Here is a 55,624-nt window from a genome sequence, read left to right on the forward strand (position 1 = left end):
ATGTGCAACTAGTGTGAGAAAGGCTGTTCAGAAGGTTGAAAAATCTTTGTGAACGTATGTAGATCAACCCCTGTTGAGATGATATGCTATCTGATGATGTTGCATTTTTCAGTCGGCCTTTGTTGCTGATGTTGCCTGCAGTTGAATTGAAAAGTATGTCAGACTTTACCGATTTATTCTATTGTAGACTGAGTGTTGTCCCACTGTATGCTGGAGTGGTGTAGAGTGAGAGGCCTTATCACTGTGCATGTAGTGTAATGAAAAATTAGCTTCATGGAGCTATCTTTAAATTTCCGTGGACTCTATCCTCTCCAGTCGTGAGGGTCCAGCCCACGGAGGGGCAAGCTGATGGAGGGAAGGAGGGCCCTTTTGGTCTTCACAGGGTGGGGAGAGCGTGAGGGCGATGGGGCCAGAGAGGGAGGGTGGCTGCTGAGGAGACAGAGGTGAGAGAGCAGGTGGGGGAGGTGGAGAATTGGAGGAGGTTGGGGAAGTGGTGGTGGTAGTGGTGACAGTGGTGGTGGGGGAGGTTGTTGTTGGTTTGGCTCCAAGCTGGCTCATACGTTTTTCCAAAGCTTGGTTTTTCTGCAGTGTTTCCACGTAGCTGAGCTGCAGCTGTGCCTGGTACTTCAGAACCCTCTCCTTCTCGTCCTGCCAGGTGTGCCGCTCCTGGTCAAAATTGAGGGCCTGCCGTTCCCGTTGCTGCCGCTCCAGGCGTAGTGCGGCCTGCAGCTGCTCCAGCTGCCGTCGCAGCTCCCCTGCTTCATCCCATTGACCCTCCTGGATCCGCTGCGGCTGATGGTTATCCTGGCAGAGTTGGGACTCATGACGTAGCTGGGCCTCTTGCCGCATTTGGACCTCGTGGCGGAGCTGGGCCTCCTGACGGAGCTGCACCTCTTGACGCAGCTGTGCTTCTTGGCGTAATTGGGCCTCATGACGGAGGTGGGCCTCCTGGCGAAGTTGGGCCTCCGGACGAAGCTGGGCATCCTGACGCATTTGTATGTCCTGATGCATTTGAGCATCCTGCCGTTGCTGCACGTCCCGCCACTGAGCTTCTTCCCGTTGCTGCCTCTCTTGTCTCTGAGCCTCCTGCCTTTGGGCTTTGGCTTCATCACTCTGAAGACTCAGCAGGGTGTCAGCTGTGGGAGTGAGGGAGTTGGTTGAGGAATCAGTTGGGTTTCGAGGGCAGTGGACAGCTCCCCATGGTGGCAACAGCCCTGCAGCAGCTAAGTTCGGGCTCACAACCACTTCTGCACCTCTGCTCACTTCACTTAAAGCTCGCTTTAGACTTAGCACCTCTGCCTCAAATACTCCCAGCTTCTCTCGAAGTATGGACACCTGCAGAAAAGAGAAAGAAACATCTATAAGACAATCTGCAACACACTTTTAGAAGTAGTAACTGTGTTGTGACACAACAGCATCTGATCAAATTTAATTTGAACAAATGCTGATAATAAACTTGCTGCCTTTTCAATAATTGAATATCCAGTATAAAAAGTCAGTACATGGTTATAAGCTGCTTATGGGCTAAATCATCACAAAAGAAAAGAAATGAAAAAATTGCACATGCTATATATAATGTTGTCCGATCCCCAATTTGTCCGAAACAAAATCTGTCAACTGTACTCAATGCAGAGCATTTTAGCCTCAATTGTGTTCGATTGTATTAAGTTCCATGCAATTTCTTTCTTCTTCTGTGGCATAGTAACTTTGTCTCTCCATCCAGGGCAAGGTAATCCTTTTATATGAATTTGATGATATGATATTATGATGTGAGAACCAGCTGCAAATAGGCTACATGAATAAGAATTTAATACTATATGTACTGCACAATATGTATTCAGGCCTTTACTTTTACCCATCCATCTACAGTGTCTATCCGAATTAATCAGAACTTGAAGGGAAAATACAAATACAGATCTTGCTCAATAAGTTACATGAGTGCTATTAATGAAAATACTTTCCATTTCTATTGCAACGATTGAAACAAAAGTAGAAGAAGTGTCTGTCATACGGTTTGATTTTACACAGCAAGTCAGTGCAACTTGTACTGCGGACATGACTTCAGATACATGATAACAAGGACTAGGAATATACTGTGAATTCCAATTCCCTGACAGAGAACATGATTGCTCTCATACTAGAAATCAAAAAAACATCCTGTGAAGAGTTTATTTGAATGTGTACATACAATCAGGAAAGGTATCTGCAAATCACAAGATACAAACCCCAGCATATGATCCTGACTCTTACAGAATATGTATGCAAGACCAGGCTTTAATGTTGTGTTGGAAACTAAATGAATTCTGCTCCCATCACCCTCTATATTCCTCTAAGCCTACAGTGAATACAAAAGTGTAAAATGTTTTTAAAAATAGGAAAGCATGGATACTTGGTGGTAGACTATCATACGTTCTCGTTACATGATATGTAGAACTTAATCTGAAGTGTCAAAAGCATAAAGCATGGCTGTAAGTAATCACTTTAGGTGTTTTGTCTATTGTGAGATATCTGTTTAATGATCTGACAAATCATTTGCTTTAGAGTAATTACTTAACCAACCTCAGACAGGGTTCTCCTCAGTTCTCCCTCGCACTTCTCCAGCTCCAGACTCTTGGTGCTGTAGGAGTCCTTAAGGCCCAGCATGACCTCCTCCCTCTCACGTAGCTGGGCATTGAGCTCCTTCAGCTGGCCTCTCAGGGCCACCATCTCTCCAGCTCGCTGTGTCACTTCAGCTTGACTCTCCCTCAGCTGCTGCTTCAGCAGGGAGATCTCTCCTGCTTTTTGACACACCTGACACACAGAAGTGAAGCAGTGAGTTACTGTAGCTTGTAGAGGTACAGAAAAAGCCTGATTAATTAGTAATATTTGACTTAAAGCGAGATGGACATACTGTTCATACAAAAGTAAGACAACCCATCATATATAGCACTTTATCTTATTCACTAGCAGTGATGCCAATTTCCACACATCAAATAAACTCACATTCATGCACAGGGAGAACATTCAAATTAGGCCAGGCCATATTTGAACCTGCATGTTTCCCGTTGTGAGGCGGCAGTGCTAACTACTGCTCCACCCTGCAGGGCACCAGTTGAATTTCTATGAAATTACAGCAATGAAGTGATTGTGTCAGAAATATGATCTGGATCAAGTCCAATCAAACACTATTTGATGGTTACATTGATGATCACCTTCTCCCAGCTCTCATTTCACATGAATTTTTGTTAGCGTGAATGGTTGAATGGTATGCACGCACGCACGCACGCACGCGGTTTCTGTCAGAACTTCTTGTTGAGAAAAGGTATTCCCTAACCTAATCCCCGATAAGTTAAGTTTCTTGTTTTTCTTTTTGATCCCTTTATCAACCCTGACTCTAGCCTGACTGTAACTTTAGCCGTGAAGTCACATCTTCACCCTTGAAAACATGTAAACATTGTGGCCTTCATTCATCTGACCTTGCAAAAAGAACAAAATGAGTGACACACTACTGAGTGCTCTCCTTAACCTGACAACTTTTAAATGGGTGCAGCTTAAAAACTCATGTACTCAAATCTCACCTCCCACTTGGTCTCCTCCAGACGAGGTAAGATGTCAGCCTGCTCCTTCCTGTAATCCAGACACTTTCTTTCCAGTTCCTCCCTTTGAGCTAAAAGGGCTGCCATCTCCTCCTGGAGCCTCCTCTTGTCCTGTGACAGACGGGATATCTGTGCCTGCAGGGCAGTTTGCGAACGCTGAGCACGACGAGTGACCTGCAAAGAGAAAGTACATCCAGCAAAACTTAAACATCTAGTATCTGTATATGGTAAATGTGGTACATAGTTGTACAGATAAAGCAGTATTATTCAGTCTTATTGCCAGCCTGCCGTAATCTGTGATGTATTTGTTTGATTTAAAATGTATCAGGCAACATTTAAAACTCCACAGAAAAATCCAACATCAGCCCGGTTCGAATCAGCATGATGCCCCCTGTTACACATCACAAGCCACATCATCAAAGGGCCAGGATTTACAAATAGGAATTGTTTGGTCGAGATGCCACTTTGTAACTGACTTGAGCAGTAACTTACTTTGAGTGTCTTCAAATAAAAAATTGTATTGTATTCTTTAACTTTTAAAAATTTCTCATCGCTTCACTTTGGACATTACACAGGAAAAAAACCCAAAATGTGGCGGTTTTTCATCGTGCTTACCTGCTGCAGGCGTGAAGCATAGTTCTGTCTCAGCTCATCCATCTGCCGCTCCCAGACACGCTGCTTCTCCTCAAACACCTGAATGATGGCTGCCTCACTTTGGTCCAGGTTTCTGCGCATATGCTGCACCTAGTGGGGAAAATAAAAAACAGAAGTCAGGCCACAAGGTAGCCACCTAAATAGTTAAAACTGAAAAATACAGTAAACATAGATAAATAAATAAACATGCAACTAACTACAGTTTGCATCGTAAATTGTCATTTCACCAAACTATGACGAGTAAGGAATGAATTAAACGAAAAAATTGTCTTGCAGCATCAGAAGATTATATTCCTTTATGAATAAACTAATGTCATTTTTCATGAGGAGTTTATTTACAGTAATAACAATCGGTGCTTTCTATTATGACATTTGTGTCACAATGGTCTCAAAAAGAATATCAGACTTACAAAAAAAAAAAGTAGACACACATGCCATGCTGCATTACCAGCAGAAATATTAGAATCCCAATTCCTGTGAAAAATCTGCAGATCTATTGATCCATCTTCAGCTATATGCATTATGCTTTATCCAATCATAACACTGGAGGTGTTAACATTGTGCAAAGACAGATTACACCCTGGACAGCCAGGTTGTAGTCAGGATGCAGACAACAGGACAAACACAGACTCAAATTTACACAAACAAGAAATTCAGGCCCCACAATTAACCTCAAAATATTATTTAAGGACTGTGGGAAGAAACATATACACATGGAGAACTTCCAAACGCCACACAGAAGGACCCAGCTCAGAATTGAATCCACTATGTGGTGAGAATGCTATTCTTTTTTAACTTGTCACAAATGGTCCTTTAAAAGCTGTTTTTTCCTGTTTGACCACTGACCTCTTGCTCTTTCTCCCACAAGCGGTCCTCCAGGTCCTGGATGATGTCATCGGAGGAGGGGGAGGGACGTAGAGGTGCAGGGGCATCACTCAGGTGGCTCAGCCTCTGATAGGAAGAGGAGCTCTTTCCTGAGGAAGACCGCCCACTGTCTGAAGCGCTGAGCCCGTTCTAAAAGTGATTTAAAAAAAAAAAAAACACTTTGTCATTCATTGAAAACAAGAGAGAAGATAAATTATCCCTAAACAAAGTAAATATGGATAATGGTTGCACCTGGTAGCCAGGCTTTTCCAGTTTATCCAGGCCTGCAGTTGCCCCAGCCATGCCCAACCTGTTAATGTGGCTGGTGGAGGCACTAAGGGGCCCCAGAACTGCTGGGGGCCCGCAACCAGAACCTGAGCCTGTGTACGTGGGCAGACTGGTCAAGGAGTTTCTCCCTGAATCGGACATCCCTCCCTGAACCACTTCATTACCATTCCCCCCTCCATCACTTCTGCTCACTCTCACTGGGCTGTCCTGGTCCAGCAGCAGGGCCTCTGGGACCTCCCCTGACTCTCCTCCACATCCTCCATCCCTGCCTCTCCTGCCTACTCTGCCCTCACTGAACCCTTCACCCCTTGCCTCAGCCTTTCCCTCGCTCCCGGCCCCTCCTGCCTGGCCCACCAGGTTCTGCATGGAGTGGAAGCTCTTGGGAACCACTGGCTTGAAGGCGGAGGGACGAACAAGGCCTGAGTTGTTCTGCATCGCCTGCAGAAGAGACGGAGAGAAGAGAGGAGAACAGTAAGAAAGATACATGAATTACTGTTTGTAAACACACTGTACAAAAATATTGAAACTTATAAGTCTTATATTAAGTGAAACGGTCAGAATTTCATGAGTATTATAAACCCTTCAAAACATATTGGTATAATAAAGAAAATAAAAAAAATCACCTCTGACTGCCATGTAGGGCAAGGCAAGAAAAGTCAACCGTTATCAACTTATTAGATAACACCAATACATCAAAAGTTACTATGAAGCATTAACAATCTCAGAAAAAAAGGTATCTCTCTTCATAACTTTTCTTTTTTGGGTGAAAAACTGTCCTTTCTATTACCAGCTTGTCACAACTTCACTGAGAGCGAAATAAAGAGATTTTCTTCCACCACATTTGGAATTTTTAAAGATAGCAATGTAAAGCTATACCATACAGTCTAGGAGCTATATACCTTCATATAGAAATCCTTCTTTTTGTTTGGACACCTTCTCCACTGTTTCTATAAAAAAGGATATTTTAGATTAAACAGGCATAAGTCTAATGGTCATGATGGTCCATGATAACTCAACATCAGAATTTGAACTGAGTTTTTTATTCAGTTTGGCCTTTTTTGGGCTGTCCATATGGTCCCTGCTTATTTATGTGAGATGTATGTACTTGAATGGACATATTACAGCAGTCGGCATCTCTCTCTATACCCGTGGCAAAGAGACATTTACGTATGCGTATTTGAGTGTGAATTTAAAATGTAGACCTGTAGTGTCCTAAACTTTTCAGCTTTGTAACCTGTTTGTGTTCTGCACATTTATGAGCTGTGAGAAGTTAAAATGACTGACTCGTGTCAAGAGTTTTCGATGTCTTATATTCCTCTACTTCACACAATGCCAATCACCCTCTGATGAATTTTACAACACCTTGTGATGGTCCTGACCCCCTCTGCCTTAAATCTTTAAGTACCTGCTCCAGTTTTCCCGACACTGGCAGGATCTTTGGCGGATTGTGGTTCGGAGGGTTGTGGCCGACCGGATTGTTCTCGCTGTCAGTTCTCGCTGCTGCCATCTCTCTGTGCTGGTGCGGGTTCATGCCAACACCGTTCTTCTCACCTGCTCCTCGACCCACAATGTTCCCACAGACATCTAAACCTGCGGCCTGCATCTCCCTCTCCCTCTCTCGCTCCATCCTCTCATTTTCCAGCCTCTCTCTCTCGCGTTCCCTTTCTCTTTCTCTCTCTCGCTCTCTCTCCCTTTCTATCTTCTCTCTCTCAATTCTCTCCCTCTCCCTCTCTCTGGCTCTCTCCCTCTCCCGTTCTCTCTCTCGCTCCAGTCTTTCCCTCTCCACTCGTTCCCGCTCCCTCTCCCGGTTTCGCTCCCTTTCGCGCTCCCTCTCTAGCCTCTCCCGGTCCCAGTCTCGGTCCCGGTCCCTGTCTCTCCCCCTCTCACGCTGCCTCTCCCTCTCCCTCTCCCTCTCCCACTCCCTCTCCCTCCGGCCCGCTCCGTTGCCACAGTCCAACTGGTTGTTGTTGGAGGGGGCCGTCATGGTACATTCAGTGTTGGTGGAGGAGGCTGTTTCGGTGGGCCGGTCAGTCCCGGTACAGGTCCCAGTCCCGACACTAACACTGCCACGTTCATCACTAGAAGCCGTCCCGTCTGATATAGTCGCCGGGGGACGGGGCAGGCGCTCCGCACTGCAGCTGCGGTCGCCAGGGCAACGGCGAGAGAGAGGAGGTGCGCGGGGCAGGGTGGTCCTCGTGCCCACAGACTTCATGGCAAACTCCTGCTCTCCTGCCACCCCACTGCCAACACTGCCCATAGTGGGGTCAAAGGTCAGGGATTAGAGGTTAGGAGTCAGGATTGGGGAGGGTCACAGATACATTTGGAAGTAGTGTGGGTCATCACAACCTAATGCAGGTAGTGGGGGCACACACACTAGAGGAACACAGAAAAATGAAAGGAGTTATACAAGATTGTAATTGCATAATGACTAGTTATACAATAACAGATGCAGAATAGTTTCCAACCCACATACGGGGCAGTGTGATCCTCCCACCATGATTTAAGAAAAAAATCAATAAATAAAAAAGGTCAGTTCAATAAAGCTGGACAACTATGACTAAATTGATGAAATAAATAAAATGTGAAAGTAAGACTTGGTCTTCCCATGAGAGAAGGAATCACACAATTACTGTCTGTTTACTTTGTATACACATGTGTACTGTTAAAATACTAATCTGGAACTATATTTTGTTTGGACAAGCTTCAAAATGAGGATGAGAAAGTTTATTCACTCTTTATAAGGATGAAACACAAGCGACATCACCATATGAAAATGCAGATTATTTGTTTGTTTTTTCCTTTGGTGGAATACACCGTATATACAGCACAATTCAAAACATCACTCTTGCAGACAGCATATAAATTAAGTTCATTTTTCACACACTTAGCAATCGATTGGCTTTATCGCCTCTGTTTTGCTCAAGTACTTCCTCATTCTACAGGCCAACATTCTGTACATCCCTTCCAACATGCGTGTCAGTAATCTTACCAAAGGAGGAGATAGCTGGCCCTATTAGAAATTTAGGCTTGTGGAAGTGCGGTATAAAAAGCTATATCCACTAATCACGGATAAAGAACATATAAAATTATATCTATTCATGTTTTACAGCTCAACAGTTGATGTGTATTTGTATCCAGATTTGGATTGGAAGCAATACGGCAGTACTCACAAATGCATTAAGTGCAAATATGAAGAACTGGATGAAGTGGGTCAGTATTCCCTTAACAGAACTTAGAATTAAGTTTTTGGTAACTTACAGTATATTGGGCCCCATGGCGGTGAAGTGGTTTGCACTCCTGGCTCACAGTGGGAATAACCTCGGTGTGAATCTGGACTTAGGGGTCTATTTCATGAAGAGTTTGCATGTTTTCCTTGTGTGTGTGTTTTCTTACGATACTCTTCCTCCCACAGACCAAAAACATGTGTTTCAGGTTATTAGCTGTTTTTGAATAGCCTTGTATGATTGTGTGTGACTGTGTTTCAGTGTTTGACCTGTGACAGAATGGCAACTTGTCCAGAGCATTCACCCATATATGCATTTGATTGGCTTTAGAACTCACAGCTCTAACTTGGGTTAAGCTGTATCGAAAATGGTAGAATGGATGGATGGATTGTAACTTATATGGCTCAGGCCAGAATCACAAGTGTAATGTGCACAACAAACCATAAACTCCCAAAACACAGCATAAACTAAAGCAGTAAATAATTGAGCAAAGAGCGTTAACATCATCCTTGTATCTAACTCTAAAAATCTCAATCTCAACCGCAAATCTACTCAAAACAATTATCCACCATCTATGTGCAACATGGTACAATCACCCTATCTTGCACTAAATGCTATTTTATACATTCTTTTATATTGTATACTTACTATTCATATTTATTCGGTTTTATCTTACCTTTTATCTTATTCTATTTTTAGTCAAGGAGTACCACGATAATTCCATTGTATTATTGTCTAGAGCTGTTCAACAACAGTTAAGGTTTTGAATATTGAATCTTGAATTCTATGCACTGCTGTGTACATTTAAGGTAAGAAGGTTTTTTGTTTTGTTTTGTTTTGTTTTGTTTTGTTTTGTTTTGTTTTGTTTTGTTTTTTGTGTATGCATTGGATTTGATTGTCAGCTGGACAAAGCTGGCACCTGCAAAGACCAAAGGCTGTGACAATATGATTAATTCTAAATTGATTGGCCAATATTCTCCTAAAACGCCTGATTTAAACCAAGAAATAAACGGGGGACTGTTCAGATTCCCCTTCGAAGTGATGCCTTGCGTGAAAAATGTATTATGACACAACTGTCATCTTAGTATTTTCTCAGGTGATCGGATGTTTCATAAAACAGAAGAAAAGAAAACCTGCATTTAATTATCTATTATTACAAATTTACAGGCAAATTTTAAGGTATGTCAGAATGGGAGTCTTTAACGTGTCCCACAGCTCATGTAGCCCTGCCCGGAAACATAGATTTCTAAATGGATTTCTAAATAGTTTGTTATCTAGTGAATCCATACTACCTTCACCTACACTCAATTAATGCGTACGGATGGAGGTATTACCTCCAGATAGATAGATAGATAGATAGATAGATAGATAGATAGATAGATAGATAGATAGATAGATAGATAGATAGATAGATAGATAGATAGATAGATAGAGACGCAGTCATGCCAGTGCACCTCCCCTCCTCAGCCCATTTACAAGAGGTTTACTTCCACTTGGGTGAATAGTAGTAGTAGTAAAATCCACTGGCTAGCTATCTGCTCCTCTGCCTCATTCCCCTCCCTCCCCTCACGACTCCCCTCTCTCTCCCTTTTCTCTGCATCCCTGGGCGGCAAGGGCGGCTTTAGCAGCATCCGCATCAAGCCCTGAATCGACTGCGCTCCCAAACAATTACTCGCTAGGCCTGAGCCCCCCTCCTCCAAATAAAAAATAAAAAATAAAGAAGAAGAAGAAAAAGAAGAGAAAAAAAATCCCCCACAATCGCATGATGCGCGCCGATCCGAAACAAACACATCCAGATGAAAATGCACAGCGCCATTGACATTGACGACGTATCATGCAGCAGCTTTGATTTACCGATTGTAGCATCCTGGCGGTCCATCGTCAAAGGCTACTCACTATTCTCCAGCTTGGCGGCTCGTAAGATGGCAGCTCCAGTAAACAATATTGTCACAAGGCACGCCACGTCAGTCCCGGTCGGCCGTGGCTCTCTGTTAGTCCGCGCCGACGCCGCGAGTCGGTAATATCAGGGATGCTGTCTTCGACCGCTGTCAGCGTCGGATGCTGATGATGGAGTCGGTCGGTTGATACGCGCATCAGCTGAGAGACACACACCCACCTCTGGTCCCGCCCCTCGGGCTGCACGATACAAACGCCCCCTTTTGGCATCCATCCAGTGCTCTGCTCTCCCCGGGGAATAGTTATATACTGTGCAGGCCCCAGGGTGGGCGGGTGGATGGATGGTATGGGTGTACTATGCTGGACAGTCAGGTATGGTGGTGCTCTGGGACGCTGGCCCAGTTTCATTAAGGGTCACCTGATACACAGGTTACTCTGGAAAGGACATGGTCAAAGCTTAAAGATCTCCTTAGTTGACATGAGGCCACTTTCAGCTATCCATCCACCCATAACCTCCTTCCATTATTCATTCTATGCTTCTTTCCATCCATCCATCCATCCATCCATCCATCCATCCATCCACCCGACCATGTAGCAAACAGCTGGCTAAGCCCAGAACAACTTGAATACCCATAAAAACACAATATATGCCGTAGGAAATTTAGACTTGCCCTTACCTTCTGTATCTTGTCAGAGGAAGCCAGAGTCTTCATAAAAAACGTATGCTGGTAAAGGAAGAACGAGCAAGCTTGACCCAGATAAACCAATATCTGCAGGTTCTTACAATGAGACAACCACAATAACCACTGTGCCGCCCAGGCGCCTGATCTAAAATACTTTCAATATGAACTAATACTTGTCTTATATTAAGACCTTTTTTCAATTAGGTGTCCATAAATATCTAAACATGTATGTTTTTGTACTGTGGGAGGAAGCAGACAAACCCACATAGGCACAGGGTGAACATGCAATCTCCACATAGACGGGCCCCCATGCCTATGATCAAACCACAGTATTGTAAAGACTAACATGTAACAGATGGAGCAGATCTGCAATGACATTGTTGTCATCCATATTTGTTTCTGTTTCTACCCAGTGTCACTCTGGCATTCAGCGCTATCAAGATCTGAGATAAATGTTGGCGCTTCACTGCATTCACCAGCATTTCAGCAACTTCAGATGTCGCGCTGGGTGCAGGTGCCACACAGAGACTTGTTAACTTTTGCTCATTGTGGTAACAACGTATATGAGAGTATTCAGGAGAAGAAAAACACAAGATGCCAGCCTTCAACTAAACCAGTGATCAGGAAGACATATTCCATTTCATCACCCAGACTGTCTTTTTGATAATCTGCACTCGGTCACATCCAGAAGCTGTGATCACAGATATAAATAGGAAATGATTGTAAAGAAAGGTTCTGATAACTGAAATGAGTGAGTTACACTGCATCATTTACAGATTCTTTCAAACAAATTAGGTGATGCACAGCTGACAGCCAACCCTGATCAAACCACCAGCTCTGAGCTTAGTTCAGTTGAAGTTTCCGCTCGATGAAAGGGAGTTTTTCTTATCCACCATTGCCTATGCTTGCTCGTGTGGATCAGTTGGGTATTTCTCTGAAAAGGTGCTTTGAGATGAGTGTACTGGTATTTCTTCCTAATACTACATGTGGTAACAATAGATGAATTGTGTGAACAAGAGGAAACACTACAGAATAAAACACCACCTACGTAATAAAGAGACAAATTTATGGAGCTATATTAGTTGCATTATTAACACATGTAGCCTATAAGTTCTCACTCTCAGAACAGAAATCTTTCCAACATCCCTGTTTCCACTCAAATTCACACTATTTACTCCTTGAACAATGCAGCAGGTTGAATTTGAACTTGAATAAACTGTGTTTAAATACTGAACTTCCTGAATGTAAGGGGGTGTGTTTAAGCACACATTCGCAAAAGGAAAGTTAGAGTGATTTTAATACCTGATATGAATCAACTCTCTAAGCCACATAAACAACTTAAGACCTGCCTGAGAAAACATAAACTTTTGTGCTCACAATCTTTTCCAATAAATGATATAACTTTTAATTTCTTCCTCTTAATCTAATCCAATAATAACCTCACTCTTAGCCCACCCCCCCTTTTTTATATTTGCTTCAGGTTTGGTTTATTCCAGATCAGATATATTGTATTAAGCAGTATATATTCATACACGGTGCATTTATTTATGCACCCAATGTAGAGCAATTGAGAATTGCATTGACTTCAACATATGGGTTTTTGTTCATGATTATACTTTGAATCGCCTAACCATGACTTTATGTCGCCTACATATGTTGGTTCGAGATATTTGGACTAATTTTTCCAAACATTATTGGCTTAGATCAAGTGTGTCGTATGGCCCCCAGGTCCAAACGGGCTCATCAGCCAGTCCGATGCAGCCAGCAGGACGACCATACTGAGTGCAAAAAGATCACTTAGTAATGCAGTAGAGAACTCTAGCAGCCCTATTAGTTTCAATTTGAATGAATTAATTTCGACCTGTATAGTGCTCTATGAGCAGACATAGGCAACGATGAAAAGGAAAAACCTTTTACTGGGAAGAAAACTGTGCGGAACCAAGTTTAGAGATGATGGCTTTCTGCTGCTTTGGTTGGTGTTAGAGGAGAGAAGGACAGAAAAGGATAGGACAGAGAGCAACAAACAAACAAACACATCGACACCAGAAAGCAAGCTGAAGACGATGGTGGCAGAAGGCACAGATAACAAACTTCTAGTTCCACTGTCTGAGATCCGGCTGCAATTACAGAGAGGAGAGAGCACAGACTGCATGATGCAGAATGTTAGTGTAATGGTGTCATCATCTCACTCCCCATACATCCACATGTCACATTCATAGTGACATATTAACTTATGGAGAGTGATATAGGAGAGAAGCCTGGTTTTCCCAGCTACTTAAACCTAGAGCAGCTTATGTAGAAACTGGTTGAGAGTGACTTGAACCAGCCCTGAAATTAAGAGTAGACACCATGTTAGCCTTCCATGTTAGACATTATTGCTGGCGAGAGGGTATTAAACCCTCACTGTGGTGATGGATTGCTTTTGGATTTGTCTGGAGAGAAACATTGGGGCAGATAGCATTTTAGAATAAACTTATTTTTCTGAAGACATTTCTTTTTACTGGTGTGCTCCAGTCAGAAAAAAAAACATGCTGTATGTGGCTCCTGATTACATTGACAATCTTCGTTTTGGAAATGCTTACCACTGTGTGTGGCCTCTACAGGGAAAATAATAATAATAAGAGATGTATTCAGATGAACATGCAGATATAGGGTAAACCCATTAAGCTACAGAAGCTTATATATCATTTATTTACATGTTGACCTTTTTTCCTATTGGAAAACTCAAAAACATTTATGTGCATGGTTAAGCAATTGATGAGCATAAAGTTATCAACAATAGATCTTTATATTTGATTGGTTGTAACAGGTAAAGGACAAAGTTAAATATTACTAATTGCTTGGAATAACAAAAGTTTAGAAACTGTGGCACACAAATGTGAAGCTGTCACTGATTATTTCTTAAAATGGAGTGTTACAGACATGACCAATTATCAACTAATAATAATGATAATAATGATAATAATGATAATAATAATAATAATAATAATAATAATAATAATAATAATAATAATAATAATAATAATAATAATAATCTCTGCTCTCTGTATCACCATCAGTGTATCTAAATCTGAAGTGAAGCGATGACTTCAAATTGGCTGCGTGTTTGCTTGACTGACCACTAGAGGGCGGTAGTGTCTACTTGCTTGCTTTCACTTAGTCTCACAGCAGCAATACTGCAAAGTACTCTGGAAAGAGTTCTGAACTTCAATCGCCGAGCCTTGATCCGATACTAAGCATCCCCTCGCCACTAGGGAACGCTATGGTTTTGTTTTTTGTTTTTTACAGAAATTTAGATGCAAGCTCTTTACACATCTTTTGTTTTATGTGGATTTTTTTTTTCTGTACGTATGAAAAGAAACAATGTTGTCCCAAAACATATTAACACATAGTTTGTGAACAGTAAGAGGTAGATAAACTAATCATAAAATACACTTGAACCATGAACATTATTTAAAGTCACATCTTTAAAGTCAGTGAAAACTATACTAACTAACTCTCGGACAGAACAATGTCAACTGCATGGAATTCACTACAGAATATGCGTTTACATTAAATGATGCTACAGGCCTGGTTTTTCTCTGGGGTTTTTTTTTCTCTATGCTGATTGCTGAAACACCAGAGCAATTTAATTGAGTTTATACCATTTAACACATATGTGCTTTTTTTGGTCAAACATGCCATTGAAGAAATATTCTGCCATATAACAAAACACAATGCATGACGGGACCACATCTCACTCATAAAAACAGCTTAGTGGCTCAAAAGATCATTCAAAGTGGAAAGAGAACCACAAAAACACAAAGTACTCCCAAAAGTACTTAATCATTCAAATCCAGCACTCTCCTCACATACTTACTTGTGAATAACAGTTTGATATTTATGTATGTAGAAAAAACATGTATTTATGCTTATATGAAATATCTTGATTCCTAAAAAAAAAACAACCCCAAAACTAACAACAGTGTCATTAGAATATCCATAGATTTCTTTCTTTAAATTAAATGTTTTTAAAAAGATAATGCAATAATCATGAATGTGCCTGGCTTCCATGTTAAAAGCAAGCAATCCAGCACACAGGAATACTCTCTAGAGACCATGGATCCACACAGTCATTATTGACAAGACTTTTGAATGTGCAATTATTTAGTAAGTTGGCCATCAACTACACTTTTCCACTTCGGTTCTTAGTTTATAGTGATTTTTACAGAGTAAAATGTTATTATTTTTTTTAAAATGCAATTATTCAGTGTCTTTGCTTGTCTCAATATGTTTTGCTCAAATTGAAACACCAAAAGTGACTGTAACATTGGTTTTACCCCCCCCCCCCCCCCCCCCCTTACTTTTGGAGGGCCGTGCAGTTCTGAGTGAGCATGTGTCTGTGTGAAATGCTTTAGTTCTACATGCTACTGTTGGGTTATAAAAGCAGCAACACATTGCCAAAGCTCCCTCAAGCTGACAAAACCAACACCTTCTTCACCATCAGACAAGATGTCTGTCATCCACACTGAGAACGTGAACACTCTGGGCAGGAGCCTCTGTATCATCACAGGAGCCTCCAAAGGGTTTGGGAGGACACTGACTCACCAAGTAAGCAATCAATATGTTACAGAGAAGCATAGGAGAAAGAGAGACAACAACAACCAAATGTCTTGTGCTTTTCCAGGTTGTCTATTTGCTGAAGCCCCGCTCCGTCCTCTTGCTGGTTGCCCGCTCTGGGATTCTGCTGCAGGAGCTGAGGATGGAGCTGCAAAGCTTCTGTGAGGAGCAGCAGCTGCTAATTCAGTGCATCACAGCTGATCTGAGCACAAAAGATGGAGTGAATGAAACAGTGACAGTAGCAAGACAGCAGGCTGTAAATGAGCCGGATCATGTGCTTCTCATTAACAACGCTGGTAAGAGCTGTCGTTGTGGGAGCTTGTTTGAATTTCGCTGATTTTGTTTCAATGAAAAGAAGTCACACTTTTTCCCCACCTTGTCTGTCCTCCGCTCGCAGGCTCATTGGGTGAAATTTCCAGCTTCGTTAATTTCACAGATCCTGGGATGGTGAGCTCTTACATGGCGTTCAACGTGAGCTCAGCTCTGGCACTGACAGCAGGAATCCTCCAGGCGTTTCCCAGCAGCCCAGCCCTGCGATGGACTGTGGTCAATGTCTCGTCACTGTACGCTCTGGAGGCCTCATCGTCCTGGGTGTTGTACTGCACCGCCAAAGCGGCTAGAAAAATGATGTTCAAGGTGCTGGCTGAGGATGAACCAAATGTCAAAGTACTTAGTTACTCCCCAGGTATACATTGCTCGGTCCATAAACTGGCCAGTCAACCCCATATTTCTCTGCTTTAACACTGCAACCCTGCTGCCCACAACAAAGGAAATTTAACTGAACAGCACAGTTCAATTACACGTTTGTTTAATTTTGGAAGCAGATATTCATAGTGAATAATTCAGGAAACCCTAAATGTTCAGCCATTTCTGTTATTTCAGAGTCATTTGATAACATTCTTCCAAGGAAGGCTCATGTCAAAGTTGAGCTGTTAAATTCAATCAGGATAAGTAAATAGACAGAGAGCATTTATCCAGCAGGGTAATAAGGGAATATTTGTTTTCATGCTTTACATATTAAACCAAAGTAAAGATCCAGTGTAAAACAGCCCAAAAGAAAAAAATTGCAGCTCCTCATGTAACCACTGCATGTCATACTCTGGAAGATAAACAACATATAATATTTTCCTAACTTGTCTCTGCTTCCCTTCAGGTCCTATGGACACAGAGATGCAGGAGGAGATTCGGAGGATTACAGGCGTCAGTCATCATCTCTTTCCCTGTAAAGAGTCTGCAGCCAAACTGATGAAATTGCTCCTGGAAAATGACTTTCCTTCAGGGGAACACATTGACTTCTTTGAAGTCCAAAGTTAATTTGTTTATCTTGCTGTGAAGAATACTTTTGTTCATATCCTGCCAATCATTGCTATAGTTTTTTTTTTTTAGACAAATGCGACGTCAATTAAAATAATGATGATGTTAATTGACGTTACTTTGTATTTACAGACAATGGACTCAAGTCTTTAGTTGAAATTGAAATCAACACAATATGAATGTTTTAGATGATTAATCAATGACAAAAAAAAACTTTTACAGTGAAGTCCCAAACTGTGAACTATTCAAATCTGCTTTTTCTTTTTTTTTCTTCTGTCTTTTAATACCTTGTGTGTTGAATGCTGATGTTCAAAAACCTTTTTGCTGTCCATTTTGGATGTGAAAATATAATACAATATAAAATGTTTCCTATGATAATAAGCAGACCACAAGTATAACATATACAAGCATGATTATGAATGAGTAATACTTTTATCGGTGATTGAGTTTTACCTGTGAGCAGTAGTTTGAACAGAGCGTTGTAAAATGTTAATAAATAATGTGTTATTGTTGCATCACTACAATACACGTGAGTGAAATTACGTGCTGTAAAGGAATATTAGAATAAAAATAGTGGTGTATTCAAAATACTGCAGTTTCTGTGCTTTATTCTTCATTTTGTCACATGGAAACAGTTATGGAGCTGCTTTCTCACTTGAACCTTCTCACCAGAGTTTGCTTGCTTTTACATCAGTTAAAATGATTTTCTTTTCTATTGCTTTTTCATTAAACTCCTGTTTGCAGGAAGATTTAACTCGCTCCGCCTATTGCAACATGAAAGATGTCCGACTGTAAGTCACAATACATTTGCGTTGATGTACCCGTGGTGCTTTATTCAATTATGAGATATAAACATCCTACTTTTATCACAGCTGCATTTTTGCCATTTTAACTCAGTTGTTTTGTTCTTCTCCTCATTGAAAAAGATTCATAAATCATTTTCTTTTAAGAAGTGCTAACATTTAGATTATAGATCATTTTCCTCTAATTTATTAATCTATCTTCAGATGAAATAATAGGTAATAGAACTTTTTTCATTCATGGTTCAAGACTATGGACTCGCTTAATCTTGCACAATAGAAAAATGTTATGTACACATCACATCAACGTCCGTTATGGGACAAATAAAAGTGATGCAGGAGTTACATTACTATATAATCAGGTCTTTTTTTTTTTAATCAAGTAAATAAGAGAAACTAATCAACAAGATGCAAACATCTTACCCATAATCGTACACGAGCTTATACAAACTGTGAAATCGGTACAACATTTTCTTGAGCTCTATTTTTGGCTAACAAATTCAAGAAGAAAAATAATGCTGATTTGACACATTTTAAGGTACGGGTTTTAACCTATCCCTGGGGAGCAGTTGGGGGTCAAGAGTCATGCCTGGGGACCTACAGTGGTAACCTGTCGGCTGTGGGATTGTAACCAGCAAACTTCTGATCACAAGCTTGCTTCTCTAACCTGTAGGCCACCATGCTGAAGGCTTTTCTCTCTTGAAAATGACAACTTGTGTCAATGAGATTACCTGTATAAATGAAGGAGAAGTTAGAAGAAAAAAAAAAGAAAGAAACTAGTGTAATCAAGTGTAACTTACGCAGGAAATCCTGAAAGCTGGAGGTTTGGTTCATGTTTTCACAAACTGTGGTTTGAACATACGGACTAACAATTGGCCAGAATGAGAAAGTGTGTGCACATATAAAGAGAGACATAAAGAATACACAGAACCAGTAACAGACTAATCAAGTTGTCAGCTTTGATTTCCATCAATCAGAGAAGACTGATACTTGTCCTCCTTCTCTCACTCTTTCCAGTGAATAGGTCATCGTGTTAAGTTCCCTTCAGGTTGGGACGAGAGAGGTGGGGGGGGGGGGGGGGGGGGGTGGGGGGGGGGGGGGGGGGGGGGGGGGGGGGGGGGGGGGGGTATGTTGCAGAAAGCACCAGAACAGTGTAGAGGCAACAAGATAGACTAGCTCTGTTCCTGTCAAACTTCTCGCAGCTGTTCAGCATCACCACTGACTCCTGACAGACAGTCACAACTGACAGACAAAAATAACTCTCAGAGAGAAGGCACCTACCAATTCAAGACGGGAGTAGGGGGTTATTTCCACCATTCAGGTGGAGAAAACACGAAAAAAATGTGAGTGAATGTTTAAATTAAAATGAAGACAGGGTCAATTGACAAATTTGCTTGTTGAAGACATGAAACTTCTTTGTCTACCAACATGACAAACCTTCAACAACCCATTTTCTAAAGCTCTTGGTACAGTTGAAGTAGTGCGGGACTATTTTGGTACTTTGGATGAAGAATGTGCAGTTGTCATTGAAGAGCAATAGAGGACACATATTGGTTTACGGTTCCCACCACTACCCTGCCTCTACACTGCTGAAGCGCTCCTCCCTTAGCCTCACTATACAACCATCGCAGTACTCTGGAACCGGTGCGTCGACCATGGAGAACGTGACAATATTTGTTTCACCTGATAAAGGGAGGGGTTTGAAGGCCAACAAGGAGTTCTGGGCCGGAGATGTCATTTTTTCGGAGGCCAGTCTTTCAGCCGTTGTATTTGACAGGTATGGTGAAGACGCTGGTTGTGGATGAAGACATTTAGTGATCAAGGATGTGCTTGAAAGATATGTTATGTTCTTTTCATTTTTCAGTCCAGATATCATCCATGTAAATCTACTTTGGAAGCCCAGTTTCTTCGGGGGGGGGTCAAACCCTTTTTTAATTTCCTCTTCGCCAATTTTACATTTCAATATGCGGATGTCATGATGAAGCTTCAGCCAATTCAACCCTATACTAAGGTAGCAAATAAGAAACATCAGAAACTAATTCCCCCGTTTACAACATTTGTTTTCAGAGTTGTTTTTCATTCAACAAGCAAAGTAACAGTTTATAAAAGGGTGTTGTGTGACAAACGTTTATAGTCAGTGCTTCTTATTATTTTCTTGGTCCCAATTTTGGACTTTCAGGACAAAGAAACATTCAGCTATGACCTGCTTCACATTAAGGTGTCTTTACAGCCAATAATGAAAGGCTTTACAACGGTTATCAACACACACATCTGAATCTCAAATCAAAGTCCAAAGTCCGGTGTGTGTGTGTGTGTGTGTGTGTGTGTGTGTGTGTGTGTGTGTGTGTGTGTGTGTGTGTGTGTGTGTGTGTGTGTGTGTGTGTGTGTGTGTGTGTGTGTGTGTGTGTGTGTGTGTGTGTGTGTGATATGTGAATAATTTGATTGGTATTTCTTTGTTTTTGTCTTTTTCCCCCCTTCAGTCTATCAGAGCGTATTTGCCATAGTTGTTTCCGCAGACAAGACAAGCTCCAGAGGTGTGGTCAGTGTAAATTTGCCCATTATTGTGACCGAACCTGCCAGCGTGCCGGCTGGGCTGAGCACAAGCAAGAGTGTGGCGCCATCAAGGCTTATGGCAAAGTACCAAATGAGAACATCCGGTAGGAGACAACAAAGCAAAACTTTATCTGGAATCTTCTCTAAATAATGAATGTATGTTAAAGCCTCTCGGTGTGTATATGTGCAGCTTCTTCACATTCTTTGATTGCCTTTTTTGTATTTCTACGTCAGTAAACAACTTTCAAAGCCATAGCCTTATCGCAGATTTCATTTTGCTGTTGTTTTTCTTGATATGATATCAACTTGCAATACTTTTCTGGTCCTCTCACGCTTATTTTCTACCTGCATTTATTGCTTCATGCTGTCTTTAACCCATAAAATCCAATGTAGACGCTTATACAACAGGTTACACAGGAGTGAGTGTCAAAGTGTCAATAGTCCTTAAGTCTACAGATAATGTGAATCTGATTGGATTGGCTATGACCTCCAGTGACACGTCCTGTATCTGTAATTGATGTTTTGCACGGTCAGTCTGGTGGCTCGCATCATGTGGCGCCTTGATAAAGAAGGGGGCGTGGTGTCCGACATGCAGCTGACCACCCTGGAGGAGCTGGAGGACCACATTGCTGACATGCAAGAAGACGAACTGAAAGAGCTCAAAGTGGACATCCACAACTTTTTGGACTACTGGCCTCGTAACAGCAAGCAGCACACAATCGATGTTGTCTCGCATATATTTGGAGTGGTATGTCCAAATGTTTCCAAACAGAGGTTGATATCTTTAGTCGACAATCATCATCAATTTAGTCTCTGACACCAAATCTTCACATAGACTTAAATTATGTTTATTCATTGCTTAACAACATATTATGCATGTACCCTATCTTGCTCAACATCAGACAAATATAAACTGTCCAGGTTTTCATTTTGATTGTGATTTTTTCCTACTGATAAACCTTTAATTGGTTGTTACAGGCTCAATGTGAATAAATATATCTGGCGTGTGAATCTAGTAGCAACAGGGTCAAACCGAACAGAAACTTTTTTTTTTTTTTTATTAAATCTCCCTCTTGTGACCTGCTGAAAGGAGTCCAATCCACTAGAAGTTCAAAATGACACTCTGATTTTACTTTGATGGTAAATGTGACAGTACATTGTTATTTTCACTGTGTCGTTCTGTTTATTTGTGACAAAAGCAGAAAAATGTGTTGTCCTGTTTTAATTTATACACTTGTAAACTCACAGATCAACTGCAATGGCTTCTCTGTGAGCGACCAGAGGGGCCTTCAGGCTGTAGGAGTCGGACTTTTCCTAAACTTGTGCCTGGTGAATCATGACTGCTGGCCAAACTGCACTGTGATCCTCAACCATGGAAAGTATGTATCGTTGTTTCAACATTTTGTTTGCCTTCAGTTGAAAGTGTCTCTAACATGATCAGAAGTTCAAAATGTTCAGTGTTTTCAGAGTTTGCGTGTGTTCATGTGTGGTACATGTGTTCGATGTCATGCGTGCAAATGTCTGTTTGTGCTATTTGGTGTAAAACTGCTCCCTGTTTGTCTTTCAGTCAATCGGCTGTGAATACTATGTATCATTCTCAACGGAGGTGCGTTAGCTCAACTGAAACCCGTTAAATGTCATTCATTCATTAGAGCAGTGGTTCCCAACCTTTATTTCCTGGGCCCCCCTGTTCATCCTTTATAAGAAAGTCCACAGATCTGCTTTTAACTGCTCCTCTATCTAAATATTACGGTGAATCAAAAGACAAGTGGCCATGAAGACAAGCAGAAGAAAGTTGACCAGAAAGTTGATCATGTTTAGTTTTATTGCTACAAAGCCTCACGCCTCCCCCTGTCATATCTGGTGCTCCCTTCCCCACTAAAGGGACCCCAGAACCCAGTTTGGGAACCACTGCATTAGAGCACCATTGGGACAAGAACCTTAAACGCATCATGACATCCTTACACATAACTTGCTTCATCTGTTTTAGTAAATACACCATTGACAGTGCTGTTGAGTTGTGTGTGTCGAACATCTGATGTGACATCATCACTTCAACATCTAGATGCGCCTTGAATGCTCTAATCTTCATTTATCCTGTTTATTGTGAAAATACAAATAACATCTTTTTTAATCTATTTATTTTCCTAAAAAGATTTTTTTTTTTTTTTTTTAACCACACTAACTTAAGTTTGTCTCGTCATCACAGAGTTGTACTCGTGTGCTGCTGACTGGTCACATTGTGCATCTGTCCTTCAAATGATTGCTGTGTCAAGCTCTTTTTCTTAATTATTCATCTCTAACTTCATATAAACAATAAAACACTCCAGTTTTATACACCTTTTTGAGTGTGTACACTGTGAGGTAGTTCATTCACTAACGTCTCACTGTTTCACTCCTTCATGTGAGCTGGACTGAAAGCCACATGTGGAACAGAGTTTCACCACCATTTCATAACTGTGACAAAGTCTATGTAAATAGATATTTTGGCTTGACTTCAATTGTATCCCCTTCTTAGGATTGAGCTGCGAGCTCTGGGCAAAATCGCAGAGGGAGAAGAGCTGACAGTCTCTTATGTGGACTACTTGAATCTGTCAGAGGAGCGACAGAGGCTGCTGAAAACACAATATTTCTTTGACTGCACATGTGACCACTGCCAGAACCGAACTAAAGACGACCTGAAGATGGCGGGAAGGGAAGAGGAAGGTGTCAAGGTTTGAGTCAGTGATTCGACTGCATGACACAAAAGACCCAAAGGCTCTCGCCACATTTAGTCCTGACGTGGGTGATAAGGACTGACGGGAACATGAGAAGCATGGCCACAGTGACTATTTTAAGCAAAGATAAGCCCCAAGTGGATTCTGCCTACAATGCACTCACACTTGCTATCCACAAACCTTTCATAGTGCTTATGTTACTGCATTCATCAATTAAATTATTGTGCTATATTACACCAGAAAAATAGTCAGTGTTGGTTAAATTTATGTTATATTAGTAGTAGCAGTAGTAATAGTTTATTTGGTCAACCCAATACACAATGCAACAACAAAAAATGCAACAACAAAGAAAAAGGAAAAATTCAATGATTTATATTCAGCTTCCAGGACCAGTCATGCTTAATTATATGACATGCCATAAAACGTGTACACTGTGTGCACAGTTAGACAAGATATATTTTCGCCGATTAGTTTTATTTCCCAACAACTACAGCGCTCTCGCTGAATCTAAATTGTTAATAAAGCGCAAACTTGAATATTTAAGAAAGTAAGAGTCGGGTTTTGACTCTGAGAGGGGGCCATGTCATTTCCTTGTCATCTTTAAATCCTTTACTGTAAAGCCATACAGTGGAGGACTTTGATGCATGTGATGGAGCATTGTCCAGCATAAAAAAAGTCATGGTCTTCTTAAAAGATGCAGGCTGTTTTCTGTACCACTGCTTGACAAAAGTGTTCTCTAAGAACTGGCAGTAGTTCTGGGAGTTGATTTAAAGGCCATCTTCAACCTGGAAAGGTCCAGCTAGCTCTTTCTTGGCCCAGTCTCTAAAGCTCTAAACACCTCGTACTTATAAATAGGCCTACTCCAGGTACTTTACAATCCTGGAATCTGCCAGCACTGAAGGACAGTGAATTGGGTTCCAGGCAGCTTTACGCTTGATTTTTCATAAATGATTCAAAGCTAATTTATGTCCTTTTCCTCAACGAGTTTCTTTCAACCCTCCTGATGTTTTGTAGCAAAATGTTTGAAGGTTCTGTGATCACGACCTAATGGCTTTGCAATTTCAGTGTGGCATCCAACTGAAAGATTGTCTTTATTTTAATTTTTTTACTTTTCAGAGTCAGTCAAATGTCTTTTTCAGCTCATTTTGCCCGAAGAAACTAATCTGCCTAATAATTATGCACACCTTGATATAGGGTATTGATTTTGTTTGGATGCGCCCTCCCTCATTACACATCACCTGATAAACATTCACATTTATAGCTTGGAGTTTGAAAAATGATATGGTTTAAATACTCATTTGCCTGATAATTGTGCATACGGTGTAATAATTCAGAAAGACAGTCTGACAATTGAGTCACACCAGAGAAACTAAAGTACTGTGTGTGTGTGCGCGTGTGCGTCACAAGTTTTAAAGCAGGTCTGCTGAAACAAACTGACCGGTGCTGGAATAATCTATCAGATTTGACTGTGTAATGTTTAATAAGGATAGAAAATGTAACCAAGTCTTCTTGGGCATGCTGAAAGCCTTGGACATTGTCCTTCAACAAGTCAAAGCTCATTTAAAGATAATAAACAATTAATCAGTCTTTCATCGTTATCTTTGTAGAAAAGGTTACTGATAATTGTTTGAAAATAAACAGTGTAACAAACAAAACTATCCAAACAGGACACTAATGTGAATTTTCTTGAGTCATCTCAATATTCCTGAATGAGTGTTTCATTTAAAAATCTCTATCTTTTCAGCCTACAGAGGATCAAGTTAAAGAGGCAACAGATTACTGTTTTCAAATGATGGAGAAGATGGAAACTTCTCGATTGGCTGGTGACTACCATGAGGTATTGTATAATCCCAATAAATCTGATAAAGTAGATTCAATGTGGTTACAGAAGATAGAAAATGTTTTCCTTGGTTTCAACTCACTTTTTTTCCCCAAGGTGGTGAAAGTCTGCAGGGAGTGCATCAAGAAAACAGAGCCGGTTTTGGCCGACACTCACATCTACCTGCTGAGGATCTGCAGTACAATGAGTGAAGTGCAGGCTTACCTGCAGTACTTCGAAGAAGCTGCAGATTACGCCCGCAAAATGGTGGAGGGATATACGTGAGTGAGAAGAAAATTTGCAGTTTTCTGCAATAAATATAAAACTCTTGGATAAGATAACAACTATAAAGACAAACACACTCAGCTTGCAGTGTAAAGCGTTCACATGTCGATTAAACAATCCCTCCAACATGCAGGAAGCTGTACAACCCAAACAACGCTGCACTTGGGATGGCAGCCATGCGAGCAGGAGTGACCCACTGGCAGGCAGGGCTGATAGAAGTTGGACACAGTATGATCTGCAAAGCTTACGCCATCCTCATGGTCACCCATGGGCCAACACATCCCATCACCAAGGACCTCGAGGTAAAACACCCCAAAAACTCATAACGTCATCCTTAAACATTTGATTTGTTCTACTGAAAGATTCACCACCTACAAAAAGTGTGACAGCACCTGATAATACTGTGACATTAACAAATGTCATACAGAAATGAAATGATGTGCAGAAATCAACCTACGGGAAAATTCCTGACAGATGCAATTTGGTTTCTCTCTCCAACTCTAACTTCCCAGCTCCTAAACAGCAGACCGACAAGTAGCAACAAGCCAGTGGTTAATGTGGTGGCACATATAGCAGATTACAGCAAACCAAATATCACAGTCAACAGAAATTTCAAAACACAAGCATATGCATAAAATAAATTCAGTCATGTCTGTAGGTGGTTTGTACTGCCACAAATAGATTAAAAGCTTAAATTCTCCAACTGTACACAGATTTTCAATGTCACATGATTTGTGCAAATCACACCTAAAAAGTTTTTTCCCACTATATATTCTCATTCTGGTGACCAGAGTCAAATTGTACCCATGAAGAAATGGTTCAAAAATAGAATGGTGAAGTAGCTACTGCCCTACTTTTTATTAAATTTGGTATATATGAAGTATGTAGCATGAAACTCATGTGGTTTGCATTTGTCTCAGTGAATGTTTATTTCATAGCACTGTATTAATCCCCGAGGGGAAAGTCATACTGATTGACCAATCAGGAGCAGCCACACAGAACAGAGCTCAAGGGGAGCTGGGGGTCTTGCACCAGGACCCCCAAAGCATGTTTTGGGAATACACACAGGGAGAACAAACTCCACACTATTTTGGCTTAAAGTTTGAAATCTCCATACATGTAAAGAGTTAATTACAGAAAACCTAAAAGTCTGCATTTTCAAGGTGCTTCAGGACGTGAACTTAAAGATTTCCATCTTGTTTCCTACACAGGCGATGCGTATCCAGACTGAAATGGAGCTGAGGATGTTCAAACAGAACGAGTACGTTTACCATAGTATGAGAGAGGCAGCGCTGAAGAACAAACCAATGGCCATGATGCATGAACCCAAGTCTGTGGAGGAGGGCATCAAGAATCTTTTCCGGAGGAAGTGATCAGACTGCAGTCAAACAAATGTTTACTTGGGAGACTCAATGGTGTAAGAGTCCACATATTTAGTCACATGGCCATGTTTGGGTCATATTTTGTAGCGGCACTTTTCATTAAATACCGACACCTCAAAAGTGCACCCATTTTCAGGGGGAGGGGTGGAGAGAATTAAGCATTTGTTGGAGTGTTAAATAAAGCTGCAGGTTCATTAGTGTGGCACTTGTCAAACTACAAAAAAGTTTAGTAAAACTCTGAAAGCCCGTTTCCTCATTTCAAACATGTCTGGATCATGCCAAGTTTAATCTCAACACGGTGAAAGATTTGCCAATTGAGGCAAATCAGCACAATTGGGCCTTCCAGTTCCCCACGTGCAGTGCAATTCATTGGAACCATTTGAGAAAGTTGGCATTTACTGTAGCAGTGCAGAATTGTTTGTATTAAAACTCAGGAGACACTTTGCATTTCATTTTTTTTTTAATTTCAAGTGCATACATTTACATGCGTTTGCTCGTCCTTACGTAAACAATCCCACCAAGAGTCATTGTCTGCAGGAAGAAAAGAAAAGTCATGAGGGCGGTTAAAATGCAGCACTGCAACTCATTTAAAAGCTCACAATACTCACGTTGACGATTGTGTTTGCATCCGCCATTTCTGTGACCGACTCGATTCCCTTCAAGCAAACCTTCAGCTTGTTGTCTTCCCGCTTAACCACCGCCTTAAGCACAACACAGTTAGCGTCAATGTTTACATCCTTTAAATAACATTGTGCGCCCGCCAACTACAAATGTGACCCCACTGGGTCAGTGAGCCACCTTACCTTGACCTTGTCTCCAGTGACCGTCTCCAGCTCGGCCTCCTTTCCGATAGTGAAGCAGTTGACCAGGACTTTGGAGCCTGTGGTGACCGTCACTTTGAAGTTGTCGCCAGTCTCCTCAATTTCAGAGATGCTTTTGATGTCCTTGCCTTTCTGGATGAGTTCATCAGGGAGCCCTAACACGGCAAACATGCAGTTAAACACTCAAACACTAAAAACAATCTCGCCAAAAACATGCATGACTGAGATCGTGAAAGCAGCTCTCTTACCAATGGCCTTCATGAAAGGCTCAAAGTTCTCCTGAGACACCAGCTGGTATTTTCCTGAGAAAGACATGGTGGCAGACAATGAAGGTGAAGCAGCACTGCCTCTCAGCCCCTTTTATACTTACAACTGCAGCAGCTCAATCATTAACTACAGGTGTCCTCAATTAAGGCGACAGCAACCCAAATAATCCTGCAGAGTTGCCGCAGATAAGGGCAGGCAGAGATAAAGGAGGTTCAGAGTGACAACTATTGCTGCACAAGGACGACAACAAAGGAGACTGCGTTTTTGAAGTTTTGTTACAAATAAATGCATGTTAGAAGTCATGCGCACCAACATATGATGACACTGCATGTGTCTTACTCCAACAACTGCTGACAGGATGTTATGTTTGACATTTTTCATGTTAATGCTATTTTCTTCCTTCATTTTATTTCCTTCCTTCCCTTAAGCCCCCCACATTGATTTCTGTTCCCTCTTTTCATTCGTTTTCACTCAATTGTCTGTTGCTGTTGTCTCCAGCCAACTGTTTCACCACTTCTCTTCCCTATAGCTGTATGGCTTTCAAGGATATCTTTAGTGTATTAGAGTTCATTACATTGCATATGTTATTTGTAAAATTGACTTTTCAAAGTGTTCCAGTGATCTTTCACAGAATCTTCTCAATCTAAAATCTTGACGTAGGGATTATATAACACAAGTTGCACACAATCATTTAGAAAAACTTAAATTTCATTAAAACTGATTGCATATGTTGCTTTTGGATTAAGGTCATTTATGAGAGCGCCACAATGATAATATACATTTTGTTATAATAATGGGACTCATTCAAATTTTTCCACTTTCTTTCGCTGTATAGCAGTGGGAGTGAACCCACGTGGAGGGTGTTGTGATTTTCACTATATGAACTATAGTCTACATTTTGAAATGTACTTTAGACAGATGATCTCATTTTTTAAGATAAGCTCACTGACTGGAAAAAAACCCTGCTTTAACACATGAGCCAGAAAATATAGATAAAATCCCTTTGATGTCACATTAAAATGTACTTATAATTTATGGGTGTTATCATCTGTGAATTCATTAATCTGATGAGTTTATAATTAATTGAAGAACGGAAATCCTGCTTAAAAGACTGAACCATAAAGTTAAAAAAAAAAAGCTCAAAGGTGACAAACGCACAAGATAATCCCTCCTAACTGTTGCAATAGTAGTATTGTGTCACTGGCGCTGCCACAAAAAAAAGCACACCGCGTCATGTGAGGATCTTTTAAATTTACGCAGGGGTCCTGTGCAGGATTATGCAAAGCTGAATATCAGAAAGATAACGATGGCTTCAGGCTTTGTACCAATGATGATAGCAGAGTATAGAGGGACTTGGCGGCCTGATAAGATTCATGCTGACTTGGTCTTTTCTGTCTGAAGAAAGATTCTAATAAACAGTTTAAGTTTTATGCACAGGTGGCTTCAAAATAGAGAAGAAGCAACATTTTATTCAGTCTCAAAAGTTTATTTCAACATGCACTTATCTGGATGACCAGTGTAAGGATCCTCTATCCTCTATTTTCATACAGAAAAATATAATGACAGAGGCCCTACACAGAATCACTCCAGGGGAAAGATCAAAGATCAAGGTGACACACATGGAAACACAATTACAAGTTCCATTTCTGTCCCCAGAAATGGAGAGGTTCTGGTGGGGCCTCGGTGTCAGCAGCAGCTCATTGGTGGATCCGGTGAGGAGAAGTGTGGCCGGCCAATTGCAAGAGCCGGAGGATGATGTCGCTGGGGTCGCTGCCCTCAAACTGGCTGTTTTGTTCGTCTCCCTCCTCTTCGATGAGGCAGGATTGGTCAGTAGTGCAGCTCTCTGTGAAAAAAGAGAAGCCGTATTATCTATGACCAAACTCATTTGTTATTGTCACACGTTTTTTATGATACGCTATTATCGGACTTTGTGACATGGAACCATGAACCTTTTTACTGCCAGAGACTAAAGTAGTGTGAGACTTGATTTCTTGCTTCTCCTTCTGGATGTTATACTGGTATTAAAGACGCTTGTGTAAATTATTAATGCCAGCATGAGAAAATATACCTGCAAAATATCGCAAAATATCTAAGAAAAAGCAATCAAACCTATACTGGAGAGGCTCAGCAACTTGTCTCGTTCAGATAAACCAAACCTTATAACAGCAAAGAAACTCAAAAGACAAACACAAGATTAAACTTCAGAGGGCAGTGGTGAACTAGAGATTACAAGAGTAAGCCTGTGAAGTCCTATGCAAGTAACTGCAAGTCTGCAAGGTCCGTATCTCCCTCCTGATGGGTCTTTTAGCAAAGCAAGGAACCCCATCTGCTCAGGTTGCATCAGGAACGGTATCTAATGTGACATATCAAACATGTCTAATGTAAACATTTTGGTAAATGGTCTTCACTTATATTGCACATTTCACTGCTTCACCAATGTTAAAGGGCTTTAGAACATCAGTCACATTCACCCATTCAGCCACACACCAATCAGGAGCAAGTTATTGGGATTCAATGATAGACTGAGATGGCGGCTCAAACTACTAATATCTTCATTGAAAGAGGACTCCCTCTCTAGATTATGATTATCTGCATAGTTGTATGCTAAAACATAAACAAAAATAGACATTAAAATAAGCACAACCTTGATCAATTGTAACAATGCACTCTACACACAATATACCCTCAGATCATGATGTATATTCAATAGGCTTTGTTGATATCACCGTACTGATTACAGACGTGGCTTATAGTTACATTCAAGTGTGCTAATGCTGCCATAAACTTGTCAAAACAGTTCTTCCACCACTACTTTCATGTATTTGTGGATTTCCTGACCTGCATCGCAGCAGAGTCCTGAGGCAGCGCAGCGTCCTCCCTCAGAGCCGCAGGGTCTCCCTCCTGCCTGACAGGGAGTGAGCAGGTAGTTCTCCTCCACACAGTGAGCAGTTTCTGGGGAGCCCAGGAGGCAGCCGAGACCCTCCCCGCAGCAGATACTGGGGCCGAAGCAGCGGCCCCTGTCTCCAGGGCCACAGGACATGCACTAGTGGAGGAAACAAAAAATTTGTCTTGATGTTAGTTTACGGGTCTGTTTCAAATTGAGTGTGAAGGTTTCCGGAGAGAAATTCATCCCTTCATTCTCTACACCGCTTTATTCAGCTTAGAGTTGCAGGTCACTGGAGGCAATCTCAGCTATGACTATGTGAGATAGCCGGGTACGGGTCACCAGTCCATCACAGGGCAAACAAAGAGACAGTCTCACACATACACATATACGTTTACTTGCAATTTAAAGTTACCAATTAACCTCAAAAGCACAAAGTTTATTTGGCCCGGGAGGAAAAAAAGCAGGTTTCTAAGAGCTAAACAGCCCACGCACACACATGCTAAACCCCCAAGCCAAAACTCAAATTAGAGTTATTCTGGCTATAACTCAAGAGCCCTTACAACTAGACTAATGTGCAGATTTCAGTACATTGAACGGTGTATGTGTGTGTGTGTGTGTGTGTGTGTGTGTGTGTGTGTGTGTGTGTGTGTGTGTGTGTGTGTGTGTGTGTGTGTGTGTGTGTGTGTGTGTGTGTGTGTGTGTGTGTGTGTGTGTGTGTGTGTGTGTGTGTGTGTGTGTGTGTGTGTGTTCCTGCATGATATTGTTGGCCTCAATCCCAAGTCTTTCATGTGTTATGAAGTGGAAGGTTCTTCAAATTTAGGTGTGTCACAGAAAGTGGACTACTGATCTGCGACTCTTCCTGAGATGTCTATCTTTTTTTCCATTATCTCAATCAAAGGTCGTGGACGAGACAAGGTCGATTTTAGAGACCAATATATGAGATATGACATAAAAAACTAAGCTCTTGCTAACTGAATCTAGTAAAGTGTTTGCAACTTTCTTTATGTTTGCTAGTGTGAATTACAGTATTGTAAATAATAAAGGCTAGTGTTTGTGGCTCACCTTGCGCAATGGTGCATCCATGATGGACCTTTTTCCACCAATCGGACAGTTTGAGATATAACACGCCGAACACACAGACAGGATGAAAAGCAGGCACACAGACACAGCGGTTCCAGTCATTTTCTGCTGAGAAAAACACAGAAACATTTCTAGTGAATCACAGCAAAGAAATGTAAGGACATGTTCTCAGAGCAAATGTACTCACCTGTTACTTCAAGTCTTTGCTTCAGATGTTTGCAGATGATTGCCGACTTCTCTGTCTCGTATAGAGCCACTGGCATGTCTTTTATAGTTGCAAAGCCTCTTTTGAGAGTGACACAGAGACCCAAAAGCCACTTAAAAATCCTTAATGAGCCCATCTTAGTTACTGTCACCACCAGATAGGAAGCTGGCTGGTGGGCAGGACAGGTCAAAGGGCCAGGTGACGGTGGTGTGGCCCGGCTTGTTTCATGCATCGGAGGATCATTAGAGGTGCGTGATGGTGCATGTTAGAGAGGATAGGAAAGTCAGAAGGGTCAAGAAGAGCATGTGGAGATGAAATTATTAAAGGCCCGAGAGGAACACGAGCACTGTTCGATCTGCATTTATTAAAATAGGAATATATTTTATGAATGCTTCTTTTAATAAAGGCCTCTTTTTTTTCAGCACGGGGAGAAAAACACTGGAGAATAGAGCTATTTCGAAGGAAAAGAATATTTGAACTAAAGTTCAGCCTTCAGGGCCAACATGGTGACACAGCCAGCCAAAAGGGATGTTTGTCTTCAAAACAAACACACACACACACACACACACACACACACACACACACACACACACACACACACACACACACACACACACACACACACCTGCGCTCAAAGTCTTTAATTCCTTGCAAGAATTGGCACACACACATCTTCAAGGTCTGAGGTTAATTGGTCTCATGAGCTAATTAACACAGCTAATGATCAGCCACAACCCATAAAGGACAATTTCACTATTTCAATAACATGAGCTCAATTACGTCTCAGCGTCACTGCACTGCCACCTCATCTAAAAAAAACTGAAGGATAATCAGTGTTCACTAACTTCTGTGTCTGAGAGAAAGATGACATTAGTTTGTTTGGATTTCACACTCAAAAACAAATTATAACACCTAATTGCAGGTACAAGGTGAAGATAAATAAGACAATATATTTGTGTAAACTAACACCATTTAGACAATAGGCCACTCTTGCCTCCTAGTGGCTGTGCTGATACATTTCATATATATTTTTCCTGCATATTGTATTGCTGTCTCACAGTTTTCATCTGCCAGGCTCCTGCAGGGTGTGGATAAATTAAACGCAATGCATATTTAGGAACAATATGCAATGAACATGTGTATAAGACTAAAGCAGATGTGCCCATCATGAGCCTCACTGCGCTGCAGTGGTCAACATCTCTTCAACAATCACTAACTAATTGAACTTTAACAGTTTAAATATGTTCATGATGACATTTTTAAAGATCTGTTAACTTCTTGATTTTTCATACATTTCTTTTTTTTTAATTATTCTCGATTCATTGTTGTACATGGAAAAAGTCATTGTCATACATACATTTATTTTAGAATGATAAACAGACGAAGCTGTACGATTTTAACAGGCAGGCCATCCTCTATCATAACATGTCATCTCACATTTGCATTCAAATTGTGTTTTGTTTTTTTGTTTTTTGTCATGAAACATTAGCTCTCTCCTCTCCATGTTCCTCCAAAGCTGTGCATATCCCTATTTCATAGAGAAATTGAGATGTCTATCTAGTGTTTCCTTATTTTTCTGCAGGAAGGCACTAGGCTTGTTGACTTCCTCTCCCCTCCCTTCCTTCCTTCTCTCCGAAGGTACTCATCTGAAAAATGAGAACAAAGTGATTGTTCCTGTTCTCTTTCTTAAGTCACTTCAAATGCTATCCGTGGACGGGCGGCTCATTGTCAAGAGAGTTGTAGTGTGAGCAGGAGGAAGAGAACGAAGGGTGCAGGTACAGCAGCAACTGCAGCAGCAGCAACAGCAGCAGCATCACAGAAAACACATTCCACTACACTCAGCTGGTAAGTTACACACTCACACTGCTCACACTTACAGGGCACTGACTGGTATATGAGGAGGGGCTTCAGTTTTAATGGATTGTTTGGAATGCACAGTGAGGTAAGAATAGGTTGGGGTCTGCACAGAGAGGCTTAGGTGGTCACAAAGAGGATAAAAGAGAATATAACAACTTGACAATGCTTATAAAATATTAGAAAACCTCAGCCTGATCCTGAAGCTTCTTTGAAATCCTGGAGATAATCTGAGTATTTTTCTTGCATTGTGCATGTAGTGGGATTTTTGTATTCTTCAATTTCCATGTTTACATTGTTGTACATTTCCATTATTGCAGAACAAGAAGCGATTTCTCAGTTACTGTGAGGAACACAGTAGTTATTATAAAATGTTCAAGGTTTTTAATCATTTGTTGGGACAATGACTGAAATTATTTATGCACTTTAACTGTTGCAACTTCAATGAATCTTCATTACACCAATGTATGCCAATACATGTTAGATGTTAGGTACTGAAATAGTTCAATGATTACTCTGCTAATACATTTTGTTGTATTCAGAATATCATTTATGACCATTGCCAAGCAAGGTCTGGATTGAAAACATTTTCCATTACTATGTCTTTTTATAGTCATTCCTTTTGATTAATACATTCTAAAATATATACATGAATCTTTATAATTATCTGAAAAACTTTATTATGTTGTTTTTACCAAGACATGCAACAGTTATTTGAGAAGTACGTTTTCATGTAACATCAGTCGATGAAAGTTGTTGCAGCAGGTCAGCAACTTGTTGCAGATATTAAAACTGTTTTAGATAAAGTAAAACTACCAAAGAAGAAATGCATTATACGTGTACATGTATGTATAACTATTGAATGTCATGCAGAAGTAAGATAGTTCCTCCTCATTATCTTTTCATCTATGAACATGACCTCACTATGAAGCTCACACATGCACACTGCAGTAAAGATGCTGAGTGCAGCTTTGAAACCTCTCAACATGAGACGGTTATCGGCTGTCATTAAAGCTGAGACAAAGACAAACACATCATACAGGTCTTTCAGCGAAGAAGAAACAAAAGAGGACGCCCTTCCTGTGAATCAGTGCAAAAAAAAAGATGATGAGAGCAGAGTAAAAAGAGACAGAGAAGCGAAAAGTATGTGGGAGGGTGGAGGTGTGTTTCAGAAATGACTTCCTAATTTCAGGCAAGGAGAAGATGCTTGTGAAAGGAAGAAGTGAAAGGTTTCAGGTTGAACACTGAGTGGTGTACGGACAGTAAAGCTTCATCAACATCACGCTGTACTGTCTGTGTGCCCGGTTACTTGGCTTCCACAGAAATCCTCAGCAAAATAGATCAGAGAAGGCAAATAAATCAATGGACGTACTTTTGTCAAGTTTCTTTAAAACAGGTGTTTCTCTTTACAGCAAGATGTGATCATCTATTTGGCAGCTCCCTTTCACATGAAATTGCTACAGCAAGTCACTGCAACTGGCAGCATAAACTTGACGTCAGGTGATAATATTTTGAACCTGGACCCCCACAAGGTTGAAACACAGCAGGAAGAATCCCCAAACACTAGCACATACTGTAACTATTCATAATAAATAAATAAATAAATAAATAAACACCCTTGTTGTGCTTAAGCCACCTGATGGTAGAGCCAAACTATACAGCTAAGTTGCAAAACTGAATGTATCAACCAGATATCTAAACTTAACGGTATTCATCAGTCACTTCTGTTTGCTGTCTTTAGGTAAGTTATAGTCCAAAGAGTTTGTTGATTCACATTGACTGGGCACATTTTATGTAAATATAACAAGAGTCAGAGATAATTAATTATGTGATTAAGTTTACATCATTCTGATATTTCAACCACCATATTTTTCTTTATGCAGAAGGAAGATGGAAAAAAATGAAGTAAACTTCTCTCCAGGAAGAAGCACCCCTCTCAGAGATGAACTAAGACAAATGTCTCAGCCCAGTTTCTACCTAAGCCCGACTCCATTTTATGTTAAACAACCTAAATTCTCTCCTCCGAGAAATCTGAATATGTCACCTACCGCAAACACATACAGCGCATTCAGCCCACCTGCTTTCTTTCCCGTGCTCAGCCCCGGGTACATAGCAAAAGGCGGAACCCATAGACCCAAAAGAACTCCTTTCAAAATGGATGCCCCGGAAGGTGAATTTCCAGACAGGCGGGATAAAGAGGGGGCTGAAGACAGCAGCACTAAGAAGACAGTAGACCTCCCCCACATCCAATTCTCCTTCCCACCTCACAATGTTTCCTCCCACTCTCCTAAACAATTCCCCGGTATGATTGAGCTCAACAGAATGCAGCTTCATCACAGATCCTCAGGTATGAATCTACCTGTGCAGGTGAAACAGGAGCCTCTCAGTCCTTCCCGAGTTTGGCCTCCCTCTCCTCTCCTCCTCCACCATCCCTACTTCCCACCTCTCCACCCGAGCCTTCTCCCGTACCCCTTCTTCATGCCCGGACCTGTCATGCACCTCTCACCTGGTGCTTTCTACCCCAGAGAGGCCCTCCGCTCCGGTCATGGGACCCATAGCGAATCTCCACGAAGTGGCACAACCAGCGCTGAGAAGCTTGGCCTCAGTGTTCATGTAGATGACAGTTACTACGTGGACGTTGGCGGGGACAAAAAGCGATGGAAGTGCCGCATGTGCGAGAAGTCGTACACCTCCAAGTACAACCTGGTCACGCACATCCTGGGCCACAACGGCATCAAGCCACACGGGTGCCACCTGTGTGGTAAGCTGTTTAAGCAGCTGAGCCACCTGCATACGCATCTACTCACACATCAGGGCATGAGGCCCCACAAGTGCCAGGTGTGCCACAAGGCCTTCACGCAGACCAGCCACCTGAAGAGACATATGATGCAACACAGCGACGTGAAGCCATACAGGTAAATCATATGTTCTGGACCACTTTGTGTTGTCTTTATCCAAGCCATCCTTCTCATGAAGACTCTTTCTGCACCTCCAGCTGCAGTGTGTGCGGTCGAGGCTTTGCTTACCCCAGTGAGCTCCGTGCCCACGAGCTGAAGCATGAAAAAGGACAAGAGAACGTGTGTGTGGAGTGTGGTCTGGACTTCCCCACACTGGCTCAGCTGAAGAGACACCTGACTGTCCATCGAGGTCCCACCTTGTACAGGTGAACACAAAATCCAGGGTTTTGATACTTGAGTCCATCAGTGAGTTTTTGTAATAGTAGTTACTTGGAAAAAGATTGTGTTTGACTGCTTTATTGTTGAAGAATCTCACCTTTTGACAAAGTCAGATTCAGGTTACAGTCTTTATTCCGTACAAAGATAACCAGCATCATGCATAAGCTCAAAATTAGTCCAAATGAATTATTCAACAGCCTCAGATGTCTTACCTCACACCTGAATTTTACAATTGTCTGACTATTGTTTCAACATATCAGTTCCCTGTTTATCCGAATGCCTGTTGTCCCCGTAGGTGTGCAGAGTGTCAGAAGACTTTCCAGTATCCGAGTCAGCTTCAGAACCACATGATGAAACACAAAGACATCCGGCCGTACATCTGCAGCGAGTGTGGGATGGAGTTCATCCAGTCACACCACCTGAAACAGCACACGCTCACTCACAAAGTAGGTTTGAAACAAAAGGAGGAAAAAAAACATCTTGTCTATGTTTTTTTTTTACAGTTCTTAGACACGGAAACATATACCTTGGCACTGATTAGAGGTATCAGCTTAGCTGTCAAATCATTTTATTGCTTCTTCACATTCTGAATGGTGAAAATGTCTGGATGAGCTTGGATATTTCAATGTAGTTCCCCATTGAAGTGTGGCTCTTTCATGCTCTGTTTTAATTATGCATTTTCTGTTTTAGTAGTTTTCGAGATTTAAGTTATCAAATCATGGACTGAAATATTGAGCCACATCTAGTCATTTTCAGAGGAGGTCTCACTCGTCTGCCACACCTTCTTCCACGTTTTCTCTTCTGTAGGGGGTGAAGGAGCACAAGTGTCGCATCTGCGGCCGCGAGTTCACCCTGTTGGCCAACATGAAGCGCCATGTCCTCATCCACACCAACATACGGGCCTACCAGTGCCAGATGTGCTTCAAGAGTTTTGTGCAAAAACAAACTCTCAAGGCTCACATGATCGTCCACTCTGACATCAAGCCCTATAAATGCAAGGTTGGTCAAATATGACACAACAAATGTAGCTTTAAGGATGAATGTTAAGCATTTGGGAAGCACTCTTGTCTGTATCTACATAATGGGGGAAAAAAACCAAAAAGCCTTAATGTGGATTTAGTTCATTAGGCTTGTCATGAGCAATGAAGGAGGTCAGGTGTAATTCAGTAAAAAGATTACATACATTAAAGAAGTACTTTTTGTTTGAGTACCAATAGAGACCGATCAAAACCTTTAAATCATAAGTCACAAAAAATAAAATATCCACTTTATGCAACTCTAACTTCAGTTTAGTTCTCATTGTCTTAAAACGAGAAAAATCGTTGAGAAAAGACGTCCATCTCCCAGCTATACTAAACCTCAACAGCAATCAGATCATCTGGTACCTCATGCAAATAGTATTTATGTCTCAAGGTGATACAATTACAATAGATTTTAGTGATTTTGTCAATATCTTAAAGCTCCATGCAAATTCCATAATAATATGCGTCTTCTGATCTCAAATGCAAGTGAATACTTTTGTTTTCCTCACATGTAATACTGTTTCTTTAACAGTTACTTCTCTTTGCATTAAAGGAACGACATTGAGTTGTTGTCGAATGGAAATTAGTCTGACTTGACATGCTGATGTTTATCACTGGCTGCATTTAAAGAGGTTCCCCAATTTTGTTGAGTGTCTGCTTTGACTCGATGTTTGGTGTGAGTCCTGAGACGATGACCAGATAGCAGAGAGGTTTATGAGAGTGGAAGCCTCCTTGTCCATAGGAAGGATATCGCAACACAAAATGCCTCTCTAACAATGGCCCCCCGAGCCTCCCTGGAGAACAGGGCCTGCAAATAGATTTCATCTCGCTTTCTCTGCTGCTGGAGGGAGCTTCCTGTTTTCTCACGGTCCTCTTGGACAGTTTACAGTCCCTCTCTCCTCCTGAAGGAAAGGACCACCCTAATAAAAAAGAATGCAGAGGAAGGACAGCGCAGGAGTTGCCCTTCCCTGTTCTCCTCCTGGCCCTGTCTCAATGTTGCTTCCTCTTTCTCCCTCTGTCTCACTCTGTTTTTCTAGTGTGTGTGTGTGTGTGTGTGTGTGTGTGTGTGTGTGTGTGTGTGTGTGTGTGTGTGTGTGTGTGTGTGTGTGTGTGTGTGTGTGTCAGGGAGCTTGAGAGGGGAGACAAAGAGAAAAAGAGGAAAGAAAGGATAGAATGAGGGAGGAGGGCGTGCAATTGTGTTTGTGTGTGTCTGAATGCCTGCACATTCATTCATGATTACGTCTTCTCTACAATTGGGCATTCAGAGAAAACCCTCAGACAGAAAAGTGCAAAGTGTTTGGTTTCAACAGATGAAAATACATAAATTATATGAGTGTCAGTTTCTATTGTTTTCACTGAAACAAATAGTTTATTTTCACCATGCTTCATATGTATTTGCCAACGATTGCTATTATGTCTTTGTGGGGGGAAAGAAGTTCGAATAAAGTCCAAATAAAAAGCTAGAATCATTATTTGTGCTCAGTATGTACAATGTCATAGATAACACAACATCTATCCTTTAATCTTTCACATCGATTTATCTAATCGACGCATGAACGCAAGATTGCCATTACATCACAGAGCAAATACAGAGAGATAGTCAGTCACACACATTCACATCTACAGGCTGATATGAATCACTATTTTGTCTGAAATGCATGTTTTTGGACTGTGGGAGAAAACCTACAACCTTCTCACTATGTCTACCATAAACTCAAGAAACTGGTTCTGCCTGAAGGTGTCCGTCCTCCCACCATCTCCTAAAAGTGTTGTTAATCTCTACAAAATTGAAGAGTTTATGGGGAACTCTACCGAAGCAGCCAGCTGAGCCTTGTTTATGAAAACGTCATCCATTGAGACAAACTAGAATGATTTTCTTATTGACGAGCCTCCCGGTTTCTCTCTTGTCTCTCAGCTTTGTGGGAAGGAATTCAACAGGATGCACAACCTTATGGGTCACATGCATCTCCACTCAGACAGCAAACCCTTCAAATGCCTCTACTGCCCGAGCAAGTTCACTCTGAAGGGAAACCTCACCAGACACATGAAAGTCAAACATGGTGTCATGGACAGAGGGCTGGATGAAAGATGTAAGACTGCACATGTATGTGGATGTGTATCTCCCTTGTGGTAAAACTTGTCTGATGCGGATACTTGTTTCTTCTAGTGTTTAGACAGCGAGGGCGGTTCTGTCTGACCAGTCCAATGGGCCTCCTCACTCGCTTCAGCCAACAGGAGCCGTTTGACCTTTCCCAAAAGACCCCGGGCCTGCCGGGCCTGCGTCTCTCCCAGTCAGATGGTGAGAGCGTCCCGGGAAGCTCCTGCCAGGAGGAGGACGAGGAGAGTTTGTACAGAAGGAGCCAGTACAGCCCTGAGGTAGACCAGCATGATACAGCCTGCGAGGACCAGTACGCTGCTGAGCTGGAGGACAGAGGACCAAGCTCTCCCGATGAACTGACCCTACAGCGAATACAGAGGCAAGAGAAGGACCAGCAGGGCTTCGAGGATGAGACATTTGACATAGAGTCCAAGGCAGAAAGACAATCTGTGGAGGCCAGAGATAAGCGAGTACACAGCTCACAGTCGGAAACCTCCTGCGAATCCGACACAGAGCCAGGCGAGCAGGTGTACCATGAGGTAGTGCGTAAACCAGCGTATGAATATGATTCAGTTTCAGAGGCAGAAGAGAACCACAAAGACGAGCCGATGATGCCACTCATGTAACTGAGTCAAGCTGAGATAATTGACAAGCTGAAGAATTTCACAGAGAATTAGAAGTTAGTCAAGAATAAAAAAAGAAAAGAAAAAAGATGCATGTTGGCGAGAATGATGTTATTTGTTTTGACAGGAAAATAGGGAGGATGTTCAGGAGACACTCCCCTATACAGAAAGGAAAGTGTGCAGGTCTGAAAGCACGGCTGATTTTACAGATTGCGATGAAACAGTTCAAGACAAACTGGAGCTGCAAACAGATCACAGCAGAAAGATAAACATGAAGCAGCTAAAATACAAAACCGGGAATCACCCTGCTTGTACAGAATATCAAATACAATGAATAAAGGTGACTGACTGAGGATTCTTTGTGTTTCGTAGGTGAAAATGATGAAGTATGATTATTAAATTATGTAAATACAATTTCAAAAATATATTTAATGTTTTGATTTGGGTTTTTTTATCAATGTAATTGTAAGATTCACTGAAATATGCAACTTTGTCCTCACTCTTTCTCTAATCTATTAAGTTGAATGATTTTTTTCTACTCAAACAATTGTGCATGATTTTTGTTGATTCTCTTTTTTTACTGGTAGCATTGTAAAATCTAATGTATGAGGTGTAATTATTTTGTTTTTGACAGGCTTAAGCATTGGGACCTCTTGAGTTTCTGTCTGAATAAAACTGTGATCGCTCTTGTTCCTTTTTTTTAATGTTTCGACTTAATGCAAATAAAATCATTAAAGTTGATTCTCCTGCTGTTTTTTTTATTTTATATATATATATATATATATTGACTGGAACATGCTCTGCTACAAAATACATAAATAAAAGCTTGAATGCAATACCTCTGTCTGTTTTTAAATGCCTCCAAAAGGTTTCTATAAGTCTTTTAAGAGAAAAAAACCGTATTAGACGTGCCTGTTGACTGAATGAGGGATGATTGCTGCGAGTTTCAAAATGCTTGCCTTTCTCCTGCTTCTCTTTCAAAGCAGAGGAAGAGGAAGAGAAAACACCTCTCCCCTTCTCTCTTTTAGGTTAGGATCAAACAGCAGTGACGGACACAGTGGGTGTCCCAGACAAAGGCTTCATGTGTCTGTATGAAAAAAAAAAAAAAAGCATTGTTTCTTCTCATTGCAGAAGCCTCACTGGAAATCAAAATATCAAAGAAATGGATAAAAACAATCTTAAACTTAAAATTTTAAGGAAGATACATGACAACTACCAGGTATCCTGACTGTAGTGCACTGTAATGCAGTCAAATAGGCCATTCAAGGCATAGTTCTGCGTGTTTCAGTCCACACAATGCTCAGAGGGTTTCATCTCACACCATCATGTCGTTCATTCTCACTTTGTGATGCCAGTTCAGGTAAAAAGGGTAATTTCTTGTCAGATGAAATGCAGAAGAGCGGCTTCTGCATTTCTACCAATGACGACCACCACGTCCCATAAAGTGAAACTGCAAATAGTTTGAGGAAGTTCTCACATCCTCCTCTTCTTTCCTTTCCTCACCTACACGTTTCAATCCCGACCGCTGGCTGAGAGAGCAAGAGGATGTGTCACCGTCTCTGTCCCAGGATCAGCTCCTGTCAGCAGCATCACACCAGGCGGCCTTTAAAGGACGACGTGTGGAACTGATCACAGCTTGGAGACCCGATGAAAGACGGGGCTTCAAACGGCTGCAATGCATGTTTGATGAACTGAAACAGAATAAATCATGCTAACCAGATGCATAAGAGAACAAGTGAATACTCGGCTGATGGGAAAGTTAACCCTGTGGTTGATCTGCTGATTTACAGTGAAACCTCATCTCAATCTGGGCAACTGATCGTGACAAACTCTGCTATTTATGACGGCAAATGCATAACGTTTATTATTGTTTGTATTGTTGATTAATCACATTCATTTTTAAATCAAAATATCTAAATGTCTTTGCCTCCAAATTGTGAAATCTTATTATCTCTGACTTATGGTAAAAATTGCATCTATGGACAACAGGTGCTCGTTATGGGTGTCTTTTTCTTTTCTCAAAAATGGCAAATATGTGTAACATGAGGACAAGGACAGAAGACACAGTGCAGGATGCATGAACAACAACTATATATAGTGGATAAGACAAACCAGCTGAAGCAGGGGCATGATCAAGAGACAGACATGGACTAACAGAATGAGAAGGAGAATGAAATAAATGAAAGCACTACAACAATAGTGTGCTGTTGACCATATTATTCCTTGACTTCTTATGGGGGTCCTATATTTAGAAAATGGTCCATTCGAAGAAATAAATTTGAATAGTACACACCATGGGCATCAGCAACGTACCAAACAAAAAAGTCTTTGGACAGGGGGGATGAAACCATTTAGATTGCTCCCTTCTGGCATTGGGCCACATGTTTGATTGTTTTGTGTCTAAAACATACACGTTTATAAAGTATGTACTTTTTACTTTTAAGTATGTACTTTTTTTTACTTTTAAAATAAAAACTGGAGGAAATCTTCCAGATGGTAGAATGATGTTCAATTATTTTAATTGTAATGATTTACTTTATGTAAATGTTTGTGTCAGAGGTCAACATAAAGCTCTTTTATTCAGTATTATCTTTATTTCTGCACATAAAATATGTGCATCTCATATATGCAATCAATTTTCTATGACACTCACTATATTGTCTAAAAAACTGCTGTTTCACAGAGCGACATTGTGGTGAAGGCATAATAGTCAGTAAACTATGTGTAAACTGCTAATGTGGGATGGATAGATTTATTCTTTGTTTTAACTATACTTCTTAGGAATAAATTTGATACCCCCGGATCGCCTGTTTATTTTCTTTCTACTTTTTTTATGGAATTGTTGTAGGTTTTTACCACGGTGCCGTTTCAACATCACATGCCCTTGTCTCACCATCTGCAACAATGTTCTGTACTGGAAGTGAGATATCAGAAACAGACAGGGGATGTCCATAAGTGCCATATAATGAAAACACATGTTTCTGAATTAATTTAGCCCCGGAACACAAACAGATTAATTTTAGTGGAAACAGTAAACTTCTGATGAAAATTCTTAATGCTTTGTGTTGCTTTTTGTCAAATCAGCACAATAGGGAAGCAAAGACTCCAAACAACAGAAGTCCATCCATTGTGTATTCCTGAAAGGAGAGGTGTGTCTTTGGGAGAATGGACTTCTATTGATTTCTCTCCTGTGTATCTCAGGTAGGAGCTTCCTGTTTTTGCAGGTCGGGGAGAAAACAAGATGGTGGTTAAACTCTTCCACGTTTTGTTTAACAAAAGCTGCCACACCCCACTCTCAACCTGTCACCTCCTTTGACCCACAGCCAAGCAGCTTGCAGTAAGAATAGCTGCAGTCTGTCCTCCTGCAGCACGTACAGAAAACAAACAAACAAAAACCACTGCATCCTCAAACAAATTTTACTCTATAATTTCAGATTTTTAAAAACAGTTATGCAACTTATTCATTAAGCCTCAAACTTCGCTGATATGAGGTGGATGAGGGATTATCTTTGCGGTTCAAACATCCCGATTGCTTGATGAATGTGCTGAGGGGATTCAGGGATCAGTCATTTACGATGCTGAGTGACGAAAGCTTTAATGCCACGGGGTAAAGTGGAGCTGTTGTACCCTAATGACTTGACTTAGCTTGGATTCCTCTTGACAAATGGATGTTTTCGTTCCAGCAGGACAGGTCAGTGTGTCCCCTGTGTAAACAGCGCCCTCTGCTGTCACTGCACTGGCCCCAATTTACCCAAGCTCAGGGGACGCATATAAAATAGACTACATTCAAGGCATTTTTACAAACTAATCTGAACAACCTGGAATGTTCTCAAGAAAGAAATTCTACCTTAAATGTTGTTTCTCTTCAGATTCATGTGGGAAAAGCCTGCCACCTCTCAGAACACACGTTTAGTTGAAGCCTTCAGTACGCATATATTCATAACTCACCCACATAATTTATCTTTGATGCCAAATATTTAGCGATTTTTAATGGCGAAAAATTTACCTCTGTTAAAGCATTGCTTCTATCTGATATTCCCAGGTCTCAGTGTTATTTTGTGTCCTCTATTTTTACGGAACAGTGCCACAAATTGAATTATTACAGTGAGGGTCTAAATGAAAAAGCTATTGTTACGTCAGTCCAAACAGCTATATATATATATATATATATATATATATATATATATATATATATATATATATATATATATATATATATATATATATATATATATATATACACATATGTATATATAGGTTTTTGTTTTTTTTACAATTATATTACACTATGTTTTATTTTAATGTTATGAACAGTTAAAAATTTATATATTTTGGCCCAGTGTCTTTTCTGCTCGCATTTGTTCTTAGTTTCGCCCACCGTAAATAGTTTTCCCCCCTCTCTGAATGTGCAATGGTAAATTCCAAGATGGCGGCCTCCTTGTGGAGACGCAGTGTGACTGCAGCTGTCAAAGTTAAATGTTCCTCCCCGTCTCTTTCAGGTAGAAACATCTTCTTTATTAACAATCATAACATTATACGTTGCGTTAAATGTGATTGCTTGTTAGAGTCGATATTTAAGGCAGCAGCTGTGAAATGTCCTCAGTTAGCTCTGTGAGCTAACTGTATGTAGCTCCATGGAGCAGCTTCTGCACACATTTGGTCTTTGCTTAAGGTTAAAAACTGCACACTAGTACACGTGAGGTATTTTTATCAGCATGACTGGGCTCTGTGTTTGTATTTACAGTCAGACGATGGCTGCTCTCAGCAGCTTACACGGACACAAAGTTGTGGGAGGCGAGAGTCGAGGATCCCCAGAACCTGGGTAAGTCCTCGGATGAGTTGGAAGAGCACATTTGATAACAGTCCAGGCAAACAGCGACTCCTGCAGAGTGTCAGTAGGTGCAGAGACCGTCGGGATGACTGTCTTGATCAGGATTACAAAATGCTGCAAAAGAAACGTATTTTACAGAATCAAACAACATCATCATTATGTAGTTCGAGATAATGTTTGGGTTTTTATTCTTCGTCTTTTTTCACAATGTTCCTATACCATCCATAACCCCAGTAGTAGTTTTGGTGCGGTTTCCTATTTATTGGTAAAATAATCAGAAATGTTACTGTAGTCAGTGTACACACTACAGTATTAACAGGGAAATAGCCCTAGTAGTTGTTTTGTCCCTCTGGTTGATTTATATGAGTAGAGTGCTATAATATTTATTGAGAGCATACATTGGTAAAGCTGTAGTGTCAGGTGTTGCTGTAGCATGGAGTTGCCTTAAAAGGTTTCTGAAATTCTTGATTAAAATATTGATATAACAGTATAAAATGCAGGAGATAGGGTGAGGTGGATTATGATGGTCTGCTGAGCAGCAGAGTGTTGAAGAAAATATAAATAATTTCAACATTTACTGAAAAATAACATTCAAAGATGCAGGTAGTAGAAATCAAGCAATAACGAAGTCTCCTGAAATGACCATTACAGTTCTATCTATTAATATTAGATGACAGCTTTATCCAGACTTGGTCAGAATAGGAGCCTATCCCAGCTTTACATTGCAGTTCCTATGACAGTCATAGAACCCTGTCTTATGTTTCACTTATCTATTACATTAAATGGAGATTATATTACATTTTGTGAATTTCAAAGAATGACGTACCTGCATGTGCAGTTGATCAGCACAGGGTGGCACTGCAGCCTCACAGTGCATTCGTCTTCGGTTGAGTTGTGTAGTGTGGATGTGATTTATATGTACTCACATTATTACAGCCTTATTGGAGAAATAAATAAATGAAAAACTGTTTTGATTAGAAATAATAGTTTGCAAAAGTCTGAACTGAATCACTGTTGATGACTCTGCAGTGAGTTTATAAGAAATGCACTTTGAGTGCTGCTGTGTGGTGGAGCACAATAAATTATGTTGTTATCAGATATTTTTCTTTCTCTGTTATCTGTTTATTCCTGTTTTTGCTGTTTTGCTTGTTTGTTCAGTTGATTGCAGCTCATGTGTTTGTTTTTCTCCCACAGCTGTACTTGCCAGTACTATGGACAAGACCTATGACAGGAATCTGCCAGTTAGTTCTCTGGCTATGTCGCGGGTAAACAGCACCTAAATTTAAATGGACATGTCTTCTTTGTTTGTAGTGAATTAGATGGCAGCAGTAACAACATCTTTAATAACTGTATGCTCTGCTTCTGTTTCAGTTTGTTGACAACATATCATCGAGAGAGGAAGTTGATCAGGCAGAGTACTACCTTTACAAGTATGAAGAATCTTTTTCTCCCTTTGCACGACTTTCTATGTCACCTATCATCGGTTTCCCTGGTTTTTCCATTTATGTGTTGTTGTTTTTTTGGGGGGTAAATTGTCTGTTTATGTCCAGTCCCATGCTTTTCTTTGTTCCAAGCTACTCCAGACCTTTCCTGTTTACTCCTCCCCCTGGAATCTGCACCATTCTCCTGAATACAAGTTTTACTAAATTTCTCAATCAGGCTATTCTTCAGGAGACATAAATGTTCAATCTTTCAAGAATTAAAACTATAATCCCATTTTGAAAAAGTTTCTTGTACTGCTATCGATGTGTTTGGACTTTTTCTTCGTGTTTAGGTTATGTCTGCTAATCTTTAAGACTGAAACTGTCATATTTATTATTATTGTTTGATTTTCTTGTGGTTTGGTCGTTCTCAGACTTGTCATCTCCTGTTTTTCTCATGTTGTTTGTTTCTTTACACTTTGTATAGCTTCAAGACCAGAATGTGATTGATTGATTAATGAATATATAAAAATATTCACTGTTTATTTTTGTTTTGTTTTTATCTTTGAAGATTCCGTCACAGTCCAAACTGTTGGTACTTACGAGACTGGACCATTCACGGATGGATCAGACAGTGTCTAAAATACGGGGCCAGAGATAAGGCCCTGCACACACTAAAAAACAAGGTACCCCACACCATATATCCACTCCACCTGTTCTGTGAATAGCAAACTTGATGCACTTTGAATTTAAGAGTTTAACGCAGCATGGGAAGCTAGGTTATCAGGGCATAAAGCTACAGTCATCATGCAATAAGCCAACTCTCAATCTGTCAGTATGAAGCAGATCAACTCCGAACCTCCCGGATGTATTTTCAGCCAATCACATCAAACATGTCAGCAATACAGCATTAGCAGATTATTCCAAACAGCAGGATGTCTTGTTTCCACTCTCTAAAGAGAAACGCACCCCATTTCATAAGGGAATGTGTAAAGTTTTACACTTGATTGGCAAATTGAGAACATTCTTAAAATATTAGGCTTCAGTTCTTTTTGTATCACTTAACACAATGTAAGAGAGAAGGCACACGAGAGAATCTAAATAGTTGGTGTGACCATTCTTTGCTCTGAAAACATCAGCTCTTCTCAGTAAACCTTAGAGTTTTTGTAGGAACTCTTTAGCAGGATTGTCCAAAAGACGACAGGCTCAAATTCTTCTTTTTCTTCATGTAATCCCAAACACAACAACAAACGCATCCTGCTCCAGAGTGAATCTGGAAACAATCACATGTTTTCTTTGTTGCCACTGCATGATGGATTAGTAGCATTTCGTTCAGAGATGCTTAAACTCTTTGTAGAGTCGTGTGATAAAGACAGCGTTTATGAAAGAATATATTTACACGTGCACGTGTGTACAGGTCCAGTATGGAATATTTCCCAACGACTTCACTTTCAACCTGCTGATAGATTCGTTCATCAAGGATGGAGACTTCAAGAGTAAGGACCTTTTTTGTGTGTTTTTATCATGTTTAGAGAAATGTGGGCACATTTAGCGGGGGCTAAAATATTAACACATTCTTGATGATTCTTTAAATCAATCGCTAGAATTTTGTACAGCCTGTCAAAAATAAAATTCCAAACATTTCTTCTCTTTTTGGTACCTGATGAAGTAAACAGTTTTTTTTATATAATATCATCAGACAGTAAAAAATACATTTATATGATAGCACTTAAATTCCATTTTATGTTTTTATGTTTTCTCAGTGTGTACAAGATGAGAAGATATTGAGCCCCACCATTATGGCTGACCTGAACATACAGTCACAGAGGCTCACCTTATTAACTATGGAATTACTTAGGCACCTATTTGAAATATAAATTTAATATTTTTCATTTTAAGTTTTCTACTATATTGATAAGTTTATATATTTTCGAACAGATTTTATTAAAGAGAAATATTTATGGCTTGCCCCCACGTACCACTAGAGGGAGCTCACATACCACAGGTGCTATGAGTACCACAGTTTGAGAATCACGGCAATAGAGCGTCAACTTGGTTGTTTTTCTGTCGAATAAGTTTTTCAACCTTTTAATGTGATGTTGTTGCTGCTTGCTTTCCTCCCAGAGGAATCAGAGTATCCCGATGGCACATAACTCGCTGCCTTTTTGTTCATTTCATTTATTCACAGTTGAACATGGTTTTGTTCTGTGAATATTCAGTTTTCTTTCGGTTTGAAAGTCTGTGTTTTTTGTTGGTGACATCCGATGAACATGTCAAACATTTGATCCATTCCTTGTTGCCTTTTAATCAGCTATATCTCTTTGTTGTAAATGTGCAGGTGCATGTTCGGTGGTTGAAGAGGTGATGCTTCAAGAGGCCTTCGATCTCCCCTCCACACACATCCTGTCGATGTACGCGCTGGGCTGTTACCTGGCAACCAGACCACAACTCACTGTGAGTGAAATGGGAATCAGCACTTGCGGAGCGACAACAACAAATACTCACATCAAAGTCATACAGGGAATATTGTTTAATATTTGAATCTCAAGTTGTTGTTAATGACTTTCCTCATTCAAAGTGATGGTGAAGGGTTTTAATTTCATTACGCTTCATTTAATTCCATTAAAAACACCCAACTGCAGAAGCATTATTAAACCACTTATGTCTCACTTTTCAGGTAATGGAGGAGCACTCTTTGGGGGCTTCACTGCTGATTTCCAGCATCAGTCAAGGCACCACGGTCGGCCTCAGCGCCCAGTTACTTGGCACTGCTCTTCTAGGTATTCGAGTTTCTGCTGCCACCATGTTGTTTGTTTTCACTGTGACTGATTAATGTGGCTGTTTTACATCATGCCGTTTGTCTCATTTATCAAATCTCCTCCAACCCCAAACAGGAAAGGTGGAGTTGTCAAACGGCATACATGTGGTGTTCAAAGGGATGCCACTCAGCTGGGAGCGAGGATATATGGCGCGAGCACTGGCTGTCATGGAAAGAGTGGTGGCTGCCTCTGGTGATGTCAAGCTGTGCAAAGACTCAGTAAGAACAATTTCACAAGAATATTTTACCATTTTATTCAGCTCTTTCTCACCCTGACAGGATTTGGCATTACCACCTCTCCAAACCGTAACGGCAAGATCCTTTTTAGATATCTCGAAAATTCAAAAACTTTATATCCTTGTAATTATATACCATTTACAGCATTTTAACCATCTCCAACATGAGCTTCTCTGTGCCATCAAAATACACCAAAGTAGTAGAATAGCATTGAAATACTTCATTTTTCCAAACATACTTATCCTGGCAAAAGGGGCAGAAGCCCTCACTCTTCGCACAACTCTGTAGACATAAAATAAAAAATTTAAAAACTAGTCAATCTGGTTATGACAGGATTAACTTAGTGCATGACTTTGGAACTCTTTTGACCGCTTTTAATCATTTACACATTTCAGTTTGTTTTGCATGTTACAAGTGGGGCCTAATGATGTGTTGTTCAGTGAAGCTGCACATTTCAGTTTACAGAACTCAAGTGGTCGTCAGATTTATGCTTGTAACTATATAATCGCTAATCTGATTTTAATCTAAGTTACAATGATACAGAGATCATTTAGCAGCTCAGCTAATTATAAAGACTTTTGTTAGGAGGAGCAGTGATTCAGAGAATTTAAAATGAGCGTTCAACAGCATGAAGAAAACCAGTAGTTATGGTGAATCTCAACCTCTGGCCAGTAATGTCCAAAAAGAACAAACTGATTTATTGAGATCCCAAATTTAGATATTTCATGCTCATGCAAGCAAATATTCTCTTGTTTTTCTGGCCGAGCAAGTGAGAACGATAGCATGGGCCACAACATGTGTAACTAGAATTATTCAGATGAGAGCTTTGTGTGTTTTACTGCTTGCATCTGCCAATGAAAGATTAAATGGGGAGGTGAACGCTCGCTGGCGCATAATTGAACTTGATAACATGGAGGTGGACAAAAAAAACTGTATTTGGCTTTAAAAAAACACAGAAATTAAAGTTAATCTTTGGGAACAACGTGTGAAGAAATGAAGAAAAGATGGCAAGGCCAAAGAAGAAAAACAAAGCGTTAAAATATCTTCTGACACAACATCTGTAAATGAACCTGCTGTGGACCAGCTCAGAAGAAAGCTTCTCACAATAAGGATCTCATGTTAAATACCGCCAGTGTGATAAATACCACTTTTATGCCTTGTAAATGACATGACAATATAGTAAATTAATCCATTTTCACAGATTCTCCACGGTATTTTGCACGCTCTGGTAGGAATGTCTGACATAAATTCATCTGTCAGACACTTTGCTCAGGGAGACCACTTAGTGGATTGACAAGTTTACACACAGTTTTTGATGACGATGATGATAGTGATCATTTATTTCAGACAATAAATCATGACATGTCCTAACACGTAACATAGTTACATCCGTACATTTATACACACTTATAAACACAGTAAGTACCCTGATCCCGCTCATATAAACGTACTCGAACCACACAAACAATCAGTCCGAGCAGGAAGAAGCAAAGCAAGGTTGTTTTCACTTTTTAGTAAATTGAGTTCAAAGATTTTCAAAGTGATACACACTGCGTGTAAGGACTTAGATAGCGTATGGCAGCTGTGTAATTGAGCTATAGTAGCAGTGTACTGCATTGATTCATGTATGTGCAAGTTGTATGGGGAGAAAAAAACATGGTACCCTCTTTCATTTAAACTTCTGCTGTTGGTTTTCTTTTCGTTGGAGCTGCTGTGGCTCCGTCAGTAGAGCAGGTTGTCTTCCATTTCCAAGGTTGGTAGTTTGATCCCCCATCTCACTTTGCCTCTCGGGTCTGTGTTGCCTCTGATGGTTGCAAGCATTTAGCAAAGATGCTGTTGTGTGAAGCATCGAACAGTTAAAACGGTAGAATTGGTGAAAGTACCTTTTCTGGAAAATTACCAAACTGTTAGATTAAAACCGGTTCAACGTTCCTCCTTGAGCAAGATTAAAACATGAAATAGCACAGTTTTGCAAAGCAGCGTTGCACACAGTCGACAGCCTTGTTCCTTTCCAGGTGGACTTAATGACGCAAACCGCTCTCATCCACTGAGATAGAACACATGTGCTGTCAAATTGTTAAATTTACATGTATGTGCACACGGCCGCTGGCCGCTGGTCGAAACCAGCCTGCGCTGTCCGGTTTAATAGTTCAGCTTTGTCCGAGTCTAATGAGATTTTGAGGAGCCTGGATATCTGAGGATGTCTGAGAGAATCACAGCAACGGGAGCTAAACGAGCTGTGTCAGACAGTGGCCAGGCCGTAATGCAGAAGAAGGAGATAACACCGTAGGACAGAGAGGAAGTATTACATTTCAGGGGGAGGAGGTGGCGGCGACTGCCTGCAGGTCACAGTTAATCTTTCCTCCTCCTAACATTAACAGGTGAGTTGTCAAATCAGGTATTCAGCCTCATTTGTCAGTACATGTCTAATCTGTAATCATTAAAGGAGGACACTGCGTCTTCTTAAAGTGTGACTTTTCACATATGTTATTCAGTACCCTCCAAGCAGGTACATATTACTTTGAACGCTTTATCTCTTCTCCAAACTCTCACCAGTTTTTTTTCATTATATTACAGCTGGACTATGTGAATCATTTGCTGGAGGAGCTGTCCTCGGCCTCAGACACGGAGTCTTCTGGAGAGGAGTCTGGAGGTGAAGAGAAGAAAGATAATGCCATAGATGAAGACGATCAGGCTGAGAAAGCTAAGCTCCCTCAGTACCTCAGCAGGTTCAAGGTTTGTGTGTCTGTTGTGTACAGCAGCAGTAATTCTCTGCAGTTCGATTCCTTCCTTTTATTTATTTTTTTTTACTGACGATCTCTCCTGAGTAAACGTGATACACACAGTGGTTTGTGTTTGTGTTGGGTTGGAACCCAGAGGCATCACTCTGACGGATAAAATTAGCATTAAATACTTGAACACATAGTTACATCAATATTTAGAAATTGTCGATTTTTAGCCTAAGCTTGTCTGTATTCCCGTCACTAGCTGGGCTTTATTGTACAACAAAAACACAAGTAGCAATGTCATGTACAAAAACAGAACAAAATAATTTGCAACATGGGATAGAAAAGTACACAATTCATCATTCTTTCATAACCCATTGGTCTTTAAAAACTATTTCATATTGAGTTTTATATGAACTCGATGCAGAGCCAGTTTAAGGATCGTTTCATATGGATATAATGGGACTGGTTGTCTAAATGAGGATTTTCACAGGGAAAGAGTGAAAAGTCTGTCCTCGAGTATGGTTCCCTTCACAATCACTTTATCGTTTTCAACATTAGATTAAAATATGCAAACAAACCTCACGCTGTCCTGCTGCTGTAACATATATTCTGCATAACATCATTTCCACAACAATGCTGTGAGCTGCTCTGACCGTAATACGCCGCATAGAGGATACCCTGGTGGAATTTCTACCACCTGAGAACTCGCAGTGAAATTCCTCCGTTAGAAAAATGGATTACCATAAACTGTGAGGGTTAAATCTATTGGGGTGTCCACACACCCAATCGACTGTTTCTGACCTTTTGGTCGGACTGGGTCTGCTTGTTTGGCGAGTACTGGGGTGCAGAGAAAAGCCTTCACACTTCCACAAATGTACGACTCTTCCCGCAGAAGGTTTTGTTTCTACCGAAACAAACGTCACAAGTGTGACCACACCTGAAGGGAGCACAGCTTAGCCCTTTGTGAAAGGTACTCCAGAGACTTTCATCAAATGGCTTCTGTTTACCTTCAGCATTACTCACCCTGCACTGTGCACGGCCTCCTGCTCGTGCTCCATGCATTTCCTTCCTCATAAAGCCACTTAAGTTTATGTTTTTCAGCTCTCATTCTTCCTTTTTTTTCCTGGCTTTGTTGGTGCATTAGGGCTTTTGACACATTTCCACCACCTGCACACCCGTGAAATTGTCCAAAACCAGCAGCTGGGATGTCGATTTCACCGATTGGACACTTCCTTCCTGGTGCACTTAGAGGAGAACAAAGAAAAATGGTTAACAATAGTTAAAAACTCACTTTGGGTGCTACCTGTTTTACTAAGTCACTCACTTTGTTTAATTTCTGATGCCAGCCAGTCCAAGTGGTTTCTTCCAGCTGTTTATACATGCAGTGAAAACATTTATTGCTCTTTGCATTATTAGAAATAGCAACTGTCAGATTCAGTGCATCGAAGCATGTTTGCGATGTGCTTAACTATTTTCTTTGCTCTGGCTTTATAGCAGTGAGTCGTGTGGTCGTCAGGCTTTATGTAGCTGTTCAGGCTTTGAACTGCTCAAATCAGCAAGTAGTAGGTTGGGTTTTTTTGCCTTCAACTTTTTCTTGTGTTTCTGCGCCTTCAGGAATTGAGCAGACAGCTGGAGGAGCAGAATAAAGTGGAGTCGGCCTCCTTCCAGGCTTTGGTGACTGCTCTGGCCCAGCAGGACCTGGCAGCTGCAGAGAAACCGGACCTGGAGCAATACAAGGTCCGGGTGCAGGCCTGGGAAGCTGAGAAGGTTGTGCTGGTGCAGAGAGAGAAGGAGATGAGGGAGAAGGCCGAGCAGGAGCGGCAGGAGAAGTTAGCAGCTCAGGCAGCAGCGGCACAGCAGCAGTAAAGACTCTGCAGGCGGAGCGGAATGGTGACGACTGAACTGTCGGCCAGGTTGAAGCTGACTCGCATCAATGTTATCTCTGCTCATGCCACCAGTTGATTTTGTATATAACAGTTATTGTGTGTTTCTGTCATAGGTCTCCCTCTGTTTTCAGAGAATAGGACTGATAAATTGTCAGAATAAAATGTATTTCCAAGAACTTTTGTCTCCTACTCATTTTGTTTCTGTCCTAAACTGTGCAATGACATAATCCCTGGACTGTATTCATGCACACGTCGATTGTTAGGCCCGCTGGTTGGGTGACCTCATGTAAGCAGAAAGAAGAGAAAACTGAGGAAAACTGTACCATCACATCCTCCCACTCCTTTTCCTCTCTGCCTGTCGTTTGTCTTTGTCACACGTTGGTTTACTTCGTGTGTGTGTGTGTGTGTGTGTGTGTGTGTGTGTGTGTGTGTGTGTGTGTGTGTGTGTGTGTGTGTGTCTTTGAAAGTGTTTCTCACAGGGGAATGAAAAGGGTATTGCACATGAGAATTTGCTGATAACCAATCTAGGAAAAAAAACAAAATGTTTTCGTAGGAAGGAATGCATTTCTGACCTGAACCCTTTGTGCGAACAGCGGAAAACGTAAACCCTGCAGTATAGCGACAGATAACTGAGAAGAGACACAAAGTGCACTTGTTGGTAAGTTAACACAGCAACACGTTAGTGCAGCATCAGCTAATACGCTGACAACACTAGTAAAAACTGCAGATAAGGGGAAATCTGGATTCTTTTGGCTCCGTGGACAGATGAGATAATAGATCTCTGGGGAAGCAAAATCCGTCATGGGCATGCGCGCAATGCGTTCCTTTCTTCTGTTGCAGCTATTCAATATTCAGAGCATGGTCTTGGGAAGCAGCCTGGTATGTGCTTTAGGATGAACGAGCGCCACAAACTGAATGAAAGACCATTGTGATCCTGAGGCTCCTGACTGGCGTTTCTGAGAGCGTCTCTGCGCTCAATGTTTTCCTGATGACCTTAATACACAATTAGCCCCTTG

General features: G+C 41.0%; 6 protein-coding genes across 9 annotated transcripts; 4 read left to right on the top strand and 2 right to left on the bottom strand.

Annotated features, from left to right (window-relative positions):
* Nucleotides 1-285: 285 nt before the first annotated feature.
* lzts3b (leucine zipper, putative tumor suppressor family member 3b) lies at nucleotides 286-7,008 on the bottom strand (the record flags this gene model as incomplete). The annotated part of the gene is made up of 7 exons (XM_080467893.1): nucleotides 286-1,335; nucleotides 2,560-2,790; nucleotides 3,558-3,749; nucleotides 4,191-4,319; nucleotides 5,076-5,243; nucleotides 5,346-5,819; nucleotides 6,787-7,008. 7 exons carry the CDS (start codon nucleotides 7,006-7,008, stop codon nucleotides 286-288), a joined length of 2,466 nt encoding a protein of 821 aa, XP_080324019.1.
* An 8,629-nt stretch (nucleotides 7,009-15,637) lies between these two features.
* Nucleotides 15,638-17,097, top strand: LOC308111587 (sepiapterin reductase-like; the record flags this gene model as incomplete). The annotated part of the gene is made up of 4 exons (XM_080466546.1): nucleotides 15,638-15,774; nucleotides 15,851-16,079; nucleotides 16,181-16,468; nucleotides 16,937-17,097. Exons 1-4 carry the CDS (start codon nucleotides 15,676-15,678, stop codon nucleotides 17,095-17,097), a joined length of 777 nt encoding a protein of 258 aa, XP_080322672.1. The 5' UTR covers nucleotides 15,638-15,675.
* Nucleotides 17,098-19,209: 2,112 nt separating this feature from the next.
* Nucleotides 19,210-29,785, top strand: smyd1b (SET and MYND domain containing 1b). Of its 4 annotated transcripts, XM_080467903.1 has the most exons (11): nucleotides 19,418-19,674; nucleotides 20,378-20,554; nucleotides 20,985-21,198; nucleotides 21,699-21,829; nucleotides 22,018-22,056; nucleotides 22,969-23,164; nucleotides 24,912-25,004; nucleotides 25,104-25,267; nucleotides 25,405-25,573; nucleotides 26,483-26,532; nucleotides 29,398-29,783. In XM_080467903.1, the coding sequence occupies exons 1-11, from the start codon at nucleotides 19,553-19,555 to the stop codon at nucleotides 29,495-29,497; spliced, it is 1,455 nt and encodes a 484-aa protein (XP_080324029.1). In that variant the 5' UTR covers nucleotides 19,418-19,552; the 3' UTR covers nucleotides 29,498-29,783. The 4 variants fall into 4 exon arrangements, with proteins under 4 accessions (XP_080324030.1, XP_080324029.1, XP_080324031.1 ...); XM_080467905.1 differs by lacking the exon at nucleotides 22,018-22,056 and having other exon boundaries at nucleotides 19,420-19,674; nucleotides 29,398-29,785; XM_080467902.1 differs by lacking the exon at nucleotides 29,398-29,783 and having other exon boundaries at nucleotides 19,420-19,674; nucleotides 26,483-27,099.
* On the bottom strand, nucleotides 27,095-27,860 carry LOC308112412 (fatty acid-binding protein, liver-type-like). Its single transcript, XM_080467918.1, has 4 exons — nucleotides 27,723-27,860; nucleotides 27,457-27,629; nucleotides 27,262-27,354; nucleotides 27,095-27,184 (listed from the first exon to the last, which is right to left on the bottom strand). The coding sequence occupies exons 1-4, from the start codon at nucleotides 27,787-27,789 to the stop codon at nucleotides 27,134-27,136; spliced, it is 384 nt and encodes a 127-aa protein (XP_080324044.1). The 5' UTR covers nucleotides 27,790-27,860; the 3' UTR covers nucleotides 27,095-27,133.
* A 3,768-nt stretch (nucleotides 29,786-33,553) lies between the features above and the next one.
* Nucleotides 33,554-41,426, top strand: znf366 (zinc finger protein 366). The gene is made up of 7 exons (XM_080467894.1): nucleotides 33,554-33,758; nucleotides 35,651-36,682; nucleotides 36,763-36,930; nucleotides 37,239-37,389; nucleotides 37,751-37,942; nucleotides 39,881-40,055; nucleotides 40,133-41,426. The coding sequence occupies exons 2-7, from the start codon at nucleotides 35,658-35,660 to the stop codon at nucleotides 40,687-40,689; spliced, it is 2,268 nt and encodes a 755-aa protein (XP_080324020.1). The 5' UTR covers nucleotides 33,554-33,758; nucleotides 35,651-35,657; the 3' UTR covers nucleotides 40,690-41,426.
* Nucleotides 41,427-45,096: 3,670 nt separating this feature from the next.
* On the top strand, nucleotides 45,097-54,776 carry mrps27 (mitochondrial ribosomal protein S27). The gene is made up of 11 exons (XM_080467909.1): nucleotides 45,097-45,185; nucleotides 45,431-45,508; nucleotides 46,712-46,782; nucleotides 46,889-46,947; nucleotides 47,510-47,624; nucleotides 48,356-48,434; nucleotides 49,277-49,392; nucleotides 49,616-49,718; nucleotides 49,833-49,975; nucleotides 52,571-52,729; nucleotides 54,337-54,776. The coding sequence occupies exons 1-11, from the start codon at nucleotides 45,098-45,100 to the stop codon at nucleotides 54,586-54,588; spliced, it is 1,263 nt and encodes a 420-aa protein (XP_080324035.1). The 5' UTR covers nucleotide 45,097; the 3' UTR covers nucleotides 54,589-54,776.
* The last annotated feature ends 848 nt before the right edge of the window (nucleotides 54,777-55,624 follow it).

Source organism: Lipophrys pholis (assembly GCF_963383615.2).
Source record: "Lipophrys pholis genome assembly, chromosome: 7".
In the NCBI taxonomy this organism is placed as follows: Eukaryota; Metazoa; Chordata; class Actinopteri; order Blenniiformes; family Blenniidae; genus Lipophrys; species Lipophrys pholis.

Bases quoted from the DNA above. Each gene is read 5' to 3' on its own strand.
- LOC308112412 (XM_080467918.1), bottom strand. From the start codon at position 27,789: ATGTCTTTCTCAGGAAAATACCAGCTGGTGTCTCAGGAGAACTTTGAG. The intron at 27,355-27,456 runs GTAAGGTGGCTC...GTTGTGCTTAAG, and splicing joins TCACTGGAGACAAGGTCAAG to GCGGTGGTTAAGCGGGAAGA. The intron at 27,185-27,261 runs GTGAGTATTGTG...TTCTTCCTGCAG, and splicing joins ATGCAAACACAATCGTCAAC to ACAATGACTCTTGGTGGGAT.
- smyd1b (XM_080467904.1), top strand. From the start codon at position 19,403: ATGAAGAATGTGCAGTTGTCATTGAAGAGCAATAGAGGACACATATTG. The intron at 20,555-20,984 runs GTAGGAGACAAC...TTGCACGGTCAG, and splicing joins GTACCAAATGAGAACATCCG to TCTGGTGGCTCGCATCATGT. The intron at 21,199-21,698 runs GTATGTCCAAAT...GTAAACTCACAG, and splicing joins TCTCGCATATATTTGGAGTG to ATCAACTGCAATGGCTTCTC.
- znf366 (XM_080467894.1), top strand. From the start codon at position 35,658: ATGGAAAAAAATGAAGTAAACTTCTCTCCAGGAAGAAGCACCCCTCTC. The intron at 36,931-37,238 runs GTGAACACAAAA...TTGTCCCCGTAG, and splicing joins CGAGGTCCCACCTTGTACAG to GTGTGCAGAGTGTCAGAAGA. The intron at 40,056-40,132 runs GTAAGACTGCAC...TGTTTCTTCTAG, and splicing joins CAGAGGGCTGGATGAAAGAT to TGTTTAGACAGCGAGGGCGG.
- mrps27 (XM_080467909.1), top strand. From the start codon at position 45,098: ATGGTAAATTCCAAGATGGCGGCCTCCTTGTGGAGACGCAGTGTGACT. The intron at 46,948-47,509 runs GTATGAAGAATC...TTATCTTTGAAG, and splicing joins GCAGAGTACTACCTTTACAA to ATTCCGTCACAGTCCAAACT. The intron at 47,625-48,355 runs GTACCCCACACC...ACGTGTGTACAG, and splicing joins TGCACACACTAAAAAACAAG to GTCCAGTATGGAATATTTCC.